At 46.1% G+C, this 72,089-nt stretch overlaps 1 protein-coding gene and 1 long non-coding RNA gene across 2 annotated transcripts; one reads left to right on the top strand and one right to left on the bottom strand.

The window, feature by feature from the left end:
* Positions 1–12,939: 12,939 nt before the first annotated feature.
* Positions 12,940–58,336, top strand: LOC138583238 (uncharacterized). Its single transcript, XR_011305191.1, has 2 exons — positions 12,940–13,017; positions 54,866–58,336. It is a non-coding gene; the product is annotated as an uncharacterized lncRNA (long non-coding RNA).
* On the bottom strand, positions 16,970–22,656 carry NPB (neuropeptide B). Its single transcript, XM_069655298.1, has 2 exons — positions 22,237–22,656; positions 16,970–17,233 (listed from the first exon to the last, which is right to left on the bottom strand). The coding sequence occupies exons 1-2, from the start codon at positions 22,507–22,509 to the stop codon at positions 17,105–17,107; spliced, it is 402 nt and encodes a 133-aa protein (XP_069511399.1). The 5' UTR covers positions 22,510–22,656; the 3' UTR covers positions 16,970–17,104.
* Positions 58,337–72,089: the final 13,753 nt, after the last annotated feature.

The raw sequence follows: 72,089 nt of genomic DNA, 5'->3' as shown, positions 1-72,089 counted from the left end.
CATGATTTTTTCCCTGTACCGTGGAAGTGCTGTACACATATATTTGAGGGGCTTTAGGGAACTCATGTTGTATCCAAGCCTAACCTTGTAGCACTATTTCACCTTTTCAACACTGATCCATCAGTATCAATACCCCTCCTCCTCACACTTTTGTCTACCCTTCCCGTTACCCCTTCCTTCCCTCATCATCCCTCTCACACCACACACTAATACCCCACACAACTCTCCAATAAATTCAACAACCACTACTTTACACCATAACAATTCAATAACACTGTAAAGCAAAGATCAATAAAAACACAAATATATACACAATGCTTTAGAGCTGAGGGCATTTACCTCCTACCGCCCCCTTATGGGTGAAGTGATCCCAGGTCCACAATATAATGGACCCACAGAAAAAATCACACTTAATTACAAATGGTGTAGACCCTTCCTCTTTACCCTTTCCTCAGGAAAAGAGAATTAACCCCCTCACACTTCGTTGTGCGGAGTGGAGAGTTCCCCGGTCCTCAATATAATGGAACTCACCTTTATTTAATTCTGTGGGGCTGCCTTTCCTCCACAATTGGATAGGTTCACGTTTACTTGCTCTTCATCCTTTACCTCATAATATATGCTGTGACATCACCTTATAAAAAACCATTATATGTACCACATGGCTTTACACACTCCATCCATTCACCAAAATATCACTCCACACATACCCACTCTCCCCTTATTATTTTCTCCCACAAAGGTGCACTTACATCTATCCATTCTCTTGAGTTCCTCCAATACAGGGTCCCATCAATGGCCTGCATACTCTGGGAGCCGCGTCCACTCCAAAGAGAAGACAGTGCTTCTGGCAACACGGCACCTGTGAACCTCTCCTAAAATCTTGCATGGGGGACTTGTTGTTGTAGATGGTCGCCGCACCCAAGATGCGAGACTAGGACACCCAGGCTCATGGAGAGTCTGGTATCATGTCGGGGTTACCAAATTGAAAGAGAGGCAACCCAAAAACCATAGAATAAAACAATCCAAAAAATAAAATTATCCACTGCGCCTCATTGCAAGGAAAAACAAGGTTTACTACATGCAAAAAGGATCTCAGACAGTCCCGTAGAATCAAACTGACACAGAGCACATCTTATCTCAAGATGTTACATCTTTCATAGCGGAGAAACCACGAAGTATCAATACTATGCATAATAATGAGTACTGCATAATCTCACCACCCTCATTGGCAACCATCTATAGAGCATTCTAATCCCACCCATAGTCCTTTGATCATTTAGCCACATCCACCCAACCCCTGTTCCCCTAAACACGTGGTCCACTACATCGTCACTGTTGAACCCTTGTATATGATTGGTGGGTTCTTATCAATAGGTTCATAAATTTGGGACCATCACGTGATGGAAACCCTCCTGTTCCAGACGCGTTCAAAGTAACCTGGCGAGGCTTACGCTGCTTTTGATGAGACAATAGGCTTCCTCATTAACCCAGACACCATGTCGCACACGAGTCGCACCCTGACCTTATACTAAATGTATTGGCATCACCTCTGCTCCACCTAGCCTAAATCCAAAGACGTTCTAGACACAGCTCCTTGTTTATCTCTTCCCAACTCTAGAAGCCCAGGGATGACATGACCAGGGCACCGCTCTTGAGTCTGAATTCTGAGGATTTGTTTGCTTAAGTTGTGTGTCTAGGTGTAATTCATATGGGGGTTCCGCCCCGGGGTGATGGAGTAGTGTTCTAAATCTTTGCCTGGCTCATTGGCAGCACAGAGCCTAGTGCCCTATTCTCATGAATGTGTCCTTCAAAGACCACATCCCTTCCTGCTCTTTTACCAAATAACATTCTGTTCCCATCATGTCCAGGCCCCGCTGTTGGATACAATCAGTGCTTATCTACGCACCATGGGTGCCTCTGACTTTGTCTTCTCTCCTGAGGAACGGGAAAGTGGAGTTGTTTTTGTGGCTGAACTACCAGAGCCGTATCTCCACACCATGGGCTGTGTTCTCTTCTGTTCAACGTGCACTAGGTCTTAGGCCAAGTTAATACACTGACCTTGCTTCTACCTCACTCACTTGCTGACTCTATCTTCTGCTTATTCCAATCCTTCCCGCACATCACGCTATCCTACGTCACTACAATGCATCAACTAAATACCGGGCCTATAGTACTGCCCTATCTATGACCTCTGCAACCACAACATTAATTCATTTGTTACTCTTTCTGTGTTGCTATTTGTGAGTATTTAAAATGTGTCAGCCCTAACTGTCATGCGTCACCCCCCATTTTTATTGTGGCACAGGTGGCGCTTCCCATTGCTTACAACATCTTCTGTCATCCCTGTTAAGATGGCCGCCACTTTGGGCTGCATTCAGGGCTCGCATGTTTTGTTTGTTTTTATTTATATAGCGCTCCCAACCCAAGGGTATCTGGGCGCAAGTTTACATGTTACACTTAAAGTACATATTTTACAAGGTTACAGGTCAAAAAGAATACGGTTGGATTACATAGCAGTAGGAGAGGTACATCAGTTTCTTATACATATTTTACAGATTGCAGATACAGTGTTGCTGTATTATATTACAATAGGTGAGATACATCAATTCTCGTTTTAATTACAATGAGCGTATAGACAGCGTGTTACCTATCCAAATATCAATGCATGTTGTCAGTGCTCAAGATTAGTAGTGAGTGAGTGCTTAGGCAGAATGGTTATATCAGAGTAGTCAGGAAGTTATGAGCTAGTGTGATCCTGTGAAGTCCTAGATTATTCTTGGGATACTAGCCAATTTTTCAGTTTGTGTTGAAATGTCTGGTATGCAGTCTCTGTTCGGATGTTGGGGGGTGAGGCATTCCATAGCTTAGCGGCTAGGACTGGGAATGTCTTGCCCCCAGATTTTTCAAGTTTGTACTTGGTACGATGAGTTGGTTGACTTGTGCTGTTCTTGTGGGTCTGTTGGATAGATTCTTTGCGAATTTACAGTTCAAGTATTTCGGAGCTAGGTTTGCTAAGCATTTGTGGGTAAGAGATAGTGATTTGTACATGATTCTCCTCTTGACTGGAAGCCACTTTATTTTTTATCTGGAGGCAGTGATATGGTTGGCTCTGGTTATGTCAAGGGCTGCTCTTGGAGCATTGTTTTGAAGTACTCGAAGACTAGTTCCATTGTAGAGTGTGTTGCAATAATCGAGCTTGGATAGGATATGTGCCCTGGCTAGAGTGACACAGTTTTCAAGAGACAGAAATGGTCTGCAGGCGGTTTTGAGCTTAGCCGTATAAGCTACTGATGAAGCTGTTGCATTGATTTGTTTAGTGAGGTTAAGGTTCAAGTCGAGGTATATTAAGTGTTATGACTACTTTGGCGACATAAATGGTGTTGTTGTCAATGATGAAGGATTGGAATTGGTTGGCCAGTCTGTTTAGGTGGTAGTGAGAGCCAATCAGCAGTAACTGTTTTATCATCATTCAGGCAGAGGCCGTGAGTGGCCATCCATGCCTGAATGATGAGATAGATATTGTTTAGTAGTTCCACGTCTGCTGTGTAGGAGCCTGAGAGAGGAATGAGTATTTTGGTATTATCTGCATAATTCGTGTAGGTGATACCCAAGCTGTCTAATTGATCAAATAGTGGCTTCGTAAATATATTGTACAACATGGGAGATACACATGAGCCTTGGGGTACTCCACATAGGACTGGGGCTGGGTCCGCAGTAGCTCTGGTGGAGAATACTCTGTGTCCTTTTTGAGAGAAAGGATTGAATCCATGCAGTGGCTTTTGTGGAAAAGTGTGCTGCTGATGTAAGGTGTTTACAAAGGACCTTGTGGCTGACCAGGTCAAAGTCTGCAGAGAGGTCTAACAGAAGAAGAAGGGCTATGTTCCCTTTATCCCTGATCTCATTCATTTGAGTTTTGAGGTCGATGAGGGCTGTTTCTGTGCCGTGACCTGGTCTGAAACCGGATTGACGGAGGCCAAGGTGTTTCTGAATTTGGAGATATGCTGCCTTGCCTAGAACCATGAGTAGGAATGGTACCGTAGTTATGGGTCGATAATTAGTGGGAGTGTTAGGGAGTGTTAGGGTCTAGAGCGTTTTTTTTTAGAAGAGGGCAGACCCAGGCATCTTTGAGTTTGGTTATGATATGATATGTTATTTATAACGTGCTTAATACCCAGAGGTTTCTAAGCACGGACCCGGGGATCGAACCTGTGTTGCTCCGTGTCATCTTGCTTCCAACGCGAGCACATTGCTGCTGAGCTATCCTCCTGAGGTTGGGACTATACAGGTTTCAAATGAAGAATTTATAAAAGTCGTGATGAAGGGTGCGATCTTAGCTGCAGCCTCTTTGATGAAGGTAGGCGTGTAGGTGTCATCCTGGTACTTTGAGGGCTTAACGCTTTCAATAATGCTTATACCTTATGGCACTGAAATATGAGTGAAGTAGAAGGGAGTGGACAGATTGTTGGTGGCTTTGCAAAGCAAAGCAGTTCAAACAATATAGTACATGTGAGTCATGATAGGTTCCAACATGCTATTCATACAATGATAGTGATGTTATACGTATAGATTAGAAAGCATTGGTTGTTGGTAGGCGGCAATGGGATTTTGTAGAAGGTGTTGAGTGAGTACACATATCATTTTGTGCAATCAAGTACTGTCTGTGAGCCGTCGAGCTGATGCTGCCAACGTCGTATGATGAAAGTGGCGAGAGTCTGCAGGTGGGCGGTTTACAGACTAATTGCTATGGGATTATTTGTATTTGTATTCTTAAAGTTATAGAGCGCTTTACTGCAAAGAGCTTTTGGGGGCATGCGCCAGTGTGTAGTTCAAATTCAGTGGCAAAGGCGTTAGGGGCGGCACAGCGGCATGTAATGGTTATACTTTAATGGATCGGGTAACCGTTCTTCAATGGGAATCATGCATATATACGTATTAAAATGACTGATCTCTCGGGGTATGCACGGTGTCTAGTAGCAGGATGTATAGTGTGACAACCTACCAACAGAGGTACGTGTAACCAAGTGATAGGCGATCCCCGCTCCATCTGCTTGGTCAGGCTCAGTCAGGAGCCTTATGTGAGGGCCTTGGTTGAGGGGCCGACTTATGCCTCCCGGCACTGCTGATTGAACTAAATGGGGTAGGCACCCAATCCAATCTCAGCAGATGTAAGATACTGGAAGCAAGGCAAACGTAGAGGCGGCTGCGGCCATTTAATGTGGGAAAAGCATTGTATTAAAAAAGTTACGTTGCCATGGGTGCCCAATAGTTTCGTAGCATGATGATCTCAGCAGTAGCTGTAGTGCGCGACAGCGCTGTTGTGGGGCAATCAGCTGATTATGGGTCGGGATGCACGGCGGAACGACGTGCGCTCGAAAAAGCCAGCGGGACTTATCTCGTGGCTGATGTGATGGGCTGTATGTGCACTGCTCCTGCAGTGCACGGGATTGCTGGAGCCTTTTGGGCTGCTGAATCCTTTTGAGAGATAGAATCATGTCCCTTCCTGGTTCAGCAGTTCTCGCTCACGCATTTTAATGGTGATCCTCGGCTACATACTTCATGGCTACAGGATCCGCAGCGTGTCTCAAAGCTAAGGTATTGCTTGCCATTTCCTTAGCTCAGCGCTTCCGTGGTTATCTGTTTTCGTGCCCTCTAGTGGTCCCCTGTTCCCTCTTTGCATTCTTGCTCTCTCTCTGATTCGGTCCTTACCTTACGGACCCCTCATGTTCTCCTCTTGGCTGCCACTTTCATCTCTGCTTCATTCCGATTCAGCCATGCACGTTGCTGTGCTTACTTATTTCTCATACTGCCTGCTCTGCATACTCTCTTGTTTCTGGACCCTGGAAAACCTGTTTTTTGCATGCTTCTTTCCTTGGGTCATCTTTGGATTCTATCTCCTTGCTACTTTTCGCAGGACGTTACAGCTAGCTGAGCCTTTAGCTGCAATTGTACATTTTCTCTGTAACAGTCTTCCAGCTTCAAAAACAGACCGTGCATCTTCACTTCTGTTTTGCCTTACAACTGGAAGCTGAACCTCTGCGTTCTACTGTGGGTTTTTTCCCTAACAAGGTTTTTTTCTCTCACTCCTGCACAGAGCCTTCCTCCAGGTGTCACACAACCCAGCTTCTACTATACTGTGCATCGTGGCATCAGGAGAGAGGCGTCCATTTCTTCAGGACTCTGACCTCCCGCAAAACTACCATCAGAAGCACAACCCTTCCTCTGCTCCTCCAGCCTCCACTCAGGTGAACGAAAAACATAACACTCACTAAGAAAATGTATATACTGTTTGTAGCCCAACCTTTACTCTGCTCCCACTATGTTGCTCGCTAATAGATCTTTCTCAACCTGAACCTCTTTGCCTGGCTGGGATGCTGTACGTGCATCCCAACAGTTCCCAACGGTTCCATGTATAGATTGAAGATGGTTGTGGAGGAAATGGAACCTTGGGGGACCCCACAGGTGACTGGGAGTTGGTTGGATCTGAATGAGCCCATCTGTCTAGACCTGGTGCCTATCAAATAAATAGGATGCAGACCATTTTAGGACAGTTGCAGAGAAGCCCATTCTGTCGGCCAGGAGGGAGATCAAATGTATCAAAGGTAGCTGAGGGGTCTAAGAGGATTAGGAGACATGAGACACCTGTGTCAGTGATTCTGTGCGCATCGTCCACCACATGGATGGTTGCTGTCTCAGTGCTGTATTTTGGGTGGAAGGAGGAGGTCAAGCTGGATGATTTTGGCAAGTAGTCTGGTCTCAGCAAGCTTTCCAATGAATGGGAGGCTCATGATAGGTTTGTAGTTGGCGACGTACTCTGGGTCAAGCAAGGGTTTTTTGATAAGGGGTCATATGTGACCTATCTTCAACACGTCTGGGAATGAACCTTCACTGAAGGAGGCATTCACAATACCGAGCTGTGCGTTATGTGCTGGGCCGTGAGTTGTTTAATGAGGAAGGCTGAGAGGAAGTCATTCGAGTGTGTCTGAGAAAGGTGAAGTCTGTACAGTAGGGCAGTGCCTGACGAGGGGCGGCTAGCAGGGCTCTGTCTGATTTTGAAGCATCAATGTGACCTCTGATTTTATCAACTTTGTTAATGAAGAAGCTCTTTAACCGGTTGCATATCACTTGTGAAGCCGGCACCTCAGGGACTGGTGTGGGCTTGAAGCAGTGCTTGACTACTTTGAATAAGGCTTTGCTCCGGTTACAGGCTGCCTCAATGGTCGAGGTGTAGGAGGCAGACTTAGCCTCACTGATCATATGTCTATGTTGGTATGCAGGGATTTGAGGGATGGGAGATCCTCTAGTCTGCAGTCCTTGTGCCACTGCTTTTCAATGGATTTGATACAGCGTTTCTTCTCGGCGAGCTTGGATGCGTACATGGGTGCAGATACTTTGACTTTGGTGTCACTAGACTTTAGAAGAGCTTGGACATCTACTAGTTTTTTGGCAAAGTGGTAAAATGTAACCAGAAGGGCTGAGCCATTCCCTGTGATGTGGAATGTTGTGAACATGGCCTCTAGGGTGTATGGCGGGACATTATTGAAGGATCAGTGCTCAATAACAGGGCTTTTGGCCTGACATTTATGTGGCAGACTTGTGTGCGATATGACAATGAGGAATGTGGGATGTTGGTCCAGACGAGGGGCCACATTCTTAGCATGCGAGGATCAGGCAGGAGGTGAAGACTAGATCGAGCGTGTGAACTTTGACATGTGTGGGGAGAGTCTAATCTGTTTAAGGTACATCGAGCCGGTCAGAGAGAATAGGGAGTCATGTAGGTATTTTGCTGGTTGGGACTCAGAGATGTTGAAATCTCTGAGGAGGATATTATTAGAGTAGGAAAATGTTGCAGAGGAGAGAAGTTAGAAAGGTCGTTGATGAAGTTACCACTCCCTTGAGCTGGCCTGTAAATAAGGTGAAATGTAATTGGGTTGTTGTTTGAGATGGAGAACCAGCATGACAGTGATTCAAAGGAGCTGTGTGTGGGGGTTGGGATTACCATGCAGGGCCAGTCGATCTTATAGATGACTCTAACCTCACCTCCAGTTATTCCTGTGCGGTCAGTATGTAGGCTACTATATCTGTGGGTTAGGAGGACATCAACATCAAAGATGTATTGGTAGGGGGGTGTAAGCCATGATTCAGTAATGAAAAGGGCATCAAATTCGTGGATGGTTATGAGGTCGGTGATATCGGAAGTGTATGTGAACGCTGAGCGAACATTAACTATCATAACTGGGTGGATGCGAATAGAAGGCGCATGTTGTACAGGTTTACGGGAATATTGATGTTTTCCAGGTCCGGGGCTGCTTGGGCATTTAGCTATGTGATCCCTAGAGAGAATAGGAATCGGTTGTGGTAAGAGGAGACACACAGTGATATTTACCTGGTCTAGCACAAGCCGAGTAATGGCCCTTGGCCGTTTACCAGGCCCTAACAGAAAAAACAGGTGTTTCCATTTTCTTCTACTGCTGTTCACTTTGGACACCCAGGCAACAGACGCCATGTGAACTAACAGTTAAGAAGGGAAAGTAAAGGAAAGAGCAGACCTTAGTGGACAGGTGGGGTCTAGGTCATTCGACCTAGACCCACTGGCACCAGCTCATCAACTGCAAAAGAAAATAGACTGGAAAGCTGCTTATATAGGGAGGGAAAGGTCAGCAAACCAAAAAGATGCCAAACATTAGCAGTGATTGACAGGTGGGTGGAATTTAGGTCACGTGACCTAGGTCTACTTGTACCAGCTCCTCCGCTGCAAATGATCTAATCTACATATCGTTTGTCTGAGTCATGTATCACAATAATGAACTTTAGATGTATTAATGATTGAGTACTCGGTTCTGAATGATGACACCTCAATATACCGCATTGCAATGCTCATAATATTAGGAGGCATGTTTGCATTTATTGCATCATCTCTAGATTATCTAATTTAAATAAATTCCAAGTACCAACAGTGAATTGTTGTATTTTTTGTACAGATGATCCCAGCCGGTTCCTCGGATTATTCCTCATACGATTTATGGACACAGTGCCCTGCTGCTTATCCTATGACCTGAGAAACATCCACCTCCACACAGAGCCAGTAAGGGAACAGAATGGTGGGGGGTGCGGAAGGACCGTGGATTGACTGGGGACAATAGAACAATATATGCGTTGCAGCTTTATCTAACATTGCATAATGAGGCAGTCCTAGATACACCCCACTGGCATTGTCACATTCTGAAGCTAGTATCACAGTGGATGTGGCCACCACCTGACACAAGACCAAGTGTTGAAACAACCATTTGTGGGTCTTGATTTGCAACCAAAGGTTTTTGGAGACCACAGGAATGTATGACAGTCATGTCGTTTTGGAACATTCATTACCTTCATAATAGGAACTGGCAGACAGTACTTGCCTCACATTTCTGGATGACACCCCCTAAAACAGGCAACGGCACCACCAGTGTAGACATGCCTCCCTGAGCCTTACCAGAAAGCTGCACCAAAAGTTTAAAAGCAGAGGCGCTCTAGTAAAGGTTCAAGTACTTGTATGGTGGGTTCATTGGTGAAGGAGAGCAGAGTGGCTAAAGGAGTGAAGGAAACTGTTCAGGAGGAGCGGAAAATGCACAGGAAATGAACCTCTAAGTATATGGATATAGCGCCACTTAGACGTAAATTGCTTCCAGGCACAAAGCCGATCTTGTTGAGCGTATATGTGCGAGCAGAATTATACCCAGAAGAAAATATCGTGTTTTAACCCTTTCCTGGTGGGGAGAGTGCAGTGTGAGCTTCTGACTAATCCAGATCTTTGGACGCCACGCTGAGAGCCTTGGGTAACTTGGGAGACTTTGCAGTTTGGGTATACATTAGGAGTCCTCCATAATCCGGTTATAATTCACTTCATGGTATGTAAGATTATGCATCCTAGAAAAGGCACTGAGGGCATTTCCCTTCAATGCATTAAAAACAGATGTACTACCTTGGAGATCATTCAAACTGATGCTGGAGGCATGCAGCATCTTCTCCTAGGCTCTGAGCTACGGTTTCCTTTACCCATGGGAGATTAGAAATCTCATCTCTAGGTAATGCTGCATACAGGGATTTGCTGCTGGTGTCCAAACGAGAATGGTTTTTCCGCCAACAAATTGCCCTTTTCTTAGGCATGAGGGTAGACCCGGCCTAGTAAACTTGTTTGCAGAAAGTACATGTTTTACTTTTCACCCATTTTTTCTGATCCGAAAGAGATTCCATCACCTTTGCCAATATTTAGTGAAGGCATTTCCTGCTAGGCCTGTTAGTAATTATGGTAATTCTCAGGTTTTCGGTTCTGGGCTCCGATTTTGTCAGGGGTGAGATATACCTGGGTATCATCTGCTTGGGTTGAGAGATATACCCCAGAGTACAGTAGAGGTTATGCTAATGGGGGTCATACAAAAGTTGAAAAGCCCCATGGGTCTGTCAATCTCGAAACCCCAATTACTGTTGTGGAGCAGAGGAAAAGGAACAGAATCGCTGTTCCAAATGTGCTGAATATGGTCGACAAGCCAAGCCAAAACCCTATGAACAAATGTTCCCTTAGCAGGGGCGTAGGCAGGTTAGGGCCTGAGCGGGCAAGGCCCACCCACAATCTGTGAATGCCCACTCAGCAGCTCTGTGTGGGCATTTACAGATGTTAATGTCACTGTGGTGGGCCCAACTACATTAACTTTGGCCCCATGATTAGACAATCGTGGCTACACCTCTGGTTCCCTGTCCACCTGATTTAGGATGCCACAGCACATTTTGACTGAGTAATGCTGGCATCAGAGCTTTTCTCCAGGACCTCATCAAAATTGGCAAACTCTGGTACTGATTTTGGACTCCTAGGTTCAAGGGTACATTTCCTTTCCAGGAGCTTACTCTCTTCTTTAATTTTGGCTGTTAGGTGTCACTAAGCACCACCTAAAAGCCAAAAGTATTGCACCGCTTTGAGGGAGATGGGATATGATGGCCAGAAAGCTTGTGTAGGAGTTGTTTGGTTATTTACCCACCCATGGACAACCTGTGGACATGCTAATCCCTATCGCCATTCATACCCACTTCCTGCATCTTCCCATCCAAAACACTAACTCCCGGGATCTCTTTGGGGTAGCTTTATCAAGCAGTATCATCAAACGTTCTACTCAGCGTGCCTGCCAGTGTTATTTCAAAGCAGTCCTGTGAGTTTTAATGATTTTTATGGATTATTAGGAGCTATTGATTAGCTAATGTTGCAAAAAAACATGTCTTAACCAATTGTGCCTCTTGGATTTTTAAGCACTAACCGTTTTCTTCACTGAAGCATTGGCAAAGCAAACAATTTGGCTTGTCTGTAGGTATTAGACAGGCATTTGACAGGCTCTGCTATTCTATGCCCAGGTACCCTCAGTATTTTGTAGCTGCAACGATTGAGGGCCAGTTAGAACTATTATGTCAGTACCTGGCAAATGCCTATCCCACGTCTACACAAAAGCCCAAACTGTTGGCATTGCTAATGCTCATTTTACTGTGCAGGCATTGTCCTTTAATCTAGAGAAGCTTTAACTTGTTTCCCCTCGTGTGGCAGAGCCCTTCATCTAGTACTACTCTCTTCCCAAACAAACAGGAAATGCTGAAACAAAAGGACATTGTATTCTTGACGCAAGTCGGTTTGTCAGTGCCCTGGTTTTTTAAACTGAGATGGGTTTGCTAACAATATTTATTCTACACTTAAAGGCACATTCAGGAGTTGGGCGGGAATTGTGAAAATCAGCCAGTCCAATAGCACAGCGGGTAGAGCGCTCGCTTTGACATCTGTGCAGAACCTGCTGATGCAGGTTCGAAGCCCGGCAAGGCCAAACTCAGCCTTTCATCCTTCTGAGGTCGATAAATGAGCACCACGCACCATGGATAATAATAAGCAGCGCTCAGATGCCGGAGGGTTTGTAGCGCTATATAAATGCACTATTATTATAAATCTAATTTCTAGATTTGCGTTAAACCCACGTGGACATTTAGACATTTGCTGCTGGTCCACTCTTTGAGTAGTACAGAGTGAATGAGTAAAGAACCATTATTGAAAACGCTGGATTTACCCCCAAAATAGCATCACCCAAATTCTGGTTGTGGGAGAGCTAGAGTGTGAGAGGTGGATATGTCAAAGAAAAACAGAAGGAAATAGAAAGGGCTAAGATAGGCCTCATTACAAGTCCGACGGTAACCCTGCCGGTGCTACCATCGGGTTGGCGGAGGACTTGTATGATTTACCGGCGCCTGACATGTCGGCAACACTGGGGGATTACAACCTGGGCGTTCAGGAAAGTCAGGCGCCGGTAAATTCTAATTCCCCATTCCCAGTGAGTCGCATAGAATGAGAATTGTTAAAGATAGGATGTATTAACTGAAATGTATTCTGATATGTATTTATATTGTGGTAAATTGAAAATTAGTTTTAAAAGATTTTTTTTAAAAGAGAATTTCTTTCAAACTACACCGAACTGTATTGGAGCAGAGGGTGGCACTGGACAAGTCTACAAAAGAGATGGGTTAGGTTAGGGGGATTAGGAGGTGGGGTTGGGGAAGCAATAAGGGGGGGCAGAACTATCTGAGCCTGGAATAGAGTATGGCTAACTAAACCCTTACCGTGCTAACGTAGTGGGGGGTCTCCTCCGCTGCATGTCCATGGGCGGGGCCCTGCCTCAGCCCTCACCCTGGCTAAAATCAGGGTGAGGGCTGGGCTGGGGCCGACTGTGGATGGCGGTGCTGGAAGGAGACTGTGTCTCCAGCCCACTGCCCCACGTGCAGGTGGGGAGACCCGCTCAGCCCTCACCCTGTCTAATATCAGGGTGGGGGCTGGCCTGGCGCCGACTGTAGATGGCAACACGGGAAGGAGGTGCTCTACCTCTGGCTCCCCTGCCGCATCAGAGAAGAAACCAGGAAGCTCTCCATGCTTCCTGTTTCCTGTTTGGGTGCAGCATGGGAGCCGGAGTCCTGGAGTGACAGAGTGGACTGGCGGGCCGAAGCTGTCAGGGGTAACAGGTAAGAACGCTTTTCTTTTTTAAATGTGTATTTGTAATGTGTGTTTTATACATGCCTGTGGTGCGTGACAGATGTCTATTTATGGGTGCAGAACAGTTTCTAGTCCATTAGGTGCCCAGGGTAATAATTAGAATGCGCCCTCCTCCCCCACTTGCTCACAAACTACATTGTGGCTTATCTACAGATTTATAATGAAGGATGTGCCAGCCCTGCTTATGCCCTGACTAGATGACGATCTAATAATTGAACAGAACGCGTCTGTGTAGTGTATTCGTCATCAACACTCAATTCAGACGTCCATGGTCACTGCAGATGCTAAAGTTAACAATGTATTGCATGGAATTGTGTGGTCCAAAAGGTTGGGTTGGCATGAGGGTGGCCAAGTTGTGCATGTTACTGCTTTAATGGTGCAAAGAGGTGACTGCTTACTTAACTGCTGAGATTAGGATTCCAGATGAAATTAGTAGACTGCCTACCACACTCTTTGTGTTCACTCTTCACCAGTGATTCACCAGTGATAGAAATACCAAAAAACTTACCAAAAAGTATTGGTACTGTGACTCCAGCGGGGGAGAGAGTAGGAAGGAAGGAGCAACGTGCAACACGTTTTTCAATGGTTGCAGTCATGCTGGTTGACAGCCATTTGAGTTCAAATAGATTTTAGTTTAGCTGTAACTGTTATCCGGTGGTAAAGTGGAGATGCGTGTTTTAACTTCCCAAAGAACGGTTCTGGAATGCTGAAAATGGTTGCAAAACGTAGTGGAGCTGTTAACAGTCAAAAACAGTGGTAGTGTAACACCGCTCCCGACCGTTCCCGCTCACTACGACCACTGCTCTTCACTTACCTTAAAACGCACTGTTGCCAGGCGTTGTACCCATCAAGCCTGTAAGTATTCCTTTCCTGTCTCACCCAATCAATGAGTAGCTGGGGCAAGCAATGAAGTCGGGCGGCCGGGAGTCCAAGACAAGAAGTCAGGCGGGCATGCTCCTGGTAAGTTTTATTTTTTTACATTTTATTTTTGGGCTGGAAGCGGCTCCGCTAGCAGTGTCGCTCGTGTCGTGAGTCTACCCTCTTAAGGGTAGTCTCACATCACGAGTGCCACCTCTGAGCTGGCGGCCGGCCACAGTGCTGTGCCCTTCAGAACAAATGCATCCCGGGAGCCGGAAGCGGCTTTGCCCGCCCCAAGAAACGGGCCTGCGTGGGTGAGTGACTGGTGGGTGAATGGGTTTTAACGTGATTGTGTGTGTTATCTAAGTGAGTGTTCTGGGTGGGTGCCCATATGGAAAATGCAGTGTGAGTCAATGGGAGAGAAGGTGTATGGATGAGTGACTGGTGTGTGAAAGAGCATGAATGTGATTGTGTATGCGTGTGTGCGCATGTTCTGGGTGGGTGCCCTTGTGGAGAATGCATTGTGAGTGAAAATGAAAGTGTGTGTGTGTGTGTGAGAGTGTATATATATATATATATATATATATATATATATATATATATATATATATATATATATATATATATATATATATTGTATTTTGTATTTTGGGTGGCTTCCCGTGTGGAGAAAGCTGTGTGAGTGATTGTGAGAGGTTTATGGGTGAGTGAGTGACTGGTGGGTGAATGACGTGAGTGAGCCTGAGGCCTGGAGTGACGGGTATACAAAAAGGTGTATGGGTGACTAAATTGTGGGTGAATGGGTATGAATGTGAGTGTGTGAATGTTATGGGCAGGTGCCCGTGTGGAGAATGTAGTATGAATGTTCTGGATGTATGTGTGAGTGAATATGGGTGAGGGTGTATATGTGAATGAGTATGAATGTGATTATGCATGTGTGTGATGTGCTGGTGGGGCCAGTAAGAACTGGAGCATTGTTGGCATTTCCTTAAGTGGCATGGCTTGTTTTAATGTTCTTTTTTGGGCAAAGCCAAATTGATGTGTTATTACATGGCTAGACTGGCCTTTTGGTACAGCAAGCCTAGCAATTTCTTAAAGTACTGAGATGGTTTGGCAGAGGGAGAAGTTTGAAAACCTGAGCGCTCGTACGTTTATGTAAGAAGTGTATTTGGCTGCGGGTAAATGCAAGGTGTGGGTCGCCTGCCAAACTTGCCACAATTTGTAAATTACAGAACAGAGGTTGCATTCACACTGCGCACAAATCACAAAAGTCCATGCGTAAATTCCATGTATTTAATTGATTGTAGGTCAGCCTGACATGTGTTTCGAGCTATGTGCTCTTCGTCCGAGGCTGAACACACTATAAACAAATGAGTTTTAAAACCACATCAAAATAATGTGTCCATTGAGGTAACACAAACCAAAGGACAGTTTAGCAGGGCAGAGAACCGTAGGACGCCTGACAATTCATTTAGGTTGGCACAAATAAAAGGCAATAATGATTCCAGAATTATGCATTCACAAGAACATTTCTTGAAGTGTCATGAGATGTTGTACCGGTATTCATGATAAAGCAAGCATGATAATTATTATTACTTGACTAGACTGGTATTTTGGTGCAGCCAGACTAGCCATTGCTTACTGTGGCATAATATTTTTTATTACCAGGTATTTATGGTAAAACAAGCATGATAAGTGGTATTATTTAGCTAGAATGCAATTTGGAGCAGCCAGTCTTGGCATTTCTTACAGTGTCATGACATTTTGTACAGAGCATCTATGATAAAGCAAACAAGCATGGTAAGTATTATCACGTGACTAGACTGGCATTTTCATGCAGACAGTCTAGCCATTGCTTTATTTGGCATCACATTTTTTACTGGGTATCTATTATAAAGCAAGCCTTTTAAGTGCTACTTCATGGCTAGACTGACATGTTGGTGCAGCCAGCCTAGCTATATATTACTGTGGCTTGGCATGTTTTACTGAACATCTATGATAAAGCAAGCAAAGTATTATTTTGTGTCTAGACCATTGGAGCCAGTTCTGACATGTTTTCAGATTGTGGCATGGCATTTTTAATGGTAAAGCCAATAGGGGTATGTTTGTGCGTGTCGGTACTGGCGTATATTGGCAGAGCCAGATTGAGCATTTTTCTTAAAATATAATTAAAAGCATTATGAGCAAAGCAAACCTGAGTATGTTCCTATATGGGAATACTGGCATATATTGGGGCAGCCAGTATGAAAATGTATGGCCATTGCCAGCATGAACATGGTTTTTATACTGGCATTTATTGTGGGGAAAGGTATGAAAATGCATTGGGAAATGCTCCTCTGCACTGTTTGTGACTTGCATCTGTTGGATTTTTTCATGGGTTACTCTACAGAACAGGTTGCAAACTAGCTTTTTACACAGTGCTTCACAGAAAGTGTGCTATAATGCACCATTTTAACCCATTATTCAAAAAACTTTCTCAGCAGGAGAACCACCTAAATCCGCTTTTGTGTCTTGGACACTATTGGTAGAATTAGTCGCTCTTGCATACTTATAGCAAATATTTACACCCCTCCAATTAAAAAATTCACCAGCCGGCACTGGTTGCGGTCCATTCGGGTGCCAGGGGCCGTGCATAACACCCTTGTTTCTACGCTAGATGAAAGATTTAAGCTTTGGTTATAAAAATATACTTGCATCTTTCCCCTAGCGCAGTGCACGCAGGCCGCTGCAGTGGCATGATCATCGCAGGCATGGATATTGCGCTCGCATGGTGGTCCAGGCTTGTGGAGCGGCCTGTGCTTTGTTGAGGCTCTTGGGGGGGGGTTAACATAGCTCGCAGGGTGGGGCACCTAATTTTGTATTACGCCACTGCCCTCCCGCCTCCTAAACAGAAGGACTCGACACTGAGCAGGTCTTTTAAGGCTGATTTTATTCATCAAACATATCATTTCTATACAGTGAATCCACTTGTCCTGCCGGAGCAGGTCAATGGAGAAAAGCCAAGTACAGAGTCTTTTGCGCACGGCTCTAGGCCCAGGGAGGGGGGGGAGCCCAGGTCTCGGCTCCAAGAGAGGCAGTGTTAGTATGTTTTGGGAGTGAGTTGGGGGTCTCCATTTTGTTCCTGAAGGAGATGGTGAAGGCGCCGAGCCCCCCCGCCCCGGCAGTGCACCGCGCCGTACGGTGACTTCAGCGGGGTTCTCAGGCGCTGACACAGTCCGAAGAGTCGAGCGAGAGGAAGACCTCGGCCTTACATTGGAAGGTGCTGGTCCCATCCTGGAGCAGCTCACAGCTCTGGAGATTGGGGGCGATGTCCTTCACGCACACGGCCTGCCAGAAAGGGGGGGCAAAGGCAAGCGGTTACCACCACAGCGAAGCTCACACAAAACACCGCACATGAAAGCTGTCAGGGCCATCAGCAGCCAGACTAGGTTAGGGGGGAACCCGCCGGGAGACTTCCGGGCAGGTAGCAACTCACCATGGGAATGTTATCAGGCGGAGAGTGTGCTGATATGGCATTGCGTGGAGGAGAGAGGTGGGGCGGGTGGTGTGTAGAGCAGAGGCCTAAGGTGAGGAGAGTGCAGTAGAGAGAGCAGGGGTAAGGAAAGAAGAGCAGAGATGGTGTGGACCTCGCAGGAACAGAAGAGAGTGGGCAGGCGACTGCATGGGGTGAGACAGAATGGGAGATGGTAAGATCAGGGCGAAAGAGAGAAAGGGGGCGACCCACCGAGAGGCTGAACATGTTCTGTTATCCACATTTTATTCTGTGTGCATCACCAGCGTAGTGGTCTTAAGGCGACATAGGTCTGAAAGGTGACATATTGTGACCCTGCCGTGGTGTCACCAGACCTTAGTCTGTGGAAAGGAAGAGGAGGTGTGGGAAGGAGGCGATAGAAAAGAACCTCCGGTGAACCCTCTGTTCCTAATGAGAAACCTTTTTTTCTTTTAGGTCAATGTTCGAAGTGGGCGGGAGCGGGGAGCGGTGCTCCTCTACTTTAAAAAAAAGTTTTACTGTTCCTATACTTTTATTTTAAAAAGAAACCATTCCGGAATGGGTTCGTTTTACAATAAAAGTTAACAAATAAGTTGAAAAGTGCACTTCAGTGCGGTGCACTGAACATTACCTTAAATAGCAGGTGTGTGTGTTTGGGGGTTTGGATTGCACGTGGGAGGGGGGCGGCGATGGGGTTTGTGGGAAGCAGGGGTCAGGCCAGCAGGGAGCATAGTTCCACTACTTCTTTTCCACCCCTACACCACTGCTTTAGGTCGTCACTGACAGCTATCATTAGAGATGAGGTGTTACAGATTGCTAGTTGGAAATCCTGGAGTGAAGGGATGGCCGGGTTGGAGTGGAGGGAGCCCTGGGATCTTGATGGAGGGAAGCCCATTAGTGTACCCGACCCACACCATGACCTGAAAAAAACCCATCGTTTTTACACACTCGAAAAGACAAACCCTGGAACCATCTGTCAGGGCCAGGCAGTTATTAAAGCCTCCGTGACAAAGGAATGTGATATGTTGGTGTTTTTGTTAGAGTCAGTGTTGAGTCATGTGGGGCGATGTTTGCAAGCTTAGACCTGTCAAGTCAAAACCACTATTTTCCGCAGTACTGTAATGTCTTTGGTTGAATTATCTGTTCCACCCAATGTTATCTCCTCCTATGAACGGTGTCGCTTCCAATGGCCATTCCCACCTAACGTGGTGCTTCACCCCTCATGTGGGTGTGTTCCTCCCGTTGCCTTCACATAATCCTGCCCCAATCAGGTGGGGGTTATACCCCTTAGATTAGTGTGAGCCTGTTGTGTAGGCACATTCTTCTTTACACGCACATGTTCGCTTCCTCATGTGACCATGCTCTCCTCACAGGCATGTGAATTTATTGTCATTATGAAGATTTGATGGGGATGCCCCTCCCCCTTACTTCTAGGGTTATTCCTTATGTGATGGCACTCCCATCATGTAGATGCCGCCCCCCGCCTCCATCATGCCTCTGATCGTTCCTTATGTGGTGCACCTCTCATCATGTGGATGATGTTGCCCCCTGTGCAATTCCCTCTTGTCTGCATAAGTCAAGTATTTAAATTGCAAACTTAGATACACTGGGGCGAGTTTCCTAGGAGCATGCATCAATCGTCATGCAAAAGTAATCTGAAACGCTATTCACATCTTTTAGCTTTCATCCTGGTGTGTTAAACAGGATGTTGCCGCAAAGAAAACAGCTCCTCCCAGAAAGGAAGTGTCTTCATGAAAGAAACATTGACTGGAAATTGCATTGCGGATTCCCTGTCTGCTTGTGAAGCCAGAGTGTTCAGAATGCAGTCAATAACATTGGTTATTGACTGCGCGCTGAACGTTTCGATAGGTTGAGAGGAGGTCAATAAGGATCTCCATGTGCAAATATGGCAGAGTTATGGTGGGCGCATTTGCTTGTCGAGATGTTTGAATGGTCTATCTTTAGATGAACAATTTACCAAGTGACACAGTCTGCGATTTAGGTCAACATTCAGAGCGAATGCCTGGAATCAATGACATTAAAAAAGCAGCCATTACTCAGTGACACATCTGTTGCTATAGAGGCTGCACTATATCATCCTTCCTTCTTGCTTTGCTGCGGCTGCCAACAAAATATGGCCCTATGAAAAGCCGACGGCCATAAGCTGTGGGAAGGGTCATTATCCCATGTGATAATGGCCCCTCTCAAGGCCTTTTAGCAATTAGCACATAGTGGTACTAGCAAATCATATTTTGGTGGTGAAGTAAAAAGCATTAGTTTAATAATGAGCAAACAAATCAACAATCTTAGAGAAAAATATATGTGGTTTTATTTTTTAGTTTATAAATAACAGGAATATCTAGGTAAGTGTAGCATTTCAATTGCAAACTTAAACGGGAGTGGGTTTAATATGAGCATTCATTAGGGATCACGAACAATTAAACGGTTTCACTATAAGAAAGTGATAGTATTTTCCTATATTTTACCTAACTCTTCAGTATGCTAAATAGGATGCTGCAGTGAAAAAGAAGGTCCTCCTAGCAAGGAAGTGTCTTCTTGAAATTCATCTAGCCTGGAAATGGCATAATTGGTTCTCTGCTATTGAAGTCAGAATGTTCATAATGCAGTCAATACCAGTAGTTAGTGACTGCACTCTGAACATTCTGATTGGCTGAGAGTAGAACCGTCATTATTTCCATGTGCTAATATTAATTATGAATTTGAATGGCACTGCTGATGAATGCAGGGGCACATGAAGGTAGCACAGCTGGTTAATGCACCGAATAGAGAGATCTGTCTTCAAGCTGCAGATCACATGTTTGAATCTGACACATATGACTTTCCCTATCAGACTTCTGAGACTGATACAATGATCACTCTCGGGAAAATGAATGGTAATCTTGTTAAGGTCACTTAAGAGACCAATTAGATGTTAATGTGTATTGAATAAATCACCTGCAATAATAGTCACCTCCACCCACACTATTGAAACCATTATCTTCCATCTCGTGCCTCCCGCCCCCCACTGTCTGTCACTGCCCCTCCATATCATGATTCCCTCCCATTCTATCTCATAGTTTTCTGGTCTCCCGGTGGTCTTCTTCCATCTCATGGCCTTCCACTGTGTCTGATTTGCCTACCCGTCGTGGGTGATCTTCCATCTCCAAGCCCCCTGCTCTTCCTCAGTCCCCAGGCCTTTTGGTCCCCTTCCACCTCCTTGTCTCCCCTAGCCTCCTTGTCTCTTCGTAGCCTAGACCTTCTTGCTCTCTGTCCATCTCCTTTGACCCCAGTTCCTAGTCTCTCATCATCAACTGGTCTCCACCGAGCTCAAGGTCCATGGATATTGTCCCCACCTTACAAGTCTCACCTCCAGTTCTCTATTTATTTGCTTAACTCTGATCACCACCAGGGTGTCAGTCTTCTTCTGTGTCCCGGAATCCCTCCAATTCCTAGTCTATCTCTAAACCGGAGTCTTGCCCCTCCTTATCTCCTGGTCACCTGTTCTCCCTGCATCACTTCCCATCTCCTGATCTCCCTTCCGCTCAATGTCTTCTGATCTCTGCACATCCTGGCCCTCTGGTCACCATGCCAGTTTCAGTCTTCTACATATCCTGGTCTTCCACTAATTCCTATTCTTCCTGAGGTTCCTGGTCTCCTTCCATCTCATGGTCCCATGATCTCTCTCCCTCTCTCAGATCTCCTGCTCCATGGGCATATCCTGACTTCCTGATCACCCCTCATGTATCACTCTTTCTATGTGTCCTGGTCTCCCTCCAGCTCAATGTTCGCTGATCTGGCTCTCTGATCTCCTACTATCTCTTCATACCCTGGACCCCTGATCACCACCCACATATCAGCCCTCTTCTGTTTCCTGGTCTCCCTCTAATTCCTGGTCTGGCTTGAGGTACTTGCCCCATGCTTTCCCTCGATCCCCTGCTTTTCCTTTATCTGCTGGTAGGGCAAACTGGGACAAAGATAAGATCACAGTACCACAAAAGGGGTCGGCATTTGCAAACAGGAAAGGAAGACTTTTTTAAATACAAGTTTGTTTTTTTAGCAGTACCTGGGGCACGATTCTGGGAAAATGTGCGGCCCCATCTGCGCAGAATACCAAGTCGTGAAACTGGCCCCCGGAACTGCCACACATTGGTTTGGCAGATGTCCCTTTGGGCATTGCCTGAAACCTACCTCGGGGTCTCCACCCCACTCTTGGACTGTCTATCTCCATGTCCCTCGGTTTTACTCTCTATCCCGGGCCACCTGGCTCACTCCATCTTCTGGACTTCAGACCTCCCTCTGTTTCATGCTCCCCTGGTCTCTTCAGGTCCTCTGGTCCACCTCTACTCCTAGTCTGTCTTCCTTCGGTGTTATCCTTCGGTGTTAAAGTCTCCTCCATCTCTTGGTCCTAATGACACCCTCCATCTCCTGCTCTCCCCTCATCAACATTTGCCCCTCCCTAATCTTACAGTCCCGCCCCATCACCCAAACTCAAACGTTTTACAAAAAATGAATACTCTGATGTGACCCCCAGGCATGGTTTTCTGACCGTTCCCACAGTTATGACCTGTTCAAACCCAATAAAACACTCCGAGGTCTCCCTTGGTTAACAGTGGCCCACCCAAGTAAACGCAGCCAATCAATTCGGGTTCTTTTGCCTGAGTTTTAAGAATCTCTCTCCTCCCCATTGTCAGGCCCTATGTGTCCCGGGCCCTCGAGTCACCCAGACAATCCAACCTAGTCTCCCTCGTGCGCCGCCCCTCTAGTCTCGCGGTGAGCTCTTGTTCGTGTACTGCCTAGCGCGAGAGTCTCGCACCCGCGCCCTAGTCTCGCAAGCACTCACCATGCTCTTGAGGATGGCTCCCGGTTTGGGGCTGCCCAGCTCAGACATGAAGTTACTCGCGGCGCTGTTCTCGGCGCTGTCGGGCTCGGCCTCGGACCGGCGAATGTAGGGGGACCGGCGGATGCCAGACAGCAGCCCCGAGGCTCTGCCCACCGAGTAGTAGCTGGGGCCGGTGGAGGGCTTGTACCAGGCCTCGGCGTGCGGGAAGCTGAGAAGCAGAGAGAGGGCCGAGCAGAAGGCGACCAGCCTTAGGGACCTCTGAACGCCCAGCATCGTGCCTCCGGGAGCAGCCGACTTCAGTTTCAGGCGTGAGCAGGGGCCAGGGCGCGATGCCTGCGCTACTGGGGCCTCTTGGCGCTAAGCGTACGGCGTCGGGGCACGGCTGACTGGACGAGGTCGAGCTAGCCGGCAGTGTGCGCGCTCAAGGAGGCTCTGAGCACGTCAGGCTCCAGACCCCCGCTTATATAGGACATGGGGTGGGCATCAGCTGCGGAATCCGAAGCTGTCAGAAAAGGGCAGGGTGGATGGGAAGGGGGGGGGGTGGAGATTAAAAGGAGGAATTATGAGGGAAGGTGGAGGCATGGCGAGTGTGGGGGTGCGAGGAGAGGGGCTGTAGAGAGCTGGTGAGATGGAGACGAGCGCGTTGATGGGGAGAGGGAGGAAGGTGGAGGAGGTGTGTACGGGACTAACAGAGAAGGGTGAGATGATAAGAAGGGATCGTACACTTTAGGACACAACCATCTCATTTTTGCAGAACTATGTACACCTGACAGGACTGACACCCACTCATGCTATCACAAAACATGCTCCGGCCACCCCGCATCCCTCCTTGTGTTCCTCGCACCTCTCTCCAGCTTTCACATACCTGATATTGCCCTCACTACTTTTGTTTCTTCCAGTAGACAAGGTCTGACACCACTGGTGGAGGCACATCACTCCACACACGAGACTGGCTGCTCCGAGACTACGACGCTGCTGATTTGACGCACTATAAGAGCATATTAACATAGTGTACCATAACATAATGAGTGAAGGGGAGCTCGAGGTAGTGTAAACGAGGAGAGGGGGATTGGTCAGAGGAGATGAGAGAAAGGGTATGTGAGTGAGTAGGTGGGAGATGAGACTTAATAGGAGGAGGGAAGTAGTAGGGAAGGGTGGTATAATGAGATGAAGGCAGATTTGGTGGAGCTGAGGGCGATCCTTACATGGACGAAAGAGAGGGAGGCTGCTATAAGGGGAGCTAGGGAGATGGGGAAGTGGAACTATGGAATGAGTATGGGTGATGAGGGGAGATGGAGGTGGAGCTATCGAAAGAGTATGGGTGATGAGGGGAGATGGAAGCCGAGCTATGGAATGAGTATGCGGTGATGAGGGGAGATGGAAGCCGAGCTATGGAATGAGTATGCTGTGATGAGGGGAGATGGAAGCAGCGCTATGGAATGAGTATGGGTGATGAGGGGAGATGGGGAAGTGGAACTATGGAATTAGTATGGGTGATGAGGGGAGATGGAGGAGGAGCTATCGAAAGAGTATGGGTGATGAGGGGAGATGGAAGCAGAGCTATGGAAAGTGTATGGGTGATGAGGGGAGATGGAAGCAGAGCTATGGAATGAGTATGGGGTGATGAGGGGAGATGGAAGCAGAGCTATGGAAAGAGTATGGGTGATATGGGGAGATGGAAGCAGAGCTATGGAATGAGTATGGGGTGATGAGGGGAGATGGAAGCAGAGCTATGGAATGTGTATGGGGTGATGAGGGGAGATGGAAGCAGAACTATGGAAAGAGTATGGGTGATGAGGGGAGATGGAGGTGGAGCTATCGAAAGAGTAAGGGTGATGAGGGGAGATGGAAGCCGAGCTATGGAATGAGTATGGGGTGATGAGGGGATATGGAGGTGGAGCTATCGAAAGAGTATGGGTGATGAGGGGAGATGGAAGCAGAGCTATGGAAAGTGTATGGGTGATGAGGGGAGATGGAAGCAGAGCTATGGAATGAGTATGGGGTGATGAGGGGAGATGGAAGCAGAGCTATGGAAAGAGTATGGGTGATATGGGGAGATGGAAGCAGAGCTATGGAATGAGTATGGGGTGATGAGGGGAGATGGAAGCAGAGCTATGGAATGAGTATGGGGTGATGAGGGGAGATGGAAGCAGAACTATGGAAAGAGTATGGGTGATGAGGGGAGATGGAGGTGGAGCTATCGAAAGAGTAAGGGTGATGAGGGGAGATGGAAGCCGAGCTATGGAATGAGTATGGGGTGATGAGGGGATATGGAGGTGGAGCTATCGAAAGAGTATGGGTGATGAGGGGAGATGGAAGCCGAGCTATGGAATGAGTTTGGGGTGATGAGGGGAGATGGAAGCAGAGCTATGGAAAGAGTATGGGTGATGAGGGGAGACGGAAGCAGAGCTATGGAATGAGTATGGGGTGATGAGGGGAGATGGAAGCAGAGCTATGGAAAGAGTATGGGTGATGAGGGGAGATGGGGAAGTGGAACTATGGAATGAGTATGGGTGATGAGGGGAGATGGAGGTGGAGCTATGGAAAGAGTATGGGGTGATGAGGGGAGATGGAAGCAGAGCTATGGAAAGAGTATGGGTGATATGGGGAGATGGAAGCAGAGCTATGGAAAGAGTATGGGTGATATGGGGAGATGGAAGCAGAGCTATGGAATGAGTATGGGGTGATGAGGGGAGATGGAAGCAGATCTATGGAAAGAGTATGGGTGATGAGGGGAGATGGAGGTGGAGCTATCGAAAGAGTAAGGGTGATGAGGGGAGATGGAAGCCGAGCTATGGAATGAGTATGGGGTGATGAGGGGATATGGAGGTGGAGCTATCGAAAGAGTATGGGTGATGAGGGGAGATGGAAGCCGAGCTATGGAATGAGTTTGGGGTGATGAGGGGAGATGGAAGCAGAGCTATGGAAAGAGTATGGGTGATGAGGGGAGATGGAAGCAGAGCTATGGAATGAGTATGGGGTGATGAGGGGAGATGGGGAAGTGGAACTATGGAATGAGTATGGGTGATGAGGGGAGATGGAGGTGGAGCTATGGAAAGAGTATGGGTGATGAGGGGAGATGGAAGCAGAGCTATGGAATGAGTATGGGGTGATGAGGGGAGATGGAAGCAGAGCTATGGAAAGAGTATGGGTGATTTGGGGAGATGGAAGCAGAGCTATGGAATGAGTATGGGGTGATGAGGGGAGATGGAAGCAGAGCTATGGAAATAGTATGGGTGATGAGGGGAGATGGAAGCAGAGCTATGGAAAGAGTATGGGTGATGAGGGGAGATGGAAGCAGAGCTATGGAAAGAGTATGGGTGATGAGGGGAGATAGAAACAGAGCTATGGAAAGAGTATGGGTGATGATGGAAGCAGAGCTATGGAAAGAGTATGGGTGATGAGGGGAGATGGAAGCAGAGCTATGGAAAGAGTATGGGTGATGAGGGGAGATAGAAGCGGAGCTATGTAAAGAGTATGGGTGATGAGGGGAGATGGAAGCAGAGCTATGGAAAGAGTATGGGTGATGAGGGGAGATGGGGAAGTGGAACTATGGAATGAGTATGGGTGATGAGGGGAGATGGAGGTGGAGCTATGGAAAGAGTATGGGTGATGAGGGGAGATGGAAGCAGAGCTATGGAATGAGTATGGGGTGATGAGGGGAGATGGAAGCAGAGCTATGGAAAGAGTATGGGTGTTTTGGGGAGATGGAAGCAGAGCTATGGAAAGAGTATGGGTGATGAGGGGAGATGGAAGCAGAGCTATGGAAAGAGTATGGGTGATGAGGTGAGATGGAAGCAGAGCTATGGAAAGAGTATGGGCGATGAGGGGAAATGGAAGTGGAGCTATCGAAATAGTATGGGTGATGAGGGGAGGTGGAAGCAGAGCTATGGAATGAGTATGGGTGATGAGGGGAGATGGAAGCAGAGCTATTGAAAGAGTATGGGTGATGAGGGGAGATGGAAGCAGAGCTATGGAAAGAGTATGGGTGATGAGGGGAAATGGAAGTGGAGCTATGGAAATAGTATGGGTGATGAGGGGAGATGGAAGTGGAGCTATGGAAAGAATATGGGTGATCAGAGGAGATGGAAATGGAGCTGTTAAAGAGTATGGGTGATGAGAGGTGTAAATGGAGCTATGGAAAGAGTATGGGTGATGAGGGGAGATGGAAGCGTAGCTATGGAAAGAGCATGGATGATGAGGGGAGATGGAAGGGTATCTGGACTTTTCATCAAATTCAATTGCATCTAAGTCACTTCCATCAAATTTTATTCATCGAAAATCATTTCCATCGAAATGCCTTTTCTTTGAATAAAATTCGATGGATTTCGATGCTATTTTTATGTATCAATTTAGGGTTAGGGCAAGGGTTAGAATTAGGGTTGGGGTTTGGGTTAGGGTTAGATTAGGTGTTAGATTAGGGGTTAGATTTAGGGTTAGATTAATGTTAGATTAGGGGTTAGATTAAGGGTTAACAGGGACGGGGTTTCGGGGGAGGTTTGGGGGGACCCCCCGATATACAAAAAAACATTAAAACGTTACAAGGAGCTGGCCAGTGCCGAAATTTCTGCACTGGACAGCTCCATGTAACGTTTTAAAGTAGAAAATAAATGCAGCAAAATGTTATCTTTTACATTTAAAAGTACATAGCCATGGAAATTGTCCATTGTTATTTTCGATAGACAAGTTTCAATGGATATGTACTTTTAATGTAAAACAGAATTTCGATGCATTTATTTTCGATGAATAGTTTACGATGTATTGTCTTTTTGATGCATCTTTTTCGATGCAATGACCATAAACCAATGGAAGTGCTTCTATGGAAAAAGCAGGGGTGATGAGCATGGGTGATGAGGGGAGATGGGTGTGGAGCTATGTTGGGGTTTGCCCAGAAGCACTTTAAGACAAGATAGCAGCACCCGTGAGATGGATGGGGGTGCAGATTAATTCTCCAACACCAAATCAATAATGACAACTCAACGGTTTGGCAAAGGGAGTCCGTTTAATGACAAGTACAAAAAAATGGAGAGTCTCATGAATATCAGCGGATGCGTGATCTTCTCTCTCGCTTCACAATTCCAACAAACTTCATAAAAAACATAACATTCATACTGAAAACTCTTCATCATTGACGTTTAACTTTTAAAAGTTGGTATGCAATTCTGTTGGTTCTAGAAAGGTAACTTTAATATAGGTGCTATATCTGTATATGGTAACAGAGTAAGGGGATTGGATAAATACTGTCAGGTGGGACATCTAAGCCCTACCTTCACAATGGCTACTGTAGAAGTCACTAAAAGTACGACGTCCCATTGGTTCTACTAACTATAGGACCCTAGATTACTTGGCCCACTGTGATTGGGTTGGCACCAACCCCACTCATACCTTTCAACTTTGCTTAGCAGCACGCAGAATGGTCGGCCAGGTGCAGCGTGCCCTTTAGTTCCCCCGGCCTTCGTCCAATTATTGTTACAATCTCAATCATCACTTTAGTAGCCATGGGCCTCATTACGACCCGGGCGGTAAGTACCGGTCATTACCGGCATGGCGCAAGTACCGTGTCCATGCTGGCAATAGACTGCTAAAGGCGTCCTATTATGAGAACGCGGGCACAAGCTTAGTGCCATGCCAGTAATGACCCCACCGCCATGCCGCAAAAGTGCGAAAAACCCCCCTTTCCGGCACCGAAGGTAGTGCAAATAGCTCCTCCGGCATCCAAGCCACCGGCATTAGTGGTGACCGCTAATAAGCGGAACCGGAAGTAGCGTCATTGCACAGGAACGGGAAAGAGCACTGCGGCCATCTTTAAAAACACAATCCATTGCTATCCACCACAACCAGGAGCCATCTGACCCCCAGAACTCTCTCACACCTCCAACACCACCTGCTGCATCTCACCATGCCAAAAGTTGTTAAAAAATCCACTGATCGCCTGCCCAAGGAGTGCTTTTCCCGAGAGGAATTGACCATGCTGGCAGAGACGTTGCAGGAACACGCTGATGTTGTGTTCTCCACCGACATGTCCCGCCCTGCGGTGCAGCGCAAGAAACAAATATGGGTGGAGGTCGCCCAGAAAGTAAGTGCCGTTGGCACCATACCCCGCACTCCCAACGATTGCTGTAAGCGCTGGGACGATCTGCATTTGCGTGTGCGGAGCATCCTCTCCGCCATCCGCAACCTGGGAATGGTGACAGGCGGAGGTGCGGACTCCCCCATCAAGTTGCAACCATGGGAGGAGATATGGCAATTGAGGGAGTAGGAGCCCCGTCATCAGCCGATGCAGGTAGGTGTCCCAAATGAAACAATGCTAATACCACCACGATGATGTCCACTTGAAATGACAGGCAGTGCACAGCATCATCTTGTCCACATGCATAATGCACCCCATATGTGATCCAACCCAGACGCCACCATGCATCACCCACCCAAAAGTAAAGCAACCCTTATGTCACTCCCCCAATGTTAACCATCTACCATTCCATATTAATGCAGCCACCCCAATGTATGCCCGATGCCCGTAGACCCATCACTAACCCTCTGCCTCTATTGGTCCCCCACAGGCACACATTCCGACAGCGGTGACGAGGACACCAGGGAGAAAGATGCCACACCACAGAAGAAGGCCAGGGCCGAGGAGGGAGAACACCGCCCCTCAACCTCAAGGGGCAGAGGCCAACCTGCACCACTGCTGAAGGCCAAGAAAACCACAGAGGCCACAGCACCAATGTGCACCACGGCACCCACAACAGCACCCACACCAGCCACCATCACCCAGGACGCATTGGCAGAGGGCACAGCATCGGCTGCCAGCAGCACAGTCGGTGAGACAGCTGCCACAGCAGCCATATTGGACGATGAGGCAGACGTACAGCTGCATGGCGCAACACCCGCCACAGGCCCCCTGCCCTCACCACAACTATCCCCATGCAGCGTGCAGGACGGCAGCATGCACGGGCTGTCACCTGGTGATTCATGGCCGGCAAGTTTCAGCCCCACGCCAACTGTGCCTGATGAACAGAACATTGTGGAAACCCCTCACACATGCACCCCAGTTACAACCAGCCAAGAGGGGATCAGGGCTATTCAGAGGCGCCAGGTGGAGCTCACAGGGCTGCTGACGCAGCAAATAATGGAATGTACCCGGGCAAGGGATGACATTCGGGATTGTGCTGCATCCCTGAAAACAGCCATCGAGTCCACCTCGAAGGACATTTGTGCCGAATTGGCAGCAGTGCGGCATGTCCACTCGGAAATGGTGGCAGCAATGCGGGCCATGCATCCACCACAGTTGCCAGGACAATCTGGAACATCATCTAATGCCAGCTCAACTAGGACCAGCCCCGTGCAAAGGTCTGGCAGGAACCTGCGCAGATCGGACAAGGGCGCACCTCCTGCTGGTAGAGGGGGAGGGCTGTAGATACAGCCAGCCATACTGGTCCGATGTGGACTAATGGTGCATGCCAGTGCACACCATGTTTGGGGAAGTCGAGGGGGCGGGGGGAGAGGGTGTGTGGGGGAGTTGAGGGGTGAGGGGGGAGAAGGTGTGTGGGGGAGTTCCGGGGGAGGGGGGAGAGGGTGTGTGGGGGAGTTCAGGGGGAGGGGGGAGAGGGTGTGTGGGGGAGTTGGGGGAGGGGGGAGAGTGTGTGTGGGGGAGATGAGCGGGGAGGTGTGTGGGGTGGAGGGCTTGTTCACTTTGTTATATTTCTTTAATGCACATTTTGGTAACTCATGATTTATATGTGTGGACATTGCTTATTGCGTACGTGTGCTTTATTGGTGAACAGTCTACAGTTTCCTAGTCCCTGACACACCCAGTGCCCCGAGTGCCACCTCCATGTCACACTCCCCGTCCATGTGTGCTAGAAACATTGGTTGATCAGAGTCTAACGCATGGCACGTCCCTCCTGTGCATCGCTCCCTCCCTGAGGTGCTGCCCCATCCCCACCCTCCTCATCCTCATCGTCAGGTGGTTGCAGTTCAGCGTCATGGGGCAGGGGCACATTTCGTCTGATGCACATATTGTGTAGCATGACACATGCCATGACGATCCTGGCCGCCTTCTCATGGCGGTACAGGAGTGCCCCACCAGACCTGATGAGGCAGCGTAACCGTGCCTTCAAGAGGCCAAATGTCTGCTCAATCACCACATGGGTACGTGTATGTGTACGATTGTAGTCCTCCTCGTGCCTGTTCTGTGGGTTCTGGACTGGGGTAAGGAGCCACCTCTTCAAGGGATAGCCTGCATCACCTGCATTTGGGCAACAATGCATATGTGTAAGTCATCACATCATATGGGACGTGTATCAATGACACCATAGCATGCATTGATTTCCTGATTGCAACTACATTCGCATGCATGAATGCAGACACACGATGTGACTGCTATGTGTGTATTCCTCTTATGGACTGGTGTGCGTGCCATCAACTAGTGGGCGCAGGAGGGTCCAGTTCCTTGTGAGTGCTCATGCACTGTGTTAGTCCACGCCGGTTGTTTCTATGATCTGGCTGATGTCCAGTCATTTGTATGCTTTCATCCTGGCACCGTTGATGTCAGCCTCATGTTGATCTCACTACGCACAACAAATGGTGACATGCACTTTTGTTGGACCTCTGTGTCAGTGTAGTGGTGTATTAATGTATTTGGCCCTCATGTGACTCCTTTGTACGCAGTAATGGGGGACTGTCCTTTCAGTTGATGGTATTTGGTGCTGTGTATTGGCCATAGTAATTGCTTGTAGCTGCATTGTGTTGAGGGGGATACGGTCTGATTAAGTACGGTGCACATGTAGATGGCTATGGAATGGTTGTGACACTGCATCATTTACATGGTAGGGCAGCTTTCATCTTGCATTATGTGGTCAGGTGTCAGGTCCGGTCTGGCCTGCTTTGGGGTATGAGCATGGTCCATTCTCTCAGGCACTCGCAGCGAGGTGAAGTATGCATCCCCCCCCATCTCAGCCAGGTGAAGTATGCATCCCCCCCATCTCAGCCAGGTGAAGTATGCATCTCCCCCCCCATCTCAGCCAGGTGAAGTATGCATCTCCCCCCCCATCTCAGCCAGGTGAAGTATGCATCTCTCCCCCCCATCTCAGCCAGGTGAAGTATGCATCTCCCCCCCCCATCTCAGCCAGGTGAAGTATGCATCTCTCTCCAAATCACCTACCCCCATCGCATTTCCATGGGCCTAACAGATGGGATCTCTGTCCTGCATGTCACTCCATGTAGCGTGGTATCGTGGAGTTCCGCAGGACCATTGAATCATGGGTTGATCCGGGGTATCGGGCACAACAATGTGTGATGATCTTGTTTGAGTCACATACCATTTGCACGTTGATTGAGTGGTATAGCTTACTGTTGCGGTATGCTACCTCCATGGCATGTGGGACCACCAATTTCACATGGGTGCAGTCGATGGTGCCAATGCAACCAGGGATGCCGGCCAGTGAATGGAAACCAACTTTGGTGTTTGAGATCTCCTGGGCAGACCGTGGTAAGGAAATGTGGTCGCCTGTGTGATTCACGAGGGCATCAAGCACTTGGTTCAGCGTACGTGAGAATAATGGTTGTGATATGCCATGCATGTGCCCCACTGTGTGCTGATAGGTGCCTGTGGCCAGGAAGTGGAGCACTGACACTACCTTCAGTAGGGGTGGGATGGCGGTGCGTGATTCAATCAGGCTGACAATGTCGTCATGTATCATGTCCACAATGGTGGTGATGGTGTCCCGGTCCAGACGGTATAGGGTGTGGATCTGCACAGGGGTTATGTTGAATGGACTGGCTCTGATGCAAGGGATTGGGGGCTGCCTGCGTGGTGCCACTGGTTGCACTGGTGGGGCATGCTGGGCCTGCCTCGCCCTCCTTCTCCTCCTGCGTCTCCTCTGTGCTGCCTGTTGTTGTTGTTGTTGTTGCAGCAGTTCCACTGCAATCATGTCCTCCAGCCCCAGAATTGCTAGTAGTATTGGAATCATTTTGGAGTGTGACTGGGTGTGGGAAGGGGTGGGGTGTGCCCCTTTTGTGCTGACCCAGTCTGTATTGCCTCCACCTGTGCTGATTGTGTGCACCTGTGGCAGTTGGGAACACTGCACATGGCCGTTTACGGGTGGTCCGCGATGCCGGTATTTGCTCCATGCCGGTAAGGTACTTTTCGGGCTTCAGTAGGGCTTTATTTGCATGTCCGCCTGACTTGTGATGTTCCCCTGTTTGCGCTATGCCGATATTGGCGGCATAAAGGGTCGCGTGCCCGCGCTCCTGGCGCTATTAACGGCACCGTTAATCATGGTGCCGCTAATAGCGGGTTGGCGTGTCCTAATCATGTGGAGCGGTAAGCGATGCTGGTACCGGCATCGTTATTCACTTACCGCCCGGCTCGTGATGAGGGCCCATGCGTCAATTATTTCACTGTGGTTGGCCTCGAGACTGCATCTCCTGTCTGGAAAAGTTCTGATATCTTCGCCTGACCTGCTGCCATGCGTAGATATGAAAGTCTCACTTCTCCTCGCTTGGCTGGTCACGTGATTCAGACACCGTGAATTTGCCTCTTCTTCATGTAATTTGTGTATTTTATTTTCGTTTCACCCACCTCCGGCCTCCAGTTTCTTATCTTGGCCTTTCTGAAGCAGGATATTCTGTTCTTAGCTTCAATTAATTGTAGCTACTGTTTGTCTATTCTACTGATAGACCTTAGCTTTCTTGGCACGATTTGCCTCTGCTGAGTTTCATTTCTGCCGCTTATTCTCGATTTTGCTAAATATGAAGCTCTCCTCGTGTGGCCTTTGGTAACCTTTTTTTTAATTCTGCTTCTTGTGCAAAGTGGAAATATACTTATATAATGTGCTTCATTTGAGGTTGATATGTATAGGTGGTGCTCTACTAAGCATATCAAGCCACACGATTTTCTTAGCTTTCTTGCGGTTCCAAGCATATGTACATGCGTAAACTGGTCGAATATCTTCATCATGCTCATGGCTTAAGCTTCTTACATTTGACATCGTCCTTTCACTTTAGGTTCACGATGTCTCTTGCCCATGGCATTTCATCTCTTTACGTCATTCTCTGGTCATCATCACTTCTATGTGTGCGTCAGTCCGGGTTCTCGTGACATCACCATTCGTCTTCATTAAGACCTTTTTGGCTTCTTCAGGGACGGCACTTAGACAATCTTCATTTCGTTTCATTTGTTGATATGGTTTTCTCAATGGGTACCTTACTGTCCATGGTTTCCTTGTTATCGGTACTTCAATAGGCATTGTTCTTCTGATGGGTACTGGACAGAGCCCCACTTCGGCTCTCTGTTGGTTTATTTGCTCATCATAAGTCACATATTTCGGCCTGAACATTCCTGGTCCTTTGAAATGGACGGTTGAAGTGCGGGCTGTACTTGGGACCTCCTCTACAGGGTGATGCAGAGAGATGGACGTGGAGCTAAGGAAAGAGTATGGGTGATGAGGGGGATGGATATGGAGCCATGGAAAGAGGGGAGATGGATGTGGAGCTATGGAAAGAGTATGGGCGATGGCGAGAGATGGACGTGGAGCTAAGGAAAGCATATGGGTGACGAGGGGAGCTAGAAGTGGAGCTATGGAAAGAGTATGGGAGATGAGGGGAGATGGACATGGAGTTGTAAAGGAGCGGCAGGGGCACCCTTAGCAGCTACCCGGTTACCAGCAAGAGGATACTTGGGCCCCAACTAAATCCCTGCCGCAAGAACGGAACACTCAACCATAGGGCAAAGTTTACTGTCTTTAATATGAATCAAAACTTACAGGGATCACACTAGAGCAGCATGTCGTTTCCAGAGCTCTCGTCCTCCAAACGTGTGTCACACTGTTTTAATCAAAAGTGACGTCACAAAACATCTCTCATCCCCCTAAAACCTATCTAGATGGGGATTGGTAAGTTCAGGGAAACTACACATACAATTTCTTTATTTGATATTTATACGGTGCTTATACAACAAGACAGTGTTTCAAAGCGCCACGAAGCGGGAGGGAGCAAATAAACAATGAATAGATAGAAATGGATAGCGGTCCTACTAGGCCTTTTGACATTCAGAGTGTGCAAGTGCAGTGAAGAAATATTGAAAAGGTGGGGGTTCAGGCGGGGGTAAATGCTATTACGGGTGCCCTAGGGGAGAAGTGCCAGAGGAGCCTGTTGAGGAAAGCAACAAGTAAGTGCATGGGCAGAGACATTGCAGGTGAAGTGGCAGGTCTACCGGCCAACAGGTAAGTGCAGAAAGGAGACAAACCACCCGACAGGCAGGTGTGGGCTCAGAGGGCAGTGCAGGGTAGGTGCTGTGGGCGATTGGACTCTTGAGGTACCAGGCTGCCAATCTCAGCGACAGAGAGGATGGTTAGCACGGGAGGGGGAGAGGGAAGGAGAAGAGAAAGCTCTTCAGTTGTTTGCAAAAGTTCAAGATGGAGAGAGAGAGGGAGGCTGTTCCATAGGGGGGAGACAGCTGAGGAGAGAGATCCGCCCCAAGCTCTTTGCTTGGAGAGGCGTTTGATCACTAGAGAGTCGGAGCCAGAAGATCGAAGGGATATGGAAAGAGAGTATTTGGTGAGAGAGAGTTGTAGGTAGTGTAGTCCCAAGTCCCAAACAGCCTTGTGGATGATGCAGGGGGTCTTGAATTTCATACTTGCATAAACCGGGAGCCAGGGCTTGAGGCCAAGTATAAGTCTCATAGCCCTATTCTGGATTAGTTGTAGAGGACGGAGCGAAGAAAGAGGCAGATTGACGAAGAGGCTGTCACAGTAATCTAGTCTAGAGAGGACCAGAGCTCTGGAGTCATTGAGCTTCTGGGGGAAGGTGAGGAAATAGGGAATGACCTTAAGGAGGGTAAGTTGAAAGTGGGCCTTTTTGGCATGCTCCAAGATGTGAGGAGTAAAGGAGAAGGAGGAGTCGAAGATGACCGCAAGGTTTCTGGCCTCAGTGGAAGGAGAGGGAAGTGAGCCCATAGAGGATGACCAGTGTGCAGGATGGAAACGGGTAACAGGTGTCTCAATAGGAAGTATCTCAGTCTTACTGGCATTAAGAGAGAGATCATTGCAGGAGCACCAAGACTGAATAGCCCGCAGGCAGTCAGGGATGATAGAGGAGGAGGGAGAGGGGAGCTTCAAGAAGAGTTGTGTGTCATCTGTGTAACACTGAAAACGAGGAGAGAAGGCGGAGATCAGGTGAGCAAGAGGTGCAAGGTAGATGTTAAAAAGCCAAGGCAAGAGCATAGAGCCCTGGGGAACACCACATGTAGAGAGAGTGGTGTAGGAGGCGAAGGAGCCCAGGAGCACATGGGAAGGGCGGTCAGTAAGGGAGGAGGCCAACCAATCCAGTTCCCGGTTTGAGATACCAAGAGTATCTTGGAGCCGCTTTATGAGGATAGGATGGTTGACCATGCTAAAGGTGGAAGAGAGACCATGGGGAATGAGAACAGCAGGAGAGTTAGAGTCAAGGTTTGTGAGTAGTCCTTCATGAGTGTTCAGGAGAGCAGTTTCCGTACCTCTGGCTGCTCAGAATCAGATTGATGGTCATCTAAAAATTGAGCAAGCACAGTGTGTTGGGTCAGTTGGGGGATGACTAATAGGGGTTAGTTTGGTTATTGGATTGGCATTTCTGGTGGCTCCTCCTAGGACCACCTCTACATGCAACAAATACAAAGTTGCAGGAAAGTAGAGAAACTATTAGCAACTGCAACGTAATATGCCTTAATATGAAAGGTAGCTAAGTATTGGGTGAAATGGGTCTTCTCAGGCTTTGGACCATGGACAGCTACCAGGCCGAGTGGACCTTTTCAAGGCAATGGGAACGATTACGAAGCTACTGTGTGTTCCCCTCATGTGGCCATTTCTGAACGCCTAAGCCTGAGAGAGTACATCCAACTTTAAACCTGTGTAATAATTGTATCGTTCCACCTCTGCTTTGATGGGAACAGCTTCCCTCCATCTACATCGAGTGAATAGGCATTGTTCTGCTCTTCCAGGTCACGTGTCAAGAGACCACGAAATGGAGCTCCCTTGCTTGTAATTACAAGGATTTTGAGCTAAATTCCTTGCAGGTGTCCCATTGTCTTGGCAAACTGAAAGCTTTCCGTATCTGCTTGTCTTTGGCTAATATGTGCATTGTGTCCACACTGGGACCTCTCTCTGCCTGTCTTTAGCTGATTCAGGCTGTCAGCCTTTCCATGTATTCAAAGTCTGCCTCACCTTCCCCATTCATTTCAGTGCACCTATAGCTTCCATCCTTGTTCTAATGGCTTTCCATACCAGTCGCAATTAAGCGAATGCAAGCTGGGTGTATGTATTCTTGGCATCTTGCGGTTTTTGCTTATCAATGGATATGTGTATGTCTGTCCCCTATCCTGCGTCAGGCATAAGCATTTGTTTTGTGTCTATCTGCATTAAACTAATGAATGTTTGTGTAGCTTCATGAATGGATGCCTGTATGCTTCATGTCTACGTGCACCTAAGTCGTGATGTCAATGATAACATCATTGGTTTTCAACATTGTAGTCTGTCAACTTGTTCGATTGAGGGCAACTCTATCTCCTCCATATCGTCAATTATGAATGGCTGCCTGAGCAAGTAACGTTTCTCACACCTGCGTTACATCGTTGATGGTGATAAAGGACTCGGGAGTGATGTGCACCTATCGTTTCACTCTTTGGGCTGCAAGTCGGGTGGGGGTCACCCTTGGACCCCCATCTTCAATCCCCCCGCTGTTCGATGAGTCCACCACACTGCCTGGATGACTCTCCATATTTACGTACATTTTCAGGAGCCAGATCTTTGTTATTTCTCTGAGGTGCCCATAATAGTTTTCATGGTCATCCAAACTTCAGGTCAAATAACTGCAATATCCACTAGGGTTGCACCATAGCCATTTTCCCCAATAGTCGCATGTGTTGAAGGGGAACATGAACACAGTTCCTGCTGGGAACATAGGACATTGTGTCAACTGTGATTTCAGTGCATTATGGGTCTTTGTTTCTTTGTCTTCTTCTGTCTCTAAGTCCAGTAATACTTTCATCCCTATAGTTTTCTCAGTAGTTTTCCTGCATTGTGATATTACTACTCCGGTGACACAGAAGGTGTATAACACTAGTATTAATGCTGCAATCAGTACCTTCAGTCCATTAGCCATCTATGAGGGTATCCAGGAAAAGATGTCCGACAACCTGTTGTGGTCCTTCCCCACAGCATTTGTCTCTGCCTCCATTTTAGCGTGCAGGTCTCAGAGGTAAGTGATAGCTTCTGTCAGGGTCCCATTTTCTCTAGCATTGGCTAGTATGAATGTACAGCAAGAAGGCGTGATCTTGGTGCAAACGCCTCCCTCCATAGCCGTGACAAGATCTAGAACTTGTCGGTTCTGTACGGCCATTAACCTGACAGCTCTAAATTCTTCTTCGATGGTGTTGAACCCCTGAACAGTCAAGTGTATCGTCTGCATCAGCTCCCAATGTGTTATTTGGAGCCACTTGGCATTCACATTCGCTTGAACTGCTGGAACGATGAACGCAAAGAACATCTCCGTCCTGCTGAACAGCCTGTGTTCTGGTGGTATGAGCGTTCAGTGCATCTTCCATTTTTGATGATGCATAGTTCACTCTTGTCAGCTCTACAGATCTCTTTTTCCTTTGGTGAGCATCCATCTCGGGGAATCCATCTACTTGTATGTCTTTCCGGGATACTACTAATGCTGGTGTGTTTAACTGTAAGAGAGAGCATATCCCTCCCCAGTCTGGCAGTAATTGCATGTACGCCATCCACCCACAGGCCCAGTAGCTGTCCACCAGCATTGCTGTGCCAACCTTCATGCCTGGTATCTTTGATAATTGCTTGCATCCCTTATTCTCCCCAACCTTCACCAGACCGCCATTCTGGAAGCACAATGAAGCACTCTCGAGTGGTAAAATTGGCATAGGACCTGCTTAATTCTCTACACATGTGAGCAGCTTTGCAATTGCTTTCCATTCCTTGAGGTAGTTGTCATTTTCCCTCTGTACCCTTTCTACTGGAACTGTTAAGAGCGTGTGTGCTTTGCTCCCAACAATCCCATCTTTCTACCGCTCAGCTGTATTCATTTGTCCATATACTAGCAGCTGTGGTCTTTCCCAGCATCTTGGCATTCTCCTATCTTTTATCCTGTCTTGGGGCATTGTAATTCCTTTTGTGCCACTATTTTCGGTTCTCCTTCGTGTGGGTCATCAGGAATGTACTCTATTGTCTTATCAGTGCTCCAGTAGTCATCTATCATGTCTTGAGTCTTCATATGGGAACGTTTTCCGTGACATCCACCCTAATGTAGCCCATCTCCATTGAAACCGTCCTCTGGTGGTGCAGAGCGATAAGTGCATGAGGCATTGGGTTCTGGTGGGTGAAATCTCAGTTGCGACGAATGTTTTGGATGTACTGATGGCATAGGGGATGAGAGAGCATAGATAACATCTCTTCTTCGTAGTTTCTTTCCCCACCTTGGTCATGTGCTTGTACCACACGTTATTAGAAATATGAGACAAATCAGTCATATACAAATTTACCTGGTCAAAATGTACATCCACACTGCACTTAAGTCTTTTTACCTCTTTGGTAGCGCTTGTCATCTGGCCAGATATGTCTTCCATAAAAGCATGGATGGGGGTTGCGTTAGTGGGGGGGGTCAAAGCATGTGCCTGCGGGAATAAAATCCTTTGTTATGCAAAGAGGCTAAAGAGGTAGAGACAAGAGAAGGCACAACACATCAATACAGCAGTTCTAATTACTGTCCCATTTTTATAATACTGAATGTCTTCTTGTATTGTTCCAAAGATCGGTAGAAATCACCCGAAAAGCCTAAAAAATGCATGATTATCTAGTGGGTTAGGTTAAGGTCTTCGTCTAAAATACCGAGAGAGTGCTGCATAAAACAACCATTCCCACACTAAACGTACTCTAGCACTAACTAGCAACGTTCTCACAGAAGGGTCTCTATGGGTCAGACGGTTCCATGTAATAATGTCCCCGCAAAAATATCGCCATGCAAAAACATCGCCGAAAAATGGCAGTTTTTTGTGGGGACATTATTTCTTTATAACATTTTTATTGAGTGATTTTGTTTTTGATGCTTACGCATCTTTACAAAATTACATCACCATTCAATTTTCATCTTAATCTTTGCATCATATTTACACACATTTAAAAATTGACACATACACATTATTCACAATTAATAACAAAAACACAAAAAAAAGAACAACAACAATAACAATTACACAGACAGGTACAGTCCAAATAAACAATTTTCTTTACAACAGAGACATGATACCTTATTTACAAAAAATTCATAATATGAAGCATAATCATATTTTCATTAAGAAAAACATCCTGAATAAGCAGATCAGTAGCAATACTTAAAATCTCTAAGTCTCTAAAGACATAGATAAAGCTGCCTCAATAATTTTCACTAAGCGTACTGTCGCAATAATTATGGAATTACATGAACCCCACATAAATCTTGCCCAAATTAATTCCCTTCCAAATTCAGTATAAGTAGAGCTAAAGGAGGTAATGGTGATATCATAGGAGTTGTCAATATTACCAAACCAATGTTTAGTTCTCACTTTCGTATATAAAAGATCTAGATGAAAGCGCATATATGAAGTCCGGATGTCAACACTGGGACACAAGACGAGATAATGCAAGCAAGGTTTTTGCTTGTGTCTAAATAGCGCCTATTCTGTATACGAAGAATATGACGTTAATTGTGAAGAAGTTGCAGCCCAGTCATTCAAAAATATACGTTTGTGTGCTAAGCTTAGTTTCGGTTGCAAATCCTCTTTGAGGATATTAATGCTAGATAGTATAGTAAGTATACGCTTATGTAGTCTTGCAATCGACACAGGATGGGATTCCCTCAACATGTTAAGTAGATCTTCGTAAAGCAAATTTACTAAAGGAAAGCGCATTTTTACAAATGTATTGAGAATGCGCCAATTATATCGCGATGCCAAAGAATTTAAACCTAATTCATGGCGTAAAATCACATTGGGTAGATAATTAGGCAGACCCAAGGTTGTTTTCCACAGCTTAGCTTGTAGTTTATTAAGAAAGGGTGATAGCTCCAGTAAACACAAATCAAGACCATATAAAATAATTGCTTCCACCTTTTTAGAATAAAATTCAAATAATGGCAATAAGGAAAACTTGCAGTATTTTCAAAAAATTATTTTCATTTGATTTTGTAACGGTAATACTTTTTTAGCTAACGCCTTGTGCCAAAAGGAAGCAGAAGAATTATTTGACAAATTGTAGCCTAAATAAATGGTCTGTTTTACAATTTGAACATTTTGGAGTTAATGTGCCAACAAAATTTGCGCACCATTTTCTTTGAAGATAGCACAAGAATGGTCGATTTGGAGGAATTTATTGCGAGATTATTTGCTCTGCAATAACAATCAAAGGCTTCCAATTTATTCTGGAGGCCTAAATGTGTGCTATTGAAGAGGAGCACATCATCGGCATATGCCAGCCATGATAATTGAAGCTTGCCGAAGCGGACGTTGTTGGATTTAGAGAAGTCCCATATGCCCTCAATATCAGAAAGATATAAATTAAAAAGTACTGCTGCAAGGTTGCAGCCTTGCTTAACACCAATTGCAGTGGGAATAGGCTGGGTCAGAAGCCCTTTGCTAGAAATCCATACTCTAATAGATGTATTATGATGTAACAGAGCAATAAGCGCCACTAAAGAAGGTGGAAAATTATACTTTAGCATTTTATGCCAGAGTCTACTACGAATTACGCAGTCGAATGCAGATGACAAATCTAATGAGGCTGTGAAAAGCGGTCCATGATATGGACGATGAGACTCAGCTATTAAATGTGCGAGAATTGTGGCATTGAGTTGGGTCCCCATGTTTTTTCTAAAGCCTGTCTGAACTTTATTAAGTATACAGTTTTTGGCGATGTGATTTTCAACTTCTTTTAGTAGAAGAAGTGCAAAGACTTTAGCCGCGACATCAATCAGTGCAATTGGCCTAAAATTCAAAGGATTATTTAAAGGCCCTTTTTTATGAAGCGGAATGATAATAGAACTAACCCAAGAAGATGTGGGGACATTATTACATGGAACATGCGGGGGACACCCCCACAACTCCCAAACCCCTGCAACCCCCTAACCTTTGTTTTTTCTTCATGGGGAGCGGGGGAAACCCCCGCAACCCCCGCTGCCCCTGTCCCCATATATATGGTCACCCAAATAATATCGCCATGACTTTTTCCTGGTGATATTATTTACGGAGAGTATATATATGGGGATAATATTACCTGATACCGGTCAGACGTGGGTACGTTTGTGCCAAGTAAAGCAGAAAAGCGTGAATAAATAATCTAGGTGGGATCATCTGTTCAGTCTCTAACTCAATTACACATCTAATAAACTGTTCTTCAAAGGTTGTGTGCAGATACGGAATCACGTATTTAGAGCAGTCATTTACTTTCACGATGAATGCCCAGTGTGAAGAAATAATAGTGTGCCTATTCTGATTGTGCATTTTGTCCTTCTCTAACTCTAACCATAGACCAAGTCAGTCTTCGTTGTGGTGCTTCTCCTTTGTCTTATTCTTCTTGCATCAAATTGGCTTTTTTACCACTCAGTTTGACAGGACAATCCGTGGCCTGCTCAACAAGATATGGTCCCTCGGAGCTTGGCTTGAACCAAGGCCTAACAAAGCTTCTCTAAAGGACAGTATCTCCTGAATAATGTAGTGGTGGTTTCAAACGTTCTTGGTTTATTTCTGGTATGTTGTCTTCCTCACTCTTCTTTGACCTCTCCCACCCGTATTGAAGCTGTCGAGAGATAAAAGAGGCACTAGCCATTATGGAAGCAATGTAATCATACATTTCATCTCCAAAGACAACAGAAGATCTTGGATCATGTCAACATAATCTACATGGAGATGTTGGAAAGGCCCGATTTGGTGGGGTATGGCTCCTCGCACTACGCGTAATGTATGCCTGCATTAACTTTTTTACAAGCAGTAGAATTTTCCATGAATGCGGCTATATGTTCCACCGTATTTGGACTGAACTACTCTTCCCCAATGTGTGCGGCAAGTACGTCCCTACCTAAATGAGTGGGATGATGCAATTGCATGAATGCAATTTGCAATGGTGCTTCCGGGATCATTAGCTTGCCTGTGCTCTCCTGTCGCCATAATGCATCTGTAGGAGATATTGAACAGCCACTCTTCACCCACAGTTCTTTTTCTTCTACTGGTGCTTTTCCTTGAAACTTCATTAGTTTAATTGTGAGTAGTGCGCTATACCCTTCCCTTAAGTGCCAGGCTATTACGCAAGTCTACGCAAAAAGAATGAGCATACTCATCCTCAGCACTTAAGGGATTAAAATCCTATTTTGCACGCAATGCGTGTGTTTGATGGAGTATGGAACCTGTTTATTTCTTCGAAATATGCTGCACACTTCGCTTTTGCATCTGTGGCTTTGTTGCCACGGGAGACTAGGTCCTCCCCTTTCGTGTGTGCATGGCATATCACGACCACTATGGCTAATGGGAGTTGTAGTGCGTCTATGAGCCTGCCCAACAGGGGAGCATGCTGCACTGGTGTACCATCAGCACGTTGGAAGCCCATCCTCCGCCATCGTGACAGCCCAGCATGTACTGTGGACGTCACGTAGGCCGAATCGGAATACATTCCTACCTACTTGTCCTTGCATGCCTCTAATGCCATTATGAGAGCCACTAATTCTGCTGCTTGTGCTGAATAATATGAAGGCAATCTCGTGCTTGCTACTACTTTGTCTGTCACATCTGATTTAATTTTCACCACTACCGTCCCAGGACTCTCTCCTGTCACCTGGTATATCGTCAAGGACACGTCAATATTAAGTACTTCTCCCACTCAAGGGCGTTCTCCCTCACTTTAGGAATGTCATCATATTGTTCCATGTATTAGGTACAGTTGTGCACATAGTCTCCCTCTTCCACTGGTTCAGCTAAAAAAAGTCACTGGATTTACAATTCTGCATTTTTCTACTTTTATCGCTGTGTTTGAGTGCATTACCTCGTATACAGGAGCTCTCTGGGTGGTCAACATGCTTTTGGGTTTTTTGAGGATTTCAAAGAGGGCATGCTCCACGTAAAGAGTGGTGCTGCACCCCATTTTGATACTCGCCGACTTCTCTACTGCGAATGCACCAGCAGCCAAAGTTTGTTTGCACGGATAATGTCCTCTCATCACTTGGTCTAACCGCCCACTGTTGTAGGCCATTGGTTTGTGTCGCACGGTTGTCTTTTGCATGAGCACAGTGATCATCAGTACTCCGTTTGAGTGTGAGAACAGATAGGGATTCCAAAATATCATGACAAATTCTAACACTGGAGCTGTGCATATTGCCTTCTTCCACTTCTCAAATGCTTCAGTCGTTTTATGTGTCCACAATAGGTTACCATTCCTTGTCTGTGCCTCCCGAAGCCCGCTCAGTAGGGTTCTTGCATATGTGCTGTAGTAAAATACCCAAGCTCTGCAATAATTACAGAAGCCCAAGAACTGCTGCATCTCTCTCACTGTTTTTGGCATCAGCATTCTGAAGATCGCCTCCACCCTTTATGGAGTTACCCCTCGGCCTTCCTGTGTTATTAACTGTCCAATGTACAACACTTCCTTCTGACAATACTGTAATTACGCCTTGTCTACCTTGTAACCTTTCTCTGCTAACACTGTCAGGAAGTATACTGAGTAATTTCGGCTCTACTCTCTAGCTGTATGTTGCCGCAGACCATCTGGAGGACCTTATTAAAGAGAGAGGGTGACTTGCAGTACCCCTGTGGTAATCTCGTATGTTTCCACTTCTGGTTTCTATTTAGAAAGGAAGTGAAGTCCTGTGACTCTTCGTGGAGTGGTATAGGGTTGTGAATCACCCTCTCTTCCCTCAGGCCCGTCCCCTCCCTCCTACCTCCTTTACACCCTCTATGGTGCTCGCTGTTTCTCCCATCTTCTCTAACTGCTCCTCTATCCCCTATCCTATCCCTCTTACTAAGTCTGGTAGGAAGAAGTTCAAAAGGGACATCCTGGTCTCCAACCAAGGCCTTCCTATCGCTGATACCTGCACAATCGCTTCCTCCAGAAAGACCCTTACTGGCATCCTCTTTGTCGTTTCCTCTCCAGGCCTATGGACCCCCCATATGGTCTCTGTTCCCTCCCCTTTTTCCTCCTCTTCCATTAGTGGTGGCACTTGGTGGGAGGTCCACCGGGCCCCCTTTCATTTCTCCAAGACCATCATTAGTGTCTATCCGAATGGCACCGTTTTAATCCCGGGCTCTCAGCCCAATCTCCTTTTTGATATGCGTTTCCCGCATCTTATCAACTTCCTTCCTTCTCCTGCTACTCCTCCCTACACCCCTCTGGCTCCTCTGCCCCCTCTCTCTTCTGCCACCTCTCTGGCACCCTCCTCAACTTCTCTGGCCCTCTTCTTCCTCCTAAACCCATTCTTGGGCCTCTCTACCAGCTCTGGATGGTGTAACTCTTGCCTGTATGCCTCCATGGAAGTCTTTCAAATGTGGCTATATGCTTCACATTGCTACTCTCAACTCTTGCTCCGCTGTCAAACACTCCTCTGACATCTGCCAACTCCTCAAGGAACCTGATCTGGATGTCCTCGGTCTCACCGAGATATGGTTCACATCCAGCTTTGTCACGAGTTTTGATACTCTCCTCCCCAAAGGTTACAAGCTCCTCTCCAAACCAAGAACCAAATGTCCAGGGGGTGGAGTAACCCTGATTATTCCAGAGTTAATCCCTGATTCTGCCAATCCTACACAGGCCTACTACTCCTTTGAATGCCTGGTCTGCAGGCTCTCAATCCCTCCTGGCATCTCTCTTACTGTGGCCACCATTTACAGGCCACTGGGCCAGGTTGCCCTTTTCTCTCCGAGTGGGCCAACCTCTCCTCCTCTCACCTTTTCCTCCTTGGAGACCTCGACATTCATATGGATGCTTCTAACCCATCCTCAGGGCTTTTTCGCAATCTTTGCGACTTTCTCATTCTATTCTACCCTCTGGCCCGACACCCACTGCCGGGCACACCCTTGATGTTATCATCTCTTCTGAGATACTCCTCTCAAACCCACTCACCACTACTCTCTCCTGGACTGAACACTTTCTTCTCTCTTCCCACCCGATGCTCTCTGTCCCCCAGGTGAATCCGAACCCAGCACTGCCACCCACCTTCTCGGCCATCCGGCCAATGAAGTGTGTGTCAGTGGAGGCTTTTGCTGCTTCTTTCTTGCCGCCTTGTACGCCTGCGGCTGACTCACACTCTGACATAGCCCTCTCTGACCTTCATCTCTCTATCACTAACTCTCTTGATGACCTTGCCCCTGACATGAGGATCCGTTTGAAGCCCACCTCCAAGTGCAACTCTTGGTATGACCCCAACCTCCACACCCTTAAACGCAAGTGCAGGGTTGCTGAGAGGAAGTGGAGGGCAACAGGTGCATCCTCTGACAAACTTGCCTGTCGCCTGCTCCAAAGGCAATGCAGACACTTTGTCCTGTCCAAGAAGAGAGCCTACTTCCAAGCCAGTGTCTCTGAGTCCTCTAACAACACAGCCAAATTCTTCAAAATCTGCAAGGTGCTGTACAATACTGCTGCAGTCCCCACCTCTCCTGTTCCCTCCCAGGCGCTCTGTACGGGACTGGCTTCTCACTTCACCACTAAAACGCTGTACATCCTGTCCTGTCTCTCCTCTTCCTCTCCTTCTACCTCTATCAGCCCCTCCCTGGCCGCCTCTCCCTCTCTTCCTCTGTTCTCCTCTTTCCCTGTGTTCACTCCTGACAATGTTTCTGGGCAAGTCCGACCTATGAAAGTATCGGCCAATCAGGTGCTGCCCTGCTCCTCTAGACCCATCAAGGACCTGTAGGGAAGGCATGGCATCACAAGTCTGACACTGACGCATAAGATACAATTTCTGGGCTTTGGAAAAAGTCCTATTTTGCCCTATAACACGGATGGGAGTTGTCTCGAACATAAAATATTTTAAAAAACAGTCATAGTCATGTCTGTCAAATCAAAATGGCATATGCTAACAAAACCCCACGCCTTGTACAAAAGAATGGGTAAAGGAGGTATGTATATGAAAGGAAAATCAGTGTTTGACAAAGAATAAATGTGGCTGAATCGGCTCTCCTCCCCACGTTTAGACAGCACAGAATAAGGCAGTCTCAATAGGCAGGATGGCACACTCTCGCTCAAGCTTTAACACTGAAACAGTTTGGAACGTAGATCGACGCCCACCTGGCCTTCCATCTTAAAGGCTCTTGTTCCAGTCTTCCCTGAATAACAAAACAAAAAGTTCACACCGGTCCCCTTCTGCCGGGCTCAGACCTTTAAAAAAAAACAAAAGTTCAACATTGGTCCCCCTCTGCCGGCACATACCTTGCCCAGTTAAACATTATTATAGATTATATCTACTACCTATCAGACTTATCAGACCATAAACTTAAGGCTATTTCTGCAGATGCGGACCGCAAAAGGTTGGGATTACTCATTGATCTGCCTTCTACCTGTTTAGAAGTCAAAAGTGCATTTTGCAAGAGAGCCCTAACCACTATGTTCTGATTCATTGTAAATCAGAATTGATACTTCATCTTTCTGCACACATATAAGCTAATATTGTATCAGTTCTGAACAAAAAGTAAACCACACTCAATTTGCTGCATCCCCAGTCATCAATATTGCACTTCCAACATGATGTCCTCATAATAGAAGGGACCCTCTTGGACCACCCCGACACCACCAGGCCAAGTGGACTTTTTCAAGATGATGGGAACGATCACAAAGGTGCTGTTTGTTCCCCTCATGTTGCCATCTCTGATCACCTAAGCTTGAGACAGTACATCCAACTTTGAACCTGTGTAGTAATTGTATCATTCCACCTCTGGTTCGGTGGGGACAGCTTCCCTCCATCTACCTCGAGTGAATAGGCATTGTCCTGCTCATCCAAGTCACGCGAGTAGAGACCACGAAATTGAGTTCTTTTGCTTGTAATTACGAGGATTTTGAGCTAAAATCCTTGCAGGTGTTCCATAGTCTTGGCAAACTGTACACTTTCTGTCTCTGCTTGTTCTTGGCTGAGATGTGCACTGTGTCCATGCTGGAAAGCTCTGTCTGCCTGTCTTTAGCTGAATCAGGCTGTCAGCCTTTCCATGTATTCAAAGTCCATCTCACCTTCCCCATTGATTTTAGTGCACCTATAGCTTCCATCCTTGTTCTTATGGCTTTCCATGTCAGTCACAATTAAGCACGTGCAAGCTGGATGTATGTATTCTTGGCATCTTGCGGTTTCTGCTTAACAATGGATATATGTATGTCCGCCCCCTATCCTGCATAAGTCATACGCATTTGTTTTCGTGACTAACTGCATTCAACTAATTAATGTTTGCGTAGCTTTGTGCATGGATGCCTATATACTTCATGTCTCTGTGCACCTATGTCATGATGTTTGTGATGATGTCTTTGGTTTTCAACGTTGTAGTCAATCGACTTGTTCGATTTAGGACAACTCTATCTCCTCCATATCGTTAATCAGGCATGGTTTGAATGGCTGCCTGAGTGAGTAATGTTTCATACACCTGTGGTACATCGTTGATGGTGATGAAGTATTCAGCGGTGATGTGCACCTATTGTTGGGCTGCGAGTCAGGTGGGGGTCACGAGGGCCACGCTGGACCCCCCTCTTCAATGTTGTGGAAAGAGTATGGGTAATGAGGGGGGATGGACATGGAGCCATGGAAAGAGTATGGCAGATGAGGGGAGTTGGACATATAACTATGGAAAGAGTATGAGTTGGGAGGGGAGATGGAAGTGGAGCTATGGAAAGAGTATAGGTGATGGACGTGGAGCTATGGAACAAGTATGGGTAATGAGTGGAGATGGACGTGTAGCTATTGAAAGAGTATGGGTGATGAGGGGGTTGTATGTGGAGCTATGACAAGAGTATGGTTGATGAGGGGAGATGCAAATGGAGCTACGGAACGAGTATGGTTGAGGAGGGGAGATGGATGTATAGCTACGGAAAGAGTATGGGTGATGAGGGGAGATGGACCTGGAGCTATGGAAAGAGTATGGGTGATGAGCAGAGATGGGCATATAGCTATGGAAAGAGTATGGGTGATGGAAGTGGAGCTATGCAAAGTGTATGGGTGAGTGGAGAAGAATGTGGAGCTATGGAAAGAGTATGAGTGATGGGCGGATATGGGCATATAGCTATGGAAAGAGTATTGGTGATGAGGGGAGATGGGAAGTGGAGCTATGCAAAGAGTATGGGTGAGTGGAGAAGGATGTGGAGCTATGGAAAGAGTATGGGTGATGAGGGGAGATGGGCATATAGCTATGTTAAAGGTATTTGTACCACGCACCGTCACCAACGGAGTTGGTCCCCAGGTGCTCTGGCGGATCTGCAAACGAGAAGATGGGATGGGTTAGTAGGTGAAGCGGGAGTAGGATAGTGAGAGGAGTGGTGTTCTGTTGGCAGCTTCAACTCGGTGTACACCGGGTGCTGAGCTTTGGTGTAAGTATCGGATCGATGTCAGTCCTCATGTGCTGTTGGTGCGGCTTATGTTTAGTTGCAGTGTTGTGACGTGCGTGCGGGTTGTTGTGCGAGAGATGGTTGTGTGAGATTTTTGAGTGAGTTGAGTCTGAAGAAATGCTGAGTTTTTTGTTAGTAGGTTATATGAAGTTTAAACTGCTAACATTCAGAAGTCTGTCCGAGTGTGGCGCTTGCCAATCCTCCCAATCTCTTCAGGATGGGCGAGGGGATTACGCCTGGCAGGGTTTTAGGTTTGTGTGTGGCGCTTCCTGTGCTGTTCTAACACGCTCTGTAAGTGTTCTAATTCTGATGGAGTGAGTGTTGTGGGTTGGGTTTTAGTAGGTGCGATGCGCTCGCCGTTCTATTCTAGCAAGCTCTGTAGGTGTTCTAATGCTGATGAACTGATTAATGTGGGCTGGGTGTCTATTCTCCTCTTTGGGTGTTGGAGCAGGTGTTGTGGTCTCCTCTTACAAACTTTCTATCTAAATGTGTCTTCTGGGGGTTTGGATACGGTACAGACGGTTGGCAGTGAATGAGTCATTTAGGGGCTTTCGTCTCAGTCTGAGTATGTGATCAGGCTATGGTGACCTCCTTTGTGGCTACTTCCCATAATATCTTATGGTCTGTCGTGGGGTCCGTTCCTTGGGTTCTGTGTACGTTTATTTTGGGAGTGACCGAGGTTGGTGTTATTTTTATCATTGTAAAATGGGGTGGGCATTCTAGTGCGTCGCTGTTGTAGTTACGCTGTGAAGAGTCATGATTTGAGGAGTTTCCTGAATGCTAGGTGGTTTGTTGTGTTTTGTATATTCTTAGGTAGGTCATTCCAGGTTTTCGGTGCCTGGTGAGAGAAAGAGGATCCTCCGAGATTTCTTCTTTTCTAGGGTTTTGTTTCCAGGTGGATGTCGGTGCTTGATCTCAGTGTTCTTGTCGGTTGATGTAGATGTAGTTTATCGCTTAGGAATTCTGCACCTTGTTTGTGTATTGCTCTGTGCGTAATGCACATGGACTTGAACTTTATTCGTTGTTTTAATGGTAGCCAGTGTAGTATTTTTAGCGCGGGTGTGATGTATACTCTTCTGGGTAGCTTGAGGAGGAGTCTGGCTGCTGCATTTAGTATGCGTTGTAGTTTTTTTAGAAGTCGTTCGGCATGCCCAGGTATAGGCTATTGGCGTAATCTACTCTGGACATGATCAGAGCGATGATGGAAAGTGTTTTGTTGGCGAACGACAGGAATGGTAGGATCCTTTTTGCTGCTATCAGGAGGAAGAAACATTTCTTGAGTAGAACTTTTACTTGTGGCTCTGGAGTGAGGTTGTTATCCATCAGGACCCCTAGGTTTTTTTACAGTTGATGATGGTGCTGGTGTGGTGCTAAGCTCTCTTGGCCAGGGGATGTAGCTAATGTCTCCTCCCTTTTTTGAAACAATCATTATCTCTGTTTTGCCTGGGTTGATTTTGAGGTGGTTGAGGTTCATCCAGTTGAATATATCACAAACGCAATTCTCTAGTGTAGAGTTTTCTTCTCGGGTGTCTTGTATGTTGAAGATTATTTGAGTATCGTTGGCGTAGTTGTAGTATGTGAGGCCATGTTTTTTGATGAGTTTGATTAATAGGTACATGTAGATGTTGAATAGGAACGGGGAGAAAGATGATCCTTGTGGTACTCTGCACGCAGAGTCTCTAGGTTTGGACTTAAAAGGTTTCATCCATACGGTTTCGGTTCTGCTTGTTAGCTATGGAAAGAGTATGGTGATGAGGGGAGATGGAAGTGGATCTGTGCAAAGAGTATGGGTGATGAGTAGAGATGGATGAAAAGAGTATGTTATGGATGATGATGGGTGATGGATGTGGAGCTATGGAAAGAGTATGGTTGATGAGAGGAGATGGTCATATGGCTATGGAAATAGTATGGGTGATGAGGGAAGATGGAAGTGGATCTATGCAAAGAGTATAGGTGATGAGTGGAGATGGATGAAAAGAGTATGTTATGGGCGATGAGCAGTGATTGAAGTGGAGCTATGGAAAGAGTATGGGTGATGAGGGGAGGTGCAAGTGGAGCTATGGAAAGAGTATGGCTGATGAGGGGAGATGGACGTGTAGCTATGGAAAGAGTATGAGTGATGAGGGAAGATGGGCATTAAGCTTCGGAAAGAGAGGCGAGATGGACGTGGAGCTATGGAAAGAGTATGGCCGCTGAGGGGAGATGGATGTGGAGCTATGGAAAGAGTATGGGTGATGAGGGGAGGTGGACGTGGAGCAACGGAGAGAGTATGCGTAATGAGAGGGGATAGACGTGGAGTTATGGCAAGAGTATAGTATGGGTGATGAGAGGATATGGATGTGTAGCTATGGAAAGAGTATAGGTGATGAGGGGGATGGACGTGTAGCTATGGAAAGAGTATTGTGATGAAGGGGGATGGACGTGGAGCTACGGAACGCATATCAGTGATGGGGGAGATGGCCATTAAGCTGTGGAAAGAGAGGGTGTAAAACCAGATATTATATGAAGAGGCCTGGTATGTTATCATTAGAAATCCATTACTCATTTAGTGATTCATTACCAATTTAGGGATTCATTTATCCATCATTTCATTCAGATTAGTTATTCATTAGTTATTCATATTATCCAGCCATTTGGTTTGCTAGAGAAAGAGGCATGTTATATTAAGTGCCTTGTAGAGACATGTTTAGAAAGACATATGTTATTATGTATTATGTATGCATGTAGAGACATGCATGAGTGTGCACTTAGGAGAATGCATTGAGCCATGATATAGTGCTTGGTTTGCGAGAGAGTGAGTAAACGCTAGAATGCATAAGGCCTGTGGCTCCTAAGCCATTCTGAAGAGATGTACAGAGCAGCCCCACTTGGTTCTGCGGAGACATTGTTATGGTACACTGGTACGAGGAATGTGTAAACAGTTTCTTGGCAGACAGAGATAAGACAGTGACTCTTACCCGAGTAGAGAACGGAGAAGCTGGCTTTAGCAGGCCCTGGGTCGCTCGCAGACAGAAAGGTGGGGGCATGCAGGAGGTGAGGAGCTTAACACAGAGAGACATGCACGGAGGGAAAGAGGGATTTCAGTGAATGGAGTGAAGGAGAGAAATGGGAGGATGGTGTTTTGTAACGCAGACAGGAGAAGGACATGGTATAGATATGATGTACAGTGTCACGATGACAGAACACACTGGAATAGAACTAGAACAAGACATGAGTACACAGGCTTTCAGGCGCTGGGCTAGAAAAATGCTTGTTTGACAGAAAGAGAGTGAATCTTAGCTTAGAGACATGTAACCACGGAGAAAGAGTGACGTGAATTGACACTATAACTGGAAGCCTGAAAGGAGCAGTAGGGGTGTATGCTGGAGTATGGTATGAGAGAGAGGCGTTGGAGAAGCGTTTTGGGTGCAGCAGAATCGGATGGCTTTGGCCGACATGCAGCTTGGGGAAGCATTCTGGTAGATTGGATGAGATCGATCTAGCAGGGAGCTTTGGCAGCAGATGCAGACCGCTGAGGGGCCAAGGAGAGAGAGTCCCTGACTGACTGGCTGGCTGCAAGGGAGCTGGAGAGGAGAGAATGGAGAATGGAGCTTCCGAAAATGGGAAGCTTGCACATGCAGAGGGAAGTATTGCTAATTGATTGAGTATGAGGCCTAATTGATCTGAATAAGACACATGCCAATGGGGAATTAGGACGGACACTCACACAAAGCTTTTGGTTTGATAGAAGGGGAAATCAGACAGGGATTGACAAGAGAGAGAGAGTGTGATGTCTAGTGTGGATTGGAGAGGAATACTGAATGCTGATGCTTGTGTATTGTTATTAGGATGCATTTATTGTTATTAGGCCGCATTAGCATTATAGATCTAGCTGATTAGATTGCTTGCATTAGAAGCCTGTAAGGCTTACATTTATTGTAGTTTACACCCAAGCATAAAGGATGCAAATTCGGTTTTGCTAGTAGTGTTCAACATGCTTGCTGTTTATGAATACAAGGGTTTTTATTGTTGAATTGATTCATGTGTTTTCTTTGTGTCTTATGTTTTTGTTTCCATGGCATAGTAACTTAGCAGTAACACAGTGCACAATCGCCCTGAGATACATGAGCAGGGTGGGGCAGAGTGGTCCACATCCCCCTGAGGTAGTTTTAGAAATTAACAAGTGGTCACCCATGTGGGGCTAGGCCAAAGGTAGATTTGTTTTCATTTTGACAAATGGCGACCGGCTGCGTGGCCCTTCCTTCCACAGCTGATATCGATGAGGGCTGGAACAGATGTGTAGTCTGCAGATATTTGGCAGCTGACTTCTTATCCACTGATCATCAACTTGGCTGAAAGCAAGGTTTGAACACGATGTTCACATGTGCAGCTGTGTTATCTGTTTTCTTTTAGCTGTATTTTCTATTCATGGTTATTGAGTTTGTGGGAATGTTTTATGTTTGATGTTTTGTCTTGGAGGGATGTTTTGAATTAGAGCATGCTTTGTCCACAATTTTGTTCACTGTAGGAAGGGGAACATAGTTATCTGACTGTGACTTTGTTTGAATCCGGAATTTGTATTGGGATTGATCAAGAGCAGTTTTTTATTACTGGCAATTTTGAAAATGTTTGTACATCCATTTGACCAAGCTAGAGAAATTCTTGAAGACGCTTGAAGTATTTTGTTTGGAAATCCTCTGAGACTGACACTTTTTGGAAAATCTTACCATTGTTTGGATTTCAAAGGGTTGGGATGTGTGCACATAGTTAGCAAGTCGACGACTGTGTCTGCATGTATAGAGAAGTCTTGAAGCTTGTTTTTTTAAACTCACTTAAGTGTCATGAGGTTTGGTTGAAGAAAATCCTGAGGATGAATTAATAATAGAACTGCAGAATGAGCTATTTCTTAGTGATTGGAAATCAATAAGAAATCGGCTTACATATATGCTTGATGCCTGTGATATTTCGCCGGCACCAACCATAGTGATGATAACCCCAGCAGGCGTAATGCACGATGTATTGCATGGAGAAGGTGTCAATATTGTCCTTGAGGAGAAAGACTTATCTCAGTGCAATAATAGAGAGTGTGACCCAGACAGTTTGTTCCACTGGTAGTGAAAAGATTGCCGCAACAGCAGAGCAACAAATTGAACAAGATGTTTGCCACGGAGGGAAAAGAGGATGGATGGAGACAGTTTTGTGAAGCATTTGCATTCTAGGTTTGTGGGAAGAGTTGAGATGGTTAAAATCTTTCATTTAATTGGTAAAATGACATTTGTAATGGCATTTTTGACAGAATTTGTGGTAGCAGCAGTGTTTTGCCTAGATTAGGGACTAAGGATCTTGTTTTGTCTAATGGCTTTACAACTTGGATAGCAAGGAAATGGAAGATGAATCGACTGAATCGTGCTAATTTTGGATGTTCTGAGATCTGGCATTCTTTGAATATTTTGAGTTTTCCAAGTGAACACATGGAGAGAACGGGTGTTTACGTTATGATATCAATGATGCAGAAACATTGCGCGGCATTAGCAGACTGTTGTTTTGAAAAGAGAATAGGCCTAGAGAACACTGAATGCAATGTGAATTTGAAGAGCAATGCTTTTGCAGGACATGGAGTGCAATTGAGTGAAATGCATCTGTTTTGTGAACATGGACAGATTCAGAATGAATCATTGATGTTCAAAAGGGAGATGGATTGTGTGACTGGAGAAGGTTTTGCCACAGGTTTTAAAACACAGAGGAATGCAATTTTGCAATTTTCGAATTTGCATTTTCTGAACTATGTGAAATGGATTGTCCTGTTTTGTTTTCAGAAAGACAGAGATGGAGGCTCGAGAAATGTATCATGCAGCATGGAGAGACAGGCACACTGATACACTGGAACTGATACATGTACACTGATATTGGGCAGACACTGAGAAATTAGCATTGATGTGTTTTGAGAGACATTGGGAGTTTAGACCTAGCTATGTGCACTGAAGCACAATGAGAAATGCTGTTTTGTTTTTGGCTTGAATACATCTGAATCTGATTAAACTGATACTTGCACTTTTGTTTTCCTTGCATAACAGCTGGAGAGACACCTTGACCAGACCGAGACTTCCAGAGAGGGCCAGACCTTGATTATTGACCAGATCGCATTGATGAATTGACCAGACCATAATTGAACTGGCAGCGCATGACTGAAGATTGTCCAGACCAGATTGACCAGACCTTGATGACTGTTGGTGTGAGATCCGTGATGGCTGACACCTTTTGACAATTGCATTCTGGCTGTCTTGAAGCAGCACTGAAAGACACTGGCTTTTGTCGCCTTGTGATGTGACACATTTGACACCTACACTTTGCAGCAGCACTTCTGGGGAATGCCGACCGACTGGTTAGAAGCCTTGGGGTGTATCTTTGTCAATGGCTGTGCTCCAAGAAGGTACTCAGAAGACTGCTTGCTGCCTGATTTCCTGGCTAACTGAAGTGCCATGGGAAGTGACTGGCTGTTGTGAAAAACGACACCTTCAGCATTCTGTGCAAAAGTGAAAGATCTTCAGCAAAGGAGAGAAATAGTTTGTGGGCTGTTTTGTATTCTGCAGCAAGAAGAGAATCCATTTGGAATGACTTACCTTGTGAACCAGAACAAGTCGGAAGCTTGGGGCTAGGGAAAAGGAGAGAAATGCAAATGAGCAGGAAGACACGCTCTGCTAATGCATTTGAATTCCCGGTGCTAAACCACGTTTGAAGAGCAGTGAAGTTCTTTGACTCTTGTGGGAGTGAGTGAGAGGTCATTGATCTGACACCATAGTGCTTTGAAATATGCACTTGCATCCTATGTTGGCTGGATCCTCATGTGAAGAGCAAGGACCAGCATGGCATGACCTGGCATGGCAAGGTGGGAGTGAGCCTGATAGTGCTCTGAATCTGAATCTGAGGTTTGGCCTATGTGACGGGCCATTGAATTGCCACTGGAAAGTTGCCATCTGCATTGTTTTGCTACAGCACTCTAAATGAGTGCCACTATGAATGATACATCAGTATCAAGAGGATAGATAAGGATAGCTTTGGAAACAAGGAGAGTTGAGGTAAGTGCCTGAGGCACCATGAAAGCTTGCAGCAGTGAGCATGATTTGCTCTGAAGAAACATCTGTCACCTGTTGTGAGAGATTTCAGAGCCTCACTGCTGCAAGCTCTGTCACTGATATTGTCTGTTTGCGAGGACACACACTTGGGTTCTGTTTGCAGCTGGAACACCACTTCTGCTTTGGGCTATGCTTTGATGCCCACACATGTTTTGCTGAACACACGCTCTTTGTTGATATTTGTTGACATTTGTGAACACATTTGTGAACACGTCGCTTTGTGACATGCTTTGTTGACATTCCTTTGCTGAAACCTTTGCATTGGCTTTGTTGCCTTACTGATTTTGAATTTCGCACAGATGTGAGGACACACATACTGTTCTGACAGAATGAACTGGAAATGAACTAGAATTGACTTGATTTGCCTGCATGACCACTACACTGGATGTATACACTGATCTGTAATGTATTAACTTGGCCTGTTTGGCCACTGATCTGAAATGAGTCTTTGACACCTTGACACCTGTGAAAGTGATATTGTCATTTTGTGCTTAACACACTGAAATTGAATACATCTTGATGTCCACAGTACACATGCATTGATTTTATGCTTTATTTTCATTCTGAAAATCTGCTTGTAGAGCCAGAGTTGGCTTCACACCTTTTTGACTTGACTTTTTGCTTGAATTGCTACATTAGGATTTGACATTAGAGATTTGCATTAGAGATTTGAATATGCCATTCTAAATTCTGACACGCTTGCAGTTATGCATTTGAGATTTGAGGTTTGAGCTTGATACTGATAGAGTGCAGTTTTTGCATTTTTTTTTTTGCATTATTGAGAAATGTCCATGATGGAATGCTTTTTCCCTTTGCAATTTTTCTTGTTTTTAGCATGCCACATTTAGACAATTTGAATTCAGTAATGTATTATCTAATGATAACAGGAGAGATTTGTAAAACCAGATATTATATAAGAGGCCTGGTATGTTATCATTAGAAATCCATTACTCCTTTAGTGATTCATTACTAATTTACGGAGTCATTTATCCATCATTTCATTCTGATTAGTTATTCATTAGTTATCCATATTATTCAGCCATTTGGTTTGCTAGAGAAAGAGGCCTGTTATATTAAGTGCCTTGTAGAGACATGTTTAGAAACACGTATGCTATTATGTATGCATGTAGAGACACGCATTAGTGTGCACTTAGGAGTATGCATTGAGCCATGATATAGCGCTTGGTTTGCGAGAGGCTGAGTAAACGCTAGAATGCATGAGGCCTGTGGCTCCTAAACCATTCTGAAGAGACACACAGAGCAGCTCCACTTGATTCTGCGGAGACGTTGTTATGGTACACTGGTACAAGGAATGTGTAAACAGTTTCTTGGCAGACATAGATAAGACAGTGACTCTTGCCTGAGTAGAGAACGGAGAAGCTGGCTTTAGCAGGCCCTGGGTCGCTCGCAGACAGAAAGGTGAGGGCATGCAGGGAGTGAGGAGCTTAACACAGAGAGACATGCACGGAGGGAAAGAGGGATTTCAGTGAATGGAGTGAAGGAGACAAATGGGAGGATGGTGTTTTGTAACGCAGACAGGAGAAGGCCATGGTATAGATATGATGTACAATGTCACAATGACAGAACACACTGGAATAGAACTAGAACAAGACATGCGTACACAGACTTTCAGGCGCTGGGTTAGAGAAATGCTTGTTTGACAGAAAGAGAGTGAACCTTAGCTTAGAGACATGTAACCATGGAGAAAGAGTGACGTGAATTGACTCTATAACTGGAAGCCTGAAAGGAGCAGTAGGTGTGTATGCTGGAGTATGATATGAGAGAGAGAGGCGTTGGGGAAGCATTTTGGGTGCAGCAGAATCAGATGGCTTTGGCTGACATGCAGCTTGGGAAAGCATTCCAGGAGAGCAGATGAGATCGATCTAGCAGGGAGCTTTGGCAGCAGATGCAGACCGCTGAGGGGCCAAGGAGAGAGGAGCCCTGACTGACTGACTGGCTGCAAGGGAGCTGGAGAGGAGAGAGATGGGACACATTCGAGAATGGGAAGCTTGCACATGCAGAGGGGAGTATTGCTGATTGGTTGAGTATGAGGCCTAATTGATATAAATATGACACATGCCAATGGGGAATTAGGACGGACACTCACACAAAGCTTTTGGTTTGATAGAAGGGGAAATCAGACAAGGAGGGTCTCAGAGAGAGAGTGTGATGTGTGGTGTGGATTGGAGAGGAATACTGAATGCTGACACCTGCATATTGTTATTAGGCTGCATTTATTGTTATTAGGCTGCATTAGCATTATAGATCCAGCTAATTAGATTGCTTGCATTAGAAGCCTGTAAGGCTTAAATTTATTGTAGTTTACACCCAAGCATAAAGGGTGCAAATTCGGTTTTGCAATAGTGTTTATCATGCTTGCTGTGCATGAATAAAAGTGTTTTTATTGTTGAATTGATTCATGTGTTTTCTTTGTGTCTTACGTTTGTGTGTCCATAGCATAGTAACTTAGCAGTAACACAGTGCACAATCGCCATGAGATACATGAGCAGGGGGGGCATAATGGCCCACACCCCCCTGAGGTAGTTTTGAAAACTAACAAGTGATCGCCCATGTGGAGCTAGGCCAAAGGTAGATTTGTTTTCAGTTTGACAAGGGGAGATGGACGTGGAGTTATGGAAAGAGCATTGGTGATGAAGGGTAATGGACGTGCAGCTATGGAAAGAGTATGGGTGAAGAGGAGGAATGGACGTGGAGCTATGGAAAGATTATGTGTGATGAAGGAGGATGGATGTGGAGCTATGGAAACAGTATGGTATGGGTGATTAGGGGAGATGGACATATAGCTATGGAAAGAGTTTGGGAGATGGAAATGGAACTATGGAAAGAGTATGGTATGGTTGATGAGGGGAGATGGAAGTGGAGCTATAGAAAGAATATGGGCGATGAGGGGAGGTGGCCATATATTTATGGAAAGAGTATGGGCGATGAGGGGGGATGGAAATGGAGCTAAGGAAAGAGTATGGGTGATGAGTCGAGATGGACGTGTAGCTATGGAAAGAATATGGGTAATGAGGGGAGATGGACAGTGAGCTGTGTAAAGAGTATGGGTGATGAGGGGATGGACGTGTAGCTATGGAAAGAGTATGGGTGACGAGGAGGGATGAACGTGGAGCTATTGAAAGAGTATATGTGATAAGGTGGGATTGCCATGGAGCTATGGAAAGAGTATGGCATGGGTGATTAGGGGAGATGGACGTGGGGCTATTGAAAGAGTATGGGTGAGAAGGGAGGATGGATGTGGAGCTATGGAAGCAGTATGGTATGGATGATGAGGGTAGATGGACATATAGTTATGGAAAGAGTATGGGTGATGTGGGGAGATGGAAGTGGAGCTATGGAAAGAGTATGGGTGATGAGGACAGATGGACAAACAGTTATAGAAAGAGTATAGATGAAGAGGGGAGGTGCAAGCAGAGCTATGGAAAAAGTATGGGTGATGAAGGAAGATGGCCAGTGAGTTGAGGAAAGAGAGGGGAGATGGACGTGGAGCTATGGAAAGAGTATGGGTGATGAGGGCGGATGGATGTGGAGCTACGGAAAGAGTATAGGTGATGAGGGGAGGTGCAAGTGGAGCTATGGAAAGAGTATGCGTAATGAGGGGAGCTTGACATCGAACTACAGAAATAGTATGGGTGATGAGGGAACATAGGCATGGAGATGGATGTGGAGCTATGGCAACAGTATGGGTGATGAGGGGAGATGGAAGTGCAGCGATTGAAAGAGTATGGTTGAGGAGAGGAGATGGACATATAGCTACGGAAAGAGTGTGGACGATGAGGGGAGATAGACATGGAGCTATGGAAAGAATTTGGGTGATCGGAGATGGGCATATAGCTATGGAAAGAGTATGGGTGATGAGGGGAGATGAACATCGAGTTCTGGAAAGAGAGGGGAGATGGACGTGGATCTATGGAAAGAGTATGGTTGATGAGGGGAGATGGAAATGGAGCTATGGAAAGAGTATGGGTGATGAGGGGAGATGGAAATGGAGCTATGGAAAGATTATGGTTGATGAGGGGAGATGGAAATGGAGCTATGGAAAGAGTATGGGTGATGAGGGGAGATGGACTTGTAGCTAAGGCAAAAATATGGGTGATGAAGGGAGATGAAAATGGAGCTATGGAAAGAGTATGGGTGATGAGGGGAGATGGACATAGAGTTCTGGAAAGAGAGGGGAGATGGACGTGGATCTATGGAAAGAGTATGGGTGATGATGAGGGATGGGCGTGGAACTCTTGAGAGTATGGTATGTGTGATGAGGGGAGATGGATGTGGAGCTATGGAAAGAGTATGGATGATGAGGCTAGATCGAAATCTAGCTATGGAAAGCGTATGGGTGATAACTGGAGGTGGAGCTATGGAATGAGGATGGGTGATGAGGGGAGGTGCAAGTGGAGCTATGGAAAGAGTTTGGACGATGAGGGGGGGATAGACATGGAGCTGTAGAAAGAGAGGGAAGTTGGACATTGAGCTATGGAAAGAGTATGGCCGGATAGGTAAGATGGTCTTGTAGCTAAGGAAAAGTATGAGTGATGAAGGGAGATGAAAATGGAGCTATGGAAAGAGTATGGGTGATGAGGGGAGATGGACATGGAGCTAAGGATAGAGTATGGGTGATGTTGGGGGATGGACATGGAGCTCTGGAAAGAATGGAGATGGACATGGAACTATGGAAAGAGTATGGGTGATGAGGGGAGATGAACATGGAGTTCTGGAATGAGAGGGGAGATGGACGTCGATCTATGGAAAGAGTATGGGTGATGATGAGAGTTGGAGATGGAGCTAAGGAAAGAGTATGGATGATGAGGGGAGATGGACATGGAGTTCTGGAAAGAGAGGGGAGATGGACGTGGATCTATGGAAAGAGTATGGGTGATGATGAGAGTTGGAGATGGAGCTAAGGAAAGAGTATGGATGATGAGGGGAGATGGACATGGAGTTCTGGAAAGAGAGGGGAGATGGGCGTGGATCTATGGAAAGAGTATGGGTGAGGTTAGGGGATGGACATGGACCTCTGGAAAGAAGGGAGATGGACATGGAACTACGGAAAGAGTATGGGTGATGAGGGGAGATGGACATGGAGTTCTGGAAAGAGAGGGGAGATGGACGTGGATCTATGGAAAGAGTATGGATGATGAGAGGAGATGGACGTGGATCTATGGAAAGAGCATGGGTGATGTTGGGGGATGGACATGGAGCTCCGGAAAGAAGGGAGATGAACATGGAGCTGTGGAAAGGGAGAGGAGATGGAAGTGTAGTGATGAAATGATGGGGGTGGGCGTGGAGCTATGGAAAGAGTATGGTATGGTTGATGAGGGAAGATGGAGAGTTAAGGGAGGCAGACGGCGAAGGAAGGGGGAGCCACTTAAGATAAGTCCCACTCACCCACCCGTCAAAGTAAGTCATAAGGATCTTTGGACATAAAGACCCCCATCACCACCCTGACGTCACAATAATGGTCAGGACACGGAGCTTCAGAGCAAAAACGGATGCGTGGATTGCACAGTCTACTCGTTACTATTCACCCACCCTCGCAGCACCCAGCTTTCCTGTCCCAAAAAGCGCTCTGAAGCAGCTGCACAGTGCTGTGCATTGCTTAAAAAAAACTGAACTGGAATACATTTTGAGGTGAGATGCGGGTGGTGTGTTATGAGATGGGATACCAGAGAGATATGGTCGAGAGAAGGCAGATGATAGGTGACAGAAAGCTAGATTTTGAGGACACGGACGATGGGGTGATGAAGTGGGAGGAAAGGGAAATTTGGAGAGGGGAAACTACAGGTATAAAGAGTGGAAGGCAAAGTGAGGGAAGCGTGAAATAGGTCCAGAGGTAGAATGTCGAAGGGCAGGTGAGATATAGAGGGATGGAACTAAAAATGAGAGGGAAGGGAAATAAAGAAAGAGGGGGGTGGGTGTATACATGGATAGAGGGGAGGGCAAGAAAGAGATGGGATGGAGAAATAAGAGCAGATGAAGAATGTGGAAGGGCCAATGAGGGGACATACAGGTGGAGAGGGATGAAAGTAGGAAAAGGGATATGGCGAGAGGAGGAAACATGGACAGAGGGGAGGACAAGAAAGCGAGGGAGGGGGAAATCAGCATTGAGGTAGAGCGTAAGGGCGGATGAGAGGATATGACGAAGTAGATGAGGTGAGATAGAGAAGGGCGAATATGGCACAGGGGAGCATACTGGCTGAGAGAGGACAGGGCATATTATTATGGCAGGCTGGGGAGAAGTAATGTCAAGTAAAGCGCTCTCCTATTGAGCACTTCTGCCACATTGGCGACCTCATAGTGCGTGGCACTGCAAAAAGGGGCGGGAGGTTGGTGGGTAGTAGGAACAGGCAGGTGTGTGAAAGCTGTAGTCAGGGACAGTGTCGGGGCCTTTTAACTTTTTAAAATGAAAGGGGCCTCAGGGGAGCCCCCAGCAAATGTCCCCATGTTGCCAGTCAACAGACTTGTAACACAGCAATATATTAATTTCTCTATTTTCGTTCTGGGGCTTAAACTGTGCGCTTTGCAGCTCGTATTACAAGCTGTGTTTTCTCTTCGCCCAGGATATTCAGAAGTGTTTTCACCTCATTGCCTTCTAACACTGGTTCCTCCACATCAGACCCTTGCTGACAAAGAAGGGCTTATAACTCTTCAGTGAAAATGTAATGTTTAGACTTCCTGCTGGCTGGTCGTCTAGTGAAACTAGGTGGTTGTTAACCTTATCTTTGTTGCCATTGTAATGTATGCACACTACAGGTGCCTCACTGTTTTCCCTCTAAGCAGGGGGCCCCAACCATCATATTGAAATGGGCCCATGCACATCTTCAGCTGGGTATGGTGTGGTGCTGATGAGTGCAGGGCAGAAGTAAGAGTCCTGTGTGATTCCAGGCGGTTTGGGGTAGTGACACTTGTGGGTTTGTGTTTCTCCAGAGGGGGCAACCCAACGTCTATTACACTGGGAAAGCCGCTGATCAGTAGGGGAAAGGGGCTTGATGGGGATGACGTTGTGGCTGTCTGTGCAGATCTGAGCGGTCCGTGGGGGATACCATGGTGGATGGAGGTGATGCTAGCATGTGTACAGCTGGCGTGTTTCTGAGATCTGTGAAATGGTGTCAGTGGACTGCACAGTGAAACGGTTAGAGGTGACCGGAGAGGTAACTAGTGGGGCTATTGCGGGGGTCTGTTGGAGTTTGTGGTATCTCGACCTGGGAATGAGGCATGCATAATAATTATTTATTTCTTATATAGCGCTACACGCCCATAGGCATCAGGGCTCTCAAATAACAAAAGACATTATTATCCCAGAGTGGTACTCATTTTATCGACCTCAGAAGGATGAAAGGCTGAGTGGACCCTGCCGGGATTGGAACCTGCCACAGCAGGCCGCATCCAGATATCAGGAGTGAGCGCTTACCGCATGGGGTGGAGCGCGGGCCTCCGACACAAACACAACTGCACACCATGGAGTTTAACTCCTTTATTAGCGCTCTGGGCACGCTCACATTAGTTGGGCTCAGCTGTTCTGGGTCCCATGTCATGTGACTACGGTGCAATGCTACATCTACCCCCAAAATAACATTGTCCTACCCCATTTCTTCGATCCGTTGTCTGGGTTTTCGAACAATGAGGCAGGGTCTGGTGTGTACCTGGAATGTGGAGTTGTTCTCCTCTGGACCTACTTCGATGTAGCTCTGCTCTTCCCTTTCTGATTCATCTTTGTCGGCTGAGTATCCCGACGTATCTCTGACAAAGTCCTCCTCTTCACTCCATGCCTGACTGTCCTGTGGATTGACATATCCTGCCTTTCTGAAGAACGAGCTGTTCCTCGTCGCTGTCCATCCTTCTCTTTCCGCAGTTACCATGGATCGTTGGACATGGGTGATGATCATGGGCCATGGGTCAAAAGGTGGAATATCCTTGTGGGCTTGGACCTGTTATACTAGAACCTGTTCTCTGACTGCCAAGCCTGCAGCTAGGGCCTTCCTCCTTTTGTCTGCATATGTCTTCATTCTTTCCTTTGCTCTGTCGTTCCTCCTCCTTGCTTCATTTGTGCCCTCATTCTCCTCTGTTACTTGATCCTCCTGAGGCATTCTCGAACGCACGGTGCGGCCAAACATCAATTCAGCCGGGCATGTCCCTGTGGAGTCACGCAGAGTGTTGCAATTGTCCCTTAGGAGTTGGCAAAGAGCTTGTGCGACTGGACTGACATGTGTGTGATGGTTGCAATGCATATGGCCCTGAGGCGCTCCACAACCGTGTTCGCTTGGGGCCAGAGAGGAGTTACCTTGCGGTGTTGGAAGCGCAAATATTTGGTGAAATCTCGAAAGTCTCCACTGGTGAATGGGGGAACATTGTCCGACTTGACCACCTTAGGTATTCCGAATGCCGAGAATATTTGATCTAGTACTGGTATTATGGCCGTGGCAGCTGTGAAGGACACTACTTCGGCTTCAGGGTATCTCGAGAGTTCATCCAAAACTACCGGGACATACTCCCCCCCCCAACCTTAGCGGGCCAAAAAAGTCTATGGCCACTTCCTCCCATACCCCTTTCGGGAGTGCGGTCATCTACAGTGGTTCTGGGAACGCGGGGGGTTGCAAGCTGAGGCAGATATGACAGGACTTTAGTGTCATCTCAATCATCTTGTTCATGCCTGGCATTCGTTTTGTGGACACTATACCTCAGTGACCTTCATGTGCAATGTCCACTATGCGCTGATGGAGTGTTGCTGGTAATACAATACGGTCTCCCTTTAGTATGAGAGACGAGGGAGATATGGACAGCTTTTCTTTTGACTTGGCGATCGTTTTGAACAATTGCCTGTCCATAGCCTGGTTAGCTCTGGTAGAAGCTTCAGCAGAATTCCATCGCCCCTTCCTGATGCACGACGTAGCAAGTGATGGTGTTGTGTCTTCCGTCGTGCATTTTGTCAACTCCGCTATAGCGATGGCGAGTGGGACTGCATGGTGGACGATGCCATTTATGTACCTATCCGCCCTGCTGCCTGACGATGGAGACCCAGCAAGTGCATGGCCGGAAAAGAAATCTGCCGGATTCTCATCCTTCCCTGGTTTCTGTAGGATGGCGTATTTGTGTTCTTTTAGGAGCAGCCCCCATCTTGCTATCCTGGGTAGCATTTGTGCGGTCAGCGTCCCATAGACAAGAACCTAGTAGTTGGTAATAATCGTGAAGGGTTTTCCGGAGAGGAACAGGTGGAAATGGTCACATTCCCACACGACCGGTAATGCCTCCTTCTCTGCCTGTGAATACCTCTGCTTGGCTTCCGTGAGACTCTTGATGGCGTATGAGACTACCTTCCTTTGTGCGTGTTCACTCCCTGAGGGTCAGGTTGAATTCCCTTCTGAGAAAAAAAACTTTGGCCAAAGAACTTGAGTGTACTTTATTAAAATAGCATTTTTCTTTGTTCAAAGTTAGGTTGGCGTCATCGAGTGCCATACAAATGTTCAACAGAGTGACGTTGTGAGCCTCCTGGGAATAATCGAAAATCAGAATGTTGTTGCTATAATTTATGCAGTGCGGTATGTGACGGATGATCCTGTGTATCTCCTCCTGAAAAATATCCACCGCCGATGAGATCCCGAAACTCAAGCGATTGTAGCGAAAGAGACCTTGATGGGTGGTGAATGTTGTGATATATCGTGACTCTTCACTGAGTTCGATTTGATGGTATCCTTTGTTTAAGACTAGACAGGAAAAGACTGTGGCACCGCTGAGTAGGTGCTTCATGTCTCTGAGGATGGGTTGATTCGGTGCTTGCATGGCCACACACAGTCTTATTTTTCATTCTGTTCTCCTTTTTGGTACTGGGACCACTGGTGAAACCCATGGCGTAGGTCCTAATGCTGGGCTGGCTCGATTATGTCTCCTTCCATTAGCAACATTAGTTCTTTCTCTACTTGATGTTGGATGTTGACTGGTATCCCTCTGCAGTGCTGTGCAATGGGTTTCACAGTTGGATAAATGTGCAGTCGGATTTTACATCCCCTGAGCTTCCCAATTCCTTCGAACAGAGGTGGAAAATTCGATGTTACCTTGGCAGACGGTTGAGTGCCAGTCTGCCCTTGAGATGAAAGTGGAGGCCCTGTAGTGTTGTTGTGTGCCTCTGTTAAAGCTTCCATTTTGGTGTGATTACAGGGGTAGTGTTGTTGTTTGCATTCTGGGGAGGAGATTTTCGGGACACTCGCCCGACTGAGTCCGATCTCAAGGGTTTTCTTGAGATAAACATTATGCAGGGTGTACTTGTTGGTGACACTGACCTGAATGGGTCCCGTCTCAAGTGTATGCTCTTGTTTGCGGTGGTGGGTCTCTGACGGAATCCTCTTTGTGGGGCATTCACTCGATTGACCAGTCTGGTGTTAGTCTGTCATGGTGAGGAGTCCTTTATGCTCTACCGATGGGATGGGGTGGAGTATCAGGAGTCTGATTGTTTCGGGTTCCAGTGCTAGACGGACTCTGTGGTATCAGTCTCCTCTCTCCTGGAGTCCTGTTTGCAGTTTAGGTGTTTAACTCACCATTGTGTTTTCCGTCTGCCACCCTGAGGCGTTCTGATATTATAAGGACCCTGTTGAGTTGGGCTGGTCTTTGATGGTGCGAGCCTCTGCTGTCTGTGGGGGTTGTGTAAATGGGCAGAGTTTGGGGAATTTTCTGAAGGCCGGTCGGTCTTCCTCTGTGCAGTGTCACCTGGTCTAATGGTCCATTGGTTGGTTGTTAGAAAAGAAATTGAGGATTCTTTTTTATTGTATTGGTTTATAAAAATCTTCTACAAGGGGAAAAGAACAACTTTAAGGACATTCAATTGGCGAATTGCAAATTAAGAACACATCAAGAAAGAGAACACAAAATTATTAATGCAGCTATACAATATGGTTCAATAAGTCATCATTAAAATATCTAAAAAAATTAATTTTCGTACATTAATGTAAATACAATTCACAATCATTTTAGTATAGTAAAACGCGATAAAAACAGATAAAATTCCTCAGTAAACTTCAAATTAGTTCAAAAGGAGACAGCCGTGATTAAAAGTGAAATTGGTCGACCACTAAGAATGCTGCACCAAAGGGAAGGCTTATATAAGACCAGAGGTTTCTAAGCGGGGACCCAGGGATCGAACCTCTTTTGCTCCGTGTCGGCTTGCTTGCATGATGGGCGTGTTGCCCCTGAGCTATCCTCCTGAGACATTAAGCTAATCAGCATCATGGACAAACTTTAAAAAGTCCTTTACTCTTAAGATCTGGGGCTGCAACGCAGGACATGGGATAGACTGAGTTCCCTAGCAGGGTTGGTGATACACAGCCCTTTGAATTGAATTTGAGGTTGATGGGAGCCAGTGGAGTGTTCAGAGGGCTGGGGAAATTTGTTCTGATTTTTCTACTAGTGGCCAGCGCTAGGCGTGTGCAGCATGTGTGGCTGCACATGTGCCGTGCTGATGGGGCCCAGCACAGAGGGTGCCATTGACTCCCTCTTCTTGCAGTCTGCAGCGTGGGCCAGTAACTGAACTTGCTGCAATACACTCTGAGCACACGAGCGGCCCATGCTTCAGCAGGCATGATGATGGGGAAGGTTGCCAGTGTTGTGGAATATCTTTTTCAAATGTGGCTGTTCTACTTCGAGGCTGAGCTCCCATTTTGTTAGGACTGTGAGGCAACGTGTCACAACTCAACCTCCTGCTGCCCCTCTGGGGAGACAAACCCCCCGCCCCCTGCCAGTGGCTCAATAGGTGCTGCTGGCCTTTTAAGCATTGCTGATCACTTTCTTTCTTAAAGTATAGCGGGTCTAACCCCTACTGTAGCCGCCCAAACACAGGAATACATCATACACATTGTTCCACACATAATGAGATAATACATATACCTTTTCTGATTGGAAAACACATTTTTCATTTTATTGGAAAAACACATGGTCACTTTCTTGGAGTCATCCCAAAGGGCGGGCCTAGCCCTGCTTAGGCCACAAGTATGCCTGGGACAAAAATAATTTACCGGGTGGCTCTGCCAATCCCGTGTTACATAGTCCCATTTAAAAACCGGTGAGCCCTTCTCGCTTCGGTTTCCGCTCTTGCTAGAACGACCCACCCTGGTATACGACTGCTAGTTCAGTCGCTCCCATATTGTTCAATGGACTAACAAGGCCACTACATCAGTTGTTGAGCAGTACCAACCGCCACTAGTGTTATCAATGCCCGTCCCCCCAACCGGTCTGATGCAGCCAGTGGTTATTGCTCGCGGCATGACCACAGCATGCGTTCTTCTTTAGGATCCCCTTTGCAAATAGGCCTGCGACAGAAAAAACAGTATTAAAACATTGCCAAAAACCTCTAGAAATAAAATAGAATTTGTTATCACTAATTGTTACAGCTCATTCATCCTTCATATTTTATGCAATTCCAGTTTACTGCTGGTGCCTGGGCTGGAAAGAGAACTGTCCCTCTCAGCCCAGGCATTTTGCATAGACTTGCATAATGGCCTGGCACTTAAGGGATTTCCTCCCCAGGCCCGGCTCTTTCCATCCTGGCCCAGGCTGGCACGCCCCTTCCGCCCCCCCTCAGGTGAGGGGAGGCGAACCTGATGCAAGTGGGGGGGCACAGGGGCGGCCCTCTATGGCAGCTCCCCCTCTAGCGCCCCCTGTGCGATTTACAAGTGGTGGCCTATTGAAAAGACCATTGTTTTAGACAACTCGTTCTTAACGTGTTAAGACTTGCAAAGGGCATTTTTATTTTGAAAGCACATGCAAAGCATCAGTTAGCTGCCTAAAATCTATGCCCTCCTCCAGCACGTGTTCCTTTCTAAGTTTTCTAATAAGAATGCAGAAATGAATGTCATAAATCTGCTTTAAGTTGTAAATTAAACCCAAATTCACCTTAAACTCCCAAAAGCACAGAATGCTTTAAGAACACCAAATGTCTACAAAATAGGGAATGTAATGTAGTTTTCTAAAACTGAATTTGTTGAAACATAACTTTTTTTTATCCTATGCCTTTGATCTCCTCTCGGCCCTTTCTGCACCCATGCTTTTGGAAATACAATCAGTAAATCTGAGAAATCAAGAAACCAAATGCTTCTAGACTTGCTCTCACTTCTCAACACTGTGTAGTGAACTCTTTCAAACATCGGTTCCCAGTAATACAGAAAAAAACTCTTAATTTATGGCAGCACTCATGACATCCCATTACCATCGTCAACCGATGACTAAATGACTGCAGCTGCTATACCCAAGCAAGCCAATGGATCTCAGCACAAGACTGCAGAGAGTTCAAAACTCTGCAGTTGTACACCGGCAAACGAGTACATGGCAATCTATGTTCCCCACTTAATGGCCCCCATTGGCTTTACATGGGAGGAAGCTAGGATCACATTGAAGGTAATATGTTTTACACGTCCTCAAAAATGAGGGGGGAAAAGCCATGGCAACCGAGCTGCTGTTGTTCCATTTCACTTTCATTGATTTCCCCAAAAAGCCACCTCTTCTTCAAAGGTGCCAACAGATTTTCAAATGCTGGTTCTGTGTTCTGGAGGAAGGTCATGGTCTTTTCAATTAGAACTTATGCCAATCTAGCACAGTTTGGAAGAAAACAAATTTCTTTTATCCCCAAATGTCTGCTTAATCCTAAACGTTGAGATGCATGTGTAATAAAGTTCCTACATGATGTCAATTTGCTGTGAGCACTATACAAATGCACTGATGGGAAAGCCCTAGTTAATCACTTATTGATTTGCCATGCATTTAAGTCCAACTGGGCATCCAAGCTCTGCAGACTTGTTCAGAGCTTCTGTGTGGAAAACGTTTCTCAAAACAAACTGATTTTAGCTTGGATGTTTGCAGGTGAGCATATCTTCTTTTTTTTTGTTTAAAGATTTTATTATGATCAAATCATACATGGCATAACAAACAATTGATAAGGAATATCTACATAGAGCATAGAAATATAACAGCATAATATTTAACTTGTAAGATACAATATGATAAGGCCTAGTATGAAAGTATAGTCCTAAATACACAATAGTTTGTTTTTTTAGGATGATAAAAAGGCGGGAGTAAGAGGGAGTTTGAATGGACAAGACATGACATACAAAAACAAGACATCCACAAAAGGAGTACCAGGTTTCAGGAGGGGGAATGGGAGGAAGAAATGCAGAGGGTTTAACATATGAGGCTAGTTAAACTGTTGACGATTTTGTAAGAAATTCAGTATAGGGTTTCCATTTGAGCTCATGTTTATGCAATACAAATATAGTAGAGGCATTACAAGTTTCCAATCTATGGGTATTGCAAATAACATTCCACCATATTTTATGATTAAGTCTATCTTGATTCTTACAATTAGATGCAATTGTTCTTCTGGCTAACATAATAAATACATAAAACAAAAACTTGCTGTATTTCCATGTGATACCTGGAACAATAATACTACCATCAAAGTGAATCTGGGGACAGAAGTCCAATGAAACATTAAACATATTTCTAATTACTTTCCAACATCTGTCCAGAACACAAACACATTTGCAATCTATGATCATGTGCTCAAAGGATCCTATGGAGAGAAGACAACTCCAACATTTGTCATTTAATAATAGGCCATATTTGAAAAGATTTACAGGAGTAATGAAAATTCTGTGGTGAAAAAAGAAAATTGTTTGCAATATACTTGCCGAAGGCGTGATTTTGGATATATGATTCCAGACTTTGGACCATTCAAGTTTGTCAGTTGCAGGTGTATAGTCCTGTTGCCAAGCCAAGAGGCATTCGTGCAGAATATTAGAAACTGGATTTTGACAAAGAATGTTGTAATATGAGGCAGCAGAACACGTCAATTTTCAGAGGGATTGTAGTCTTTCAGCATTTGGATAAATAATTCTGTTAATAAGAGAGTCATAGTTCTCAACAATAGCATTAATAATAGATAAACATTGTTGTAAAAATGAATGAGGACCCTTAAATCTAACCATAAGTACATTAAAATTGATAGGTGTGCCTTGACAAATCAATTTATCGAGATATTTAATGTTTCGCGAGAGCCATAGCCTCCAAAAAAGTGACTTATTGTTGATTTTGATTAGAGGGTTGAACCAGATATAAGATGAAATATTTTCATTTGGCTAATTGATAGAGGCAAACAAGAATGTTCTTAGGTAGCATGTGGATAATATAGTAGCCATGCACTTGATACATTTTGTTTTTGTCTTAATGTGGACGCAGTCGGCTAAGCTGAGGGGATATACTATCTCCCTCTCCAGAAGTGACCACTGGGGTTCATCATCACAAAATTCATGTGTAAACCACAATTGAGTCTGTTTTAAAACAAAAGCAATATGATATTTCCTATAATCTGGAAATCCAACTCCACCCATTGCCCGTGATAGTTTGAGTTTATGAAGCGATAATCTGTGTTTCTTTTTCTTCCAGAGGAATTTGGTTAGACGGGAGTCATGGCTTTCAAGAAATAAGAGGGAAGAGAGACTGGTGACATATATAGAAGGTATAGGATAATGGCTGTTATCATCATCTTAATGGATTCTAACCTACCCCACCAGGAGAGGTATAAAGGGGACCAAGAGTCGGTTATTCCCTGTATTCTATATAAAAGGGAATTGGTCTTGTGTTTAATTATGTCTTTCATGGAAGAGGAAATGTGAATTCCAAGATATTTGAAACCATTAGGACACCATTTCATACCCGTGGTCAAAATATGATGTTTGGTGCAATGAACATTAAGGGGGAGGATTTCGGATTTGTCTTTGTTTAGTTTATATCCTGAGATACGGCTGAGAATTCAGAGATAATATTTAAGATGTGTGGCAAGGAAGAGTTTTGGGTCTCAAAGCAATAATAATATATCATCAGCATGTGCCGCTAACTTGATATGTATTTTACTACCATTTATACCCTTAATGTTGGTATCATGTATTATTCTCTCCAAAAAGTGTTCTAGTGCTAGAATAAATAGGAGCGGAGAAAGGGAGCATCCTTGACGAGTGCCTCTCAAAAGGGGGAAACATAGGGATATATGACCATTAATGAAACTGGAGATCCTCGGATCAGAATAGAGCACTTTTACCATATTCAGGAAAGGGACCTCCAAACCATGCCACTTAAGGGCTTCAAACATACATTTCCATTCCACTTGATCGAA

Source organism: Ambystoma mexicanum, chromosome 3q, assembly GCF_040938575.1.
Source record: "Ambystoma mexicanum isolate Mex_15411 chromosome 3q, UKY_AmexF1_1, whole genome shotgun sequence".
NCBI classification, from domain to species: domain Eukaryota; kingdom Metazoa; phylum Chordata; class Amphibia; order Caudata; family Ambystomatidae; genus Ambystoma; species Ambystoma mexicanum.
The sequence above is the reverse complement of the archived record's forward strand: the minus strand, read 5'-3'. Positions and strand labels throughout refer to the sequence as shown.

Bases quoted from the DNA above. Each gene is read 5' to 3' on its own strand.
- NPB (XM_069655298.1), bottom strand. From the start codon at position 22,509: ATGCTGGGCGTTCAGAGGTCCCTAAGGCTGGTCGCCTTCTGCTCGGCC. The intron at 17,234-22,236 runs GTGAGTGCTTGC...CCTTTCTGGCAG, and splicing joins GAGCCATCCTCAAGAGCATG to GCCGTGTGCGTGAAGGACAT.